At 42.9% G+C, this 59459-nt stretch overlaps 1 protein-coding gene across 1 annotated transcript; it reads right to left on the bottom strand.

Annotated features, from left to right (window-relative positions):
- Window positions 1-20102: 20102 nt before the first annotated feature.
- Window positions 20103-53333, bottom strand: fastkd2 (FAST kinase domains 2). Its single transcript, XM_060828082.1, has 12 exons — window positions 53292-53333; window positions 51350-52157; window positions 47812-47915; window positions 42951-43059; window positions 40543-40666; window positions 35832-35971; window positions 32377-32552; window positions 29373-29536; window positions 27421-27645; window positions 25787-25874; window positions 25186-25300; window positions 20103-22323 (listed from the first exon to the last, which is right to left on the bottom strand). The coding sequence occupies exons 2-12, from the start codon at window positions 52082-52084 to the stop codon at window positions 22246-22248; spliced, it is 2058 nt and encodes a 685-aa protein (XP_060684065.1). The 5' UTR covers window positions 52085-52157; window positions 53292-53333; the 3' UTR covers window positions 20103-22245.
- Window positions 53334-59459: the final 6126 nt, after the last annotated feature.

Genomic DNA, 59459 nt, shown 5'->3' with positions numbered 1-59459 from the left:
TTGCTGGAGAAACTCAGCAGGTCTGGCAGCATCCGCAGAGAGAAAACAGAGTTAACGTTTTGAGTGCAGTGTCCCTTCTTCAGAACTGATAGTAGATGGGGAAATGTGGTATTCATGCAGATGGCAAGGAGCTGGGGGGAGGGGTGGTAAAGGAATAAATAGGTAGTTGGACATGGAGCCTAGAAAGAGAGAGAAAGGCAGACTGATAATAAGTCACTGTCATCAGCATAAATACCTCCTTTTCCCAACTCCAATTGATTCTGAAGAAGGGTCACTGGACTCAAAATATTAATCTTGTTTCTCTCCACAGATGCAGCCAGATCTGCTAAGTTTCTCCAGTAATTTCTGACCTGATCATTATCTCATGACTGTTCATGGAAACATGCTGTATGCAATTTGACTGCCCATTTCCTACACTGCAGCACTGACTTGTATTTGCAAAGTATTTTCTTATCTGAGCAACTCTTTGGGATGTACTGTTCTAGTGAAAGTAGTTATACAAATGTCATCTCAATTTTTCTTACAAATGCGGGAGCTCACAATAGTTTGAGGATTGAACTGATTCACTGTGCCTAACAGTCCACAACTACGACAGGCAATGCTAACAATGCTGTTGCAGTGTCTATTAATACATCTTTGAATCTCTGTTAATACAAAATACAACCCTCAATGCAAGTCACGCTAACTGTCCGAATCCCTTAGCATTCTAGACACAAGCAGAGGATAGAGCATTTGTAACTGATTTCTGACTTGCCAAAATGATTGAATGAAAACTTCAGGGTCTTGCTGTAATATTATCTGCATTATTCAACACTGAAAAGTCAAATCCCACAGGCGATATTCCCATGGAAGCAACTGAACAGGAACAATTTGCATTACTTGTTCATCCATCATCATTCTTGTGATAATCCTATAATCTAGGAAAGCAGTGTCTTCTCCAGATAATTTTTGAATAATATATAAACTAGAGCAGTCAATCATTTGTGACTTCTGACATTTAATAGTTTAAATCCCTTAAGTTGGTGCCCATTTGAAAAGGGCAATCATAGAATCCCTACAGCGTGGAAAGAGGCTATTCAGCCTATTGTATCCAGACCAACCCTCTAAAGAGCATCCCACCCAGAGCCAGCCCCCTACCGTATAACTCTGCATTTCCCATGCTAACCCACTTAACCTGCACATCCCTATACATTTTGGGCAATTTAGAATGGCCAATTCACCTTACCCACACAAGTTCGTACAATGGGAGGAAACTAGAGCATCCAAAGGGAACCCTCACATACACAGGAAGAACATGCAAACTCCACATAGGCAGTCACTTGAGGCTGGATTCAAACCTGCACCCCTGGCACTGTGAGGCAGCAGTGCTAACCACTGAACCAGCGTGTCAATAGATCCTTCTAATACTAGCATTGACCTAAATGAACATTCTTTGCTTTTATTTCAGATCTCCAGCCTCTGCAAGTTTTTTGTATTTGTTCATGGATTGGGTCATGGCCAGCATTTATTGCCCATCTGGATTGCCTATTGTGCCTTTGTTTAATTCATCACATTCACTGCTGCCTCACAGCGCCAGAGACCCGGGTTCAATTCCCACCTCAAGCGACTGACTATGTGGAGTTTGCATATTCTCCCTGTGTCTGCGTGGGTTTCTTCCGGGTGCTCCGGTTTCCTCCCACAGTCCAAAAATATGCAGGTCAGGTGAATTGGCCAGGCTAATTAGTGTTAGGTGAACGGGTAAATGTAGGGGAATGGGTCTGGGTAGGTTGAGCTTCAGTGGGTCGGTGTGGACTTGTTGGGCCGAAGGGCCTGTTTCCACACTATAAGTAATCTAAGCATTCATACTTCTTTTCCAGGTATGCCTATCTTGTAGAATCTCTGTTCTTCTCTCCAATGGATTTCTTTTTAAATCTTTCAGTTTGTTCATGTTCATTGCTTTCCACTTCCCTCGTGGTGTTTGGTAAAGTATTTGCCAAAATTTGTTTTCACAGCCAGTGCCTGTCTGAGACAGCTGCTCCCTTTCTGTCCTGAGATCTCCACTGTATACTATGAGTCACCACATGCACATTCCTAGCTTCTCTCCCCATCAGTGCTGTCTCTATGCTGTCCCGGTCCCCTACTTTATTCGTCATCTCATTCAATGCTTTAATAAGAAACATCTTCTCAACCTTTAATGGCTTAAAGACCACAAGCTCCAACCATTCGCAGGCATTGATACATCTCTGGATTCTTACAACACTCCCCTTTCTTCTGATTCTATCCCATCTTCTAATCTCACCTTTTGTCATGTATTGATGTATTTCTCTGATCTTTCTGACGCTGAATGACCAACACACAGCAAAGCACTTAGTTTTAGATCTTAACATCAAACTTTTCTTCCATCGCCCTGGCCTCCATATTTACTTCCTTGGCCTCCACACAGATCCTTTCACCCATCCACACTAGTCTTCTCCCACTCACACCAGCAAACACCCCACCTGGACCCTCCTTCTGGCTTTTAACATGACATGTACTACCTTAATTTATTTGCGCTTCTCCCCCACTCTGTCTCCTTCTAAATTTGCTACACACTTTTCTCTCAGATCTAATCCTGACTTTGTTATCAAACACGGTGGCTCAGTGGTTAGCACTCCTGCCTCACGGCACCAGGGATGCAGGTTCGATTTCATCCTCAGGTGACTGTCTGTGTGGACCTTCTCCCCGTGTCTGCATGGGTTTCCTCTGGGTGCTCCAGTTTCCTTCCACAGTCCAAAGATGGGCAGGTTAGGTGGATCGACCATGAGAAATGCGGAGTTATCAGGATAGGGTAGGTGGGTTGGTCTGGGTGGGATGCTCTTCAGAGGATTGGTGTGGACTTGACGGGCTGAAGGGCCTGCTTCCATGCTGTATAATGGTTTCTATGACAAGGGTTGTGTGTGAACCCAACCATGCAGAGGCTGATGTCAACTCTCAGACAGCTTCCCCTACCTCCCACTGAACTCTAAGCCCACCACTCATCATCAAGCCATCCTTTCTCGGACTCTCATTGACCTCATCGCCACTCGAGATCTTCCCACTTCATTGTCCCACAGTCTGCTTCTAATTCCTTCCCAAAATCTACATAATGGGACTATCTTTGCAGACCCATCACTCCAGCCTGCTCCTGTACCAGTGAACTGATTTAGAGTCATAGAGATGTACAGCATGGAAACAGACCCTTCGGTCCAACCTGTCCATGCTGACCAGATATCCCAACCCAATCTAGTCCCACCTGCCAGCACCTGACCCATATCCCTCCAAACCCCTCCTATTCAAATACCCATCCAGATCCCTTTTAAATGCTGTAATTGTACCAGCCTCCACCACGTCCTTCGGCAGCTCATTCCATACACGTACCACCCTCTGCGTGAAAAAGTTGCCCCTTAGGTCTCTTTTATATCTTTCCCCTCTCACCCTAAACCTATGCCCTCTAGTTCTGGACTCCCCCACCCCAGGAAAAGACTTTGACTATTTATCCTATCCATGCCCCTCATAATTTTATAAACCTCTGTAAGGTCATCCCTCAGCCTCCGACGCTCCAGGGAAAACAGCCCCAGCCTGTTCAGCCTCTCCCTATAGCTCAAATCCTCCAACCCTGGCAACATCCTTATAAATCTTTTCTGAACCTTTTCAAGTTTCACAACATCTTTCTGATAGGAAGGAGACCAGAATTGCATGCAATATTCCAACAGTGACCTAACCAATGTCCTGTACAGCCACAACATGACCTCCCAACTCCTGTACTCAATACTCTGACCAATAAAGGAAAGCATACCAAATGCGTTCTTCACCATCGTATCTCCCTGTGACTCCACTTTCAAGGAGCTATGAACCTGCACTCCAAGATCTCTTTGTTCAGCAACAAAGTCTATAGTTCCCTGGCTTGTCTTTACCACCCTTCTTAAACAGTGGCACCACGTTTGCCAACCTCCAGTCCTCCTGCACCTCACCTGTGACTAACGATGGTACAAATATCTCAGCAAGAGGCTCAGCAATCACTTCTCTAGCTTCCCACAGAGTTCTCGGGTACACCTGATCAGGTCCTGGGAATTTATCCACCTTTATCCTTTTCAAGACATCCAGCACATCCTCCTCTGTAATATGGACATTTTGCAAGATGTCACCATCTATTTCCCTACAGTCTATATCTTCCATATCCTTTTCCACAGTAAATACTGATGCAAAATATTCATTTAGTATCTCCCCCATTCTCTGCGGCTCCACACAAAGGCCGCCTTGCTGATCTTTGAGGGGCCCTATTCTCTCCCTAGTTACCCTTTTGTCCTGAATATATTTGGAAAAACCCTTTGGATTCTCCTTAATTCTATTTGCCAAAGCTATCTCGTACCCCCTTTTTGCCCTCCTGATTTCCCTCTTAAGTATACTCCTACTTCCTTTACTCTTCTTAGGATTCACTTGATCTATCCTATCTATACCTTACATATGCTTCCTTCTTTTTCTTAACCAAATCCTCAATTTCTTCAGTCATCCAGCATTCCCTATACCTACCCGCCTTCCCTTTCACCCTGACAGGAATATACCTTCTCTGGATTCTTGTGATCTCATTTCTGAAGGCTTCCCATTTTCCAGCCTCCCCTTTAGCTGCAAACATCTGCCTCCAATCAGCTTTTGAAAGTTCTTGCCTAAAACTGTCAAAATTGGCCTTTCTCCAATTTAGAACTTCAACCTTTATATCTGGTCTATCCTTTTTCATCATTATTTTAAAACGAATAGAATTATGGTTGCTGGCCAAAGTGCTCCCCCACTGACACCTCAGTCACCTGCCCTGCCTTATTTCCCAAGAGTAAGTCAAGTCTTGCACCTTCTCTGATAAGTACATCCACATACTGAATCAGAAAATTGTCTTGTACACACTTAAGAAATTCTTCTCTGTCTATACTTTTAACACTATGGCATTCCCAGTTGATGTTCGAAAAGTTTAAATCCCCTGCCATAACTACCCTATTATTCTTACAGATAGCTGAGATCTCTTTACAAGTTTGTTTCTCAATTTCCCTCTGACTATTGGGGGGTCTATAATACAATCCCAATAAGGTGCTCATCCCTTTCTTATTTCTCAGTTTGACGCAAATAACTTTCCTGGATGTATTTCCGGGAATATCCTCCCTCAGCACAGCTGTAATGCTATCCCTTATCACAAATGCCACTCCCCCTCCTCTCTTGCCTCCCTTTCTATCCTTCCTGTAGCATTTGTATCCTAGAACATTAAGCTGCCAGTCCTGCCCATCCCTGAGCCATGTTTCTGTAATTGCCATGATATCCCAGTCCCATATTCCTAACCATGCCCAGAGTTCATCTGCCTTCCCTGTTAGGCCCCATGCATTGAAATAAATGCAGTTTAATTTACCAGTCCTCCCTTGTCCCTGCCTGCCCAGACTGTTTGGCTCACTTCTGTTCTCAACTATACCAGTCTCAGATTAATCTTTTTCCTCACTGTCTCACTGGGAACCCCCCGCCCCTCTCCACCCCCCCCCCCCACCTTACTAGTTTAAATTCTCCCAAGCAGTTCTCGCAACTTTCCCTGCCAGTATATTAGTCCCCTTCCAATTTAGGTGCAATCCATCCTTCTTTTACAGGTCACTTCTACCCCAAAAGAGATTCCAATGATCCAAAAATGTGAATCCTTCTCCCATACACCAGTTCCTCAGCCATGTATTCATCTGCTCTATCCTCCTATTCCTGCCCTCACTAGCTCGTAGCACTGGGAGTAATCCGGATATTACTATCCTTGAGAACCTCCTTTTTAAATTTCTGCCTAACTCTCTGTAATCTCCCTTCAGAATCTCAACCTTTTCCCTTCCTATATCATTGATTCCCATGTGGACAATGACCTCTTGCTGGCCCCTCTTCCCCGTGAGAACATTCTGCACCCTCTCTGAGACATCCTTGATCCTGGCACCAGGGAAACAACACACCATTCTGCTTTTTCTCTTCTGGCCACAGAAACGTCTGTCTGTACCTCTGACTACAGAATCCTCTAACACAATTGATCTTTGGAAACCGACATACCCCTCGTTGCATTAGAGCCAGTCTCAATACCAGAAACTTGGCTGTTCGTGCTCCGTTCCCCTGAGAATCCATCACCCCCTACATTTTCCAAAACAGCATACCTGTTTGAAATGGGTATATCCACAAAAGACTCCAGCCCTCGGTGCCTACCTCGCTTACCCTTCCTGGAGTTAACCCATCTATGTGACTGTATCTGAGACTTCCCCCTTTTCTATAACTGCCATCCATCACATACTGTTGCTGTTGTAAATTCCTCATCGCTTCTATCTGTCTCTCCAACCGATCCACTTCATCTGATAAGATTCACATCCAACAGCATTTATGGCAGATATAATCTGCAGTAACCTTTAAACTCTCTTTAAACTCCCACATCTGACAAGAAGTACATATCACTGTAAAGGCTATTTTTGCTCCTTCACAATCTACAGACCCAGAAAATAACACCGTCTTATTCCTCTACAAAACACTGCACCAGGTTAAATTAATAGTGATGGCTTATATTTTCAGTTTAGTCAAGAGATTTATCTCCAAAAACATATAATCAAGAAAGAACCCGCTGTACTCACTAATACAGCCTTTCTCTTGGACAGACTTAAAACAACAACTAACTTATCTGATTCTGTGTTGTGAACTTTGTCCAAACCAGTTCCTCCAAGATTAGTTGTGAAATTCACTGTTTGTTAATTTTCCCAGATGCACTCCGATGTCCAGCGACACATGAATTCAAAAACAGCAAAGGCAGTAAATATACAGGTTCTCTCTCTCTCTCACTCTCCTGCACTGTCCACACCAGGTGCCAATTCTTCCTATCTTGACTCTATTTTATTCCCCGCTTGTTCAGTCTTATGTTTGTGACTCTTCATTGGTTGCACAATGTCCAGTTTTCTGGTCCTAGCCACCCCTGCATTACCATGAATGTGCAATCCCTCTACACATCTGCCCCCAACAGGACAGTCTTGAGGCTCTCTGCTTCTCCTGTGAAAGAAGGCCTGAACAGACCCCATCCACCGACCATCCTCCTCGGCCTGGCTGAGCTCGATCTCACTTTGAACAGTTTCTCCTTTAACTTTCCTCAAGACAAAAGTGTGGCTGTGGGTAATCATATGGGTTGTGCCTGTCTGTTTGTAGAGTATTCCTGGTTCCAATCCTAGTCAGGCCCTAACTTACATCCCTTTCACTGATACATAGAGTCATAGAGTCATAGAGATGTACAGCATGGAAACAGACCCTTCGGTCAACCCATCCATGCCGACCAGATATCCCAACCCAATCTAGTCCCATCTGCCAGCACACGGCCCATATCCCTCCAAACCCTTCCTATTCATATACCCATCCAAATGCCTCTTAAGACTTCTCTGTTATCATTTTCTGGAGGTTGGCTGTCCAGCAATATCTATGAGAGAAACTCTTTGATTCCAACTGTAAAAAAAGAGTCTTTGGTCTCCAAATATTAGCTTCATTTCACCCACCACAGATGTTGCCAGACCCATTGAATTTCTCCAGTTCTTACTGCATTTAATTGCTCTTTCAAGTTGTTATAAAAACCATGTTCCAATAGCCCAGGTGAGTCATAATTTCAGCCTGCTGCAGATCATCAGAGTATTTGTTGTTAACATGGACTGAAGTCCATGAAGGAAATGCTAAGGATTCCTGATGCAATGGAGTAACAGCCGCACAGAGCATGTAGTCCAGCAGAATTTAGAGTGTCTTGGGTCTCTCAAACTCAGCTTTGAAATCAATGCTTTTTTTAACCCGGTGCAGGTTGCATATGTTCATAAGTTGGCAGACAACTCCAGATGTGAACGAATGACACATTGCTCAATGCACTATTAATTACGGCAATATTGAAAAAATGTGTTCACCACTTTCATGCACTGAATATTTGCCAGTCCATAATGTACTCAAGGATACCGTATTTCCACAATACACAATGTCAGCTGTGTGTGCTTGACACAATAATGAGGATTTTATTTTCAGAAAGGCTGGCATAACAAATCTCCCTTTGTTCATTGACAAATATTGAATCGTTTGAGAATAGCAGGTCTTTTGAAAGTTAGATTTTATCATAAGTTCCAAAAATGAGGTCTTGCCCAAATGAGCAGTCAGTAAGCAGCTGCACAAAGTTGTGAAACTTTACAATTCTACTCATTAAAACTGTGCAAACAAACTTTAGTCGCAACAACATAATCTGGGGGGGAGAAAAAAAAGCACTGTAATTTAACTTCCATTACTGAATGTTAATTGTGGTCATGGAAACATGCAGGAGATGGGTGGCAGCTGTGCCCCAGTTGCTGACTCCTTCATTTCCCAGTCAGAAGGTCATGGGATCAAAGACCACTCATGAGATTTGAGCACACAATCCAAACTAACACTGCACTGTGGTACTGAGGGAATGTTGCACTGGCAGAAGTCCTGTTTTTCAGTTTAAACTGAAGCCCCAGGTTTGAAGAAGAGCAGGAGAATAATCCCTGGTGTCCTGGCAATATCTACCTGTATTACTGAAACAAAAAATAACTTGTCGTTGTCACTTATTGTTACTTATAGGAGTCCGCCATGTGGTCTTTCTGCATTATGTGACTGAAGTTCTTATGCTGCAAAAGTGACCACATGAGCAAACTTCATTGGCATATATTTCATGAAACTTTACTCCCACCAAATAAAAGACCACCTAAGTTCCCTTTCTGACCCCCAGGTTAAACAAATCTGCCACTACCATGCCTCTCAAAAAGTCCATGCTCACCCCTTCATCTTGCAAAACACCTGCAGCCTCCCATTCCTCGCCAATGTCCATCAATGTGTTATAATTTCTCAAATGTGTGTTCACATGATATTTGCATCTTGTAACCAATTGACCTTTTAAGAGATTAATGAAATGCGATCTCATTAAAATTTACAGGAATTATGTGGCTAGACAGGGTGAATGTAGGTAAGAGGCTTCCAATGGGGAAAAGGTTTAGTATAGAAGCCTACAATGCAGGAAGAGGCCATTCAGCCCATCAAGACTGCACCGACCCTCCAAAGAACATCCCACCCCTCACCCCATATCCACTTAGTTTGCACACTATATCGGGCAATTTCCCACAGCCAATCCACGCAAACTGCACATTTTTGGACTGTGGGAGGAAACCCATGCAGACAGGAGGAGAATGTGCAATCTCCACACAGACAGTTAGTCAAAGCTTCAAAGCTGGAATTGAACCCAGGTCCCTGGCGCTGTGAAGCAGCAGTGCTAACCACTGTGCCAACCAGGTAGTACCAGATAGACATTCTCAGATTAATAGGCAGACCATTTAAGACTGAGCTGAGGAAGATTTTCTTCTCTTCAGAGCAAATGAATGTTTGGAATTCTTGAAGAACTGTGGGAGTTCAGTCATTGGATATGTTCAGGGCACAGGTCCATAGAGTTTTAAATATTAAAGGCATCAAAGGATATGATGAGTGCTTTGGAAATAGTGTTAAGGTAGATGATCAGCCATGATCTAAAAGTCTGCATCCCATAATTAAAAGAAAATCCATCTGCTTGGATTTAACTTAATTTCAGTAATTTCCTCAGCGTCCACACTTTGCCAAAGTAAAAATCCCCATTCCCCCAACACTGACCTGATACCAGTTGAACTTCCTTCCTCCAAAACCTTTCAAGAACCTTGATATCCCAACCATGCAGGAAGCCAAAAACTGCGCTTGGTGGATTCAGAGATGTTTATCTCTTCGTAACAATTTAATCAGAACAATGGGATAGCTGGCACCTTTGGAAAAATGTTTGGAATGTTTTGTTCAGTTAGACCATTACTTTTTAGGTCAATAAAATGTCTAATTTCATGAGCTTATCTGGGGGGGAGCAGATATTATATGTGGGCACTTGGATGCCATGCAGAATGAAAGAGGGATGTGTGCCCTCTGTTAAAATCATATCATTGACAGGCACTTTTGGAGCATAGAACAAGAACTTTTGCTTATTGCGTGACTTTTAAGGTAACACAGCCTTGGGATATCTCCTGACATAACACAATGTTAGGGTAGATGACCAGAAACCTGTTCAAAGATTCAGAGTTTTAAGGAGTATCTTATCGAAACAAGAATAGGAAGAGGTGAGAGTTTTCGGGGAGGAATTCAGTTGTTTAGGTCCATGGCAGCAGAAAGCATAGTCATCAAGAATGGAGCAATTAATATGAAGTAGCATTCTGTCTGGGTGCATAATGGCCTTGTACAGCAACTGCTCTGCCCAGGACCGTAACAAATACTGGAAGGTTGAGTGCACAGCACAGACCATCACAGAAGCCAATCGCCCATCCATGGACTCCAGTTACACTTCCCGTTACCACAGAAAGGCTGCCGACATCATCAAAACTGTCTCTCACCCCAGTAATGCTGTCTTCCAACCTCTTCCATCAGGTAGAAGACACAGAAACTTGAACACAAGCACCAACAGGTTCAAGAACAGCTTCTTACCTGCCATTATTAGACTGCTGAATGGACTTTCTAACTTCAAACAATGTTGATCTTGCTTTGCACACCTTCTGTAGAGCGGTAAATCTTGTGTGCTCACTCTGTCTGAGCACCCTATGATCTGTATGTCCTTGTTTGCTCTGATCTGCCTGTACTACTCGCAAAACAAAGCTCTCACTGTACTGAGCTACGTGTGACTACTATAAACCAAATCAAATCAAATGATAGGCCAGAACTGGAATAGTGCAAGTATCTTAAGCTGTGGGGCTGGAGGAAGAGATAGAGAATGGTAAGCCCATGGAGGAATTTAAAAATAGCAAAGGGAGCAAGCAACAGAGCAAGAGTGGCCTTAATCTTGGGTGCGATTCAATGCTCCTTTGCATACATTAACTCAGAGCCATAGCTCAAATCAGAAGGAGGTTCCAAGGAGCATCTCAACGTGATCCCAATTAGGAATATCTTCCTAGTTTGCATTTTCTCATTTGGAGAATTCAGGTGTGGAGCTCGCTCCCATAACCTCCAGAAGCTCTGACAGTGTTACAATTTGAGAAAGCACTAAGATCAGATAGACACCAGTTAACCTCTACTGAAGAACATCTCTACAAACTGAATCCCCTTCGAAGTATAGTGAAGTGCATACCTGGAGATAAGCACCTCCTTCTCTGGAACTCAATACACATCTGCAATTTCTATTTGATTAAAAGAACTCTTTACAAATTAGATTAGATTACTTTTAGATTAGATTACTTACAGTGTGGAAACAGGCCCTTCGGCCCAACAAGTCCACACCGACCCGTCGAAGCACAACCCACCCATACCCCTCCATTTACCCCTTACCTAACACTATGGGCAATTTAGCATGGCCAATTCACCTGACCCGCACATCTTTGGACTGTGGGAGGAAACCGGAGCACCCGGAGGAAACCCACGCAGACACGGGGAGTATGTGCAAACTCCACACAGTCTGTTGCCTGAGTCGGGAATTGAACCCGGGTCTCAGGTGCTGTGAGGCAGCAGTGCTAACCACTGTGCCACCGTGCCACCCACAAATGAATATCAGTATCCCAATGAGATTTTCACCACAATATGAGTTAAGTCAAGGCCATTCCCAAACAAATCAGGACTCATCTGTGACGGTCATATGATATGACCGAATGTGATTCAGTGGTTTGTTTCTTGACTATCACCTTGGTGCGCTCTTTCTCTCGCTCTCTCTTTCTCTCTCTCTCTCTCTTTCTTCGCTCTCTCTCTCTTTACATTCTGAGGATTTGGAGAACTGGAGGTCATGGAAAATGAAGAAAACTCTAACTGGTGGCTATTCATAGTTTGCCGTCACTTTCATTGATTGATTTTCATTAGCTAAGATGTTTCAGCTGTCTCTGAACTGTTTCAAAATTGCAGAAAGGCTTACTACCAATGTGCCTTTCTCTGCCTCAGAAATGAATGCTTTGTGCATGTAGGATGTCCAAAACATGAGAGAGTTATCAAATGCTTTCAGCACAGGAGGAGGCCATTGACCAACTGTGTCCATAGTAACTCTGCAAAAACAACCTGCCGAGATCCACTCCCTTACTCTCCTTCGGCGTCTTCAAAGGTTTCTCTTCAGATAATTATCCTATGCTCTTGAATCTGTCTCCACCACACCCTCAGGTAATCCAGATCCTAACCACTTGCTGCATAAGAAGAAGCTTTCCTCAAGTAGTCATCACCATGGTTTTTCAATCACTTTTGATTACCTCCCTGCATATTGGTTTTGCCACCAAAAGAATGTTTCTCCCTGTTCCGACCTCCCTTGTAATTTTGAATGCCTCTGTCAAATTTCCTCTGGTTTATCCTCTTCTCCAAGAACAGCTCCAGCTTCTCTTATTCATCCATAGAACATAGAACATTACAGCACAGTACAGGCCCTTCAGCCCTTGATGTTGCACCGATCTGTCATACCAATCTGAAGCCCATCTATTCCATGTACGTCCATGTTTGTCCAGTGACGACTTAAATGCACTTAAAGTTGGTGAATCTACTACCATTGCAGACAAAGCATTCCATACCCTTACTACTCTCTGAGTAAAGAAACTACCTCTGACATCTGTCCTATATCTATCACCCCTCAATTTAAAGCTATGCCCCCTCGTGCTCACCGTCACCATACTTGGAAAAAAACTTTCCCTGTCCACCCTATCGAACCCTCTGATTATCTTATATGCATCTATTAAGTCACCTCTCAACCTTCTTCTCTCTAACGAAAACAGCCTCAAGCCTCTCAGCCTTTCCTCACAAGACCTCCCCTCCATACCAGGCAACATCCTAGTAAATCTCCTCTGAAGAGAAACCTTTCCAAACGTTTCTACATCCTTCTTATCATGTGGTGACCAGAACTGTACACAATACTCCAAGTGCGGCCGCACCAGAGTTTTGTACAGCTGTCGCATAACCTCACGGTTCTGGAACTTGATCCCTCTATTAATAAAAGCTAAAACACTGTATGCCTTCTTAACAACCCCGTCAACCTGGGTGGCAACTTTCAAGGATCTGTGTACCTGGACAAGGATCTCTCTGCTCATCAACACTACCAAGAATCTTGCCATTAGCCCAGTACTTTGCATTCCGGTTACTCCGACCAAAGTGAATCACCTCACACTTGTCCGCATTAAACTCCATTTGCCACCTCTCAGCCCAGCTCTGCAGCTTATCTATGTCTCTCTGTAACCTACAACATCCTTCGTCACTATCCACAATTCCATCGACCTTAGTGTTGTCTGAAAATTTACTAACCCACCCTTCTGCGCCCTCATCCAGGTCATTTATAAAAATGACGAACAGCAGTGGACCCAACACCGACCCTTGCGGTACACCACTAGTAACTGGACTCCAGGATGAACATTTCCCATCAATCACCACCCTCTGTCTTCTTTCAGCAAGCCAACTACTGATCCAAACTGCTATATCTCCCACAATCCCATTCCTCTGCATTTTGTACAATAGCCTACTGTGGGGAACCTTATTGAATGCTTTGCTGAAATCCATACACGCCACATCAACCAGTTTACTCTCATCTATCTTTTTGGTCACCTTCTCAAAGAACACAATAAGGTTTGTGAGGCACAACCTACCCTTCACAAAACCGTGCTGACTATCCCTAATCAAATTATTCTTTTCTAGATGATTATAAATCCTATCTCTTCTAACCTTTTCCAACACTTTACCAACAACTGAAGTAAGGCTCGCTGGTCTATAATTACCAGGATTGTCTCTACTCCCCTTCTTGAAGAGGGGAACCACATTTGCGATCCTCCAGTCTTCTGGCACTATTCCTGTAGACAATGACAATTTAAAGATCAATGCTAAAGGCTCGGCAATCTCCTCCCTGGCTTCCCAGAGGATCCTAGGATAAATCCCATCCGGACCAGGGACTTATCTATTTTCACACTCTGCAGGATTTCTAATACCTCTTCCTTGTGAACCTCAATCACACCTAGTCTTGTAGCCTGTATCTCAGTATTCTCCTTGACAACATTGTCATTTTCTATAGTGAACACTATCAAAAAATATTCATTTAGTGCTTCCCCTATCTCCTCTGACTCCACACAACTTCCCACTACTATCCTTGATTGGCCCTAATCTTACTCTCGTCATTCTTTTATTCCTTAAATACCTATAGAAAGCCTTAGGGTTTACCCTGATCCTTTCTGCCAACAATTTCTCATGTCTCCTCCTGGCTCTTCTGAGCTCTCTCTTCAGGTATTTCCTGGCTACCTTGTAACCCTGAAGTACCCTAACTGAGCCTTCACATCTCATCCTAACATAAACCTTCTTCTTCCTCTTGACCAGAGATTCCATTCCCTTAGTAAAGCACAGCTCCAGCGCTCTACAGCTTACTCCCCGCCTGACAGGTACATACTTATCTAGGACACTCAGGAGCTTTTCCTTGAATAAGCTCCACATTTCTAATGTGCCCATCCCCTGCAGTTTCCTTCCCCATCCTATGCTTCCTAAATCTTGCCTAATCGCATCGTAATTGCCTTTCCCCCAGCTGTAACTCTTGCCCAGTGGTATACACCTACCCCTTCCTATCAGGACAGGAGAAAGTGAGGACTGCAGATGCTGGAGATCAGAGCTGAAAAATGTGTTGCTGGAAAAGCGCAGCAGGTCAGGCAGCATCCAAGGAACAGGAGATTCGACGTTTTGGGCATAAGCATGCCCGAAACGTCGAATCTCCTGTTCCTTGGATGCTGCCTGACCTGCTGCGCTTTTCCAGTATCCCTTTCTATCACTAAAGTAAACATAACAGAATTGTGATCGCTATCACCAAAGTGCTCACCTACTTCCAAGTCTAACACCTGGCCGGGCTCATTACAAAGTATCAAATCTAATGTGGCTTCGCCCCTTGTTGGCCTGTCTACATACTATGTCAGGAAGTCCTCCTGCACACACAGGACAAAAACTGACCCATCTATAGTACTCGTACTATAGTGTTCCCAGTCAATATTTGGAAAGTTGAAGTCCCCCATGACAACTACCCTGTCTATCTCACTCCTATCGAGAATCATCTTTGCTATCCTTTCCTCTACATCTCTGGAACTATTCAGAGGCCTATAGAAAACTCCCAACAGGGTGACCTCTAGGTAACTAGATAACTAAAGTTCCTCATCCCTGGAACCATTCTTATGCATCTTCTGTGCCTCATTTGTACGTCTTCACATCCTTCATAAATTGTGGTGCCCAGAACTGAACACGATAGTTAAGGCCTAGCTAGTGTTATATCAGAACCTCTTTGCTTTTGCACTGTAAGCCCAGCATCCCAATTGACCCCTGCAACTTTCAATAATTTGTCCAAGCCTATCCACAGATCCCACACAACTTACTTCACACCTTCTTCCTTCAAAAATGAATCACTTCATACATGCACTAAATTTCATCAGACACCTGTCCATCCAAGCATACATCCTTTCAAAGGTTAAAACTATCCTCTATAAGTGGTAGCCCAGATGACTTGATGCTATTGTGAGAGCTGCCGCATGTACTGCCACAGCAGCCCCTCTGCCTCCAGTCATCCCCCTAGCACTGTCTGAATTTCCAGTCACTCCAACTTGCTGAGCTCCTTGCCTTCGTGAAAGGAGACTGAGGAGGTTTATAAAATCATGAGGGGCATGGATAGGGTAATTACACAAGGTCTTTTCCTCCAGGGAGTGGAGCCTAAAACTAGAGGGCATAGGTTTAGGGTGAGGGGAAAGATTTAAAAAGGACCTTAAGGGCAGCATTTTCACGCAGAGGATGGTGCATTTATGGAACGAGCTGCCAGAGGAAGTGGTGGAGGCTGGTACAATTATAACATTGAAAAGGCATCTGGATGGGTATATGAATAGGAAGGGTTTAGATGGTTATGGGCCAGGTGCTGGCAGCTGGGACTAGATTGGGTTGGGATATCTGGTCAGCATGGACGAGTTGGACTGAAGGGTCTGTTTCCATGCTGTACATCTCTATGACTCTAAAGAAGATGTTCAGCTTCTCACTGATCCTGGCTAAATAATAAAGGAAGTAAATTAACTCTGGGAGTGGAGTACAGCCCCTGAAGGGGGTAGGGTAATGATAGAGAAGGGTGGAGTACAAACAGAGAAATAATAGGAGCATGTCAGCAAGGTGCAGCTTTCTGGATGTAGGTTTGCTCGCTGAGCTGGAAGGTTCATTTTCAGATGATCAGAGGCTCGCTGAAGATGTTACCTAGTATGGTGATGAAACATCTGAAAATGAAACTTCTAGCTGAGCGAGCAAACCTACATCCAGAACCTCAACCTGAGCTACAAACCTTGGCAAAACTCACTAGGTGCAGTTATCATCGTTGGGCAATTTTAATCTGCATGTGAAAAATCACATGGGCAAAAGGAGCTTACAGAAGAAATGTTTCCAAGATATTTTCTTAGAACAGTGTGTTCTGCAGCTGACCAGAGAGCAGGCTATACTTAGACCCTGTAATGTGCAATTAGTTGATGACTGAATAGTGAAGTACCTCGAAGTAGCAGCACTCATAACCTGATTGAATCTTACTTTTCTCTTCCTGAAAATGAATGTTAGTCGAGATCAAATAAATGGAATAATGAGGGCAAAAAGCAGAGGTAGCTAAAGTGAACTACCGACTTAGGCAAAGGGATAAATCAGTTACACTGAGGCAGACACTGATGGCCATAAGTCCATGGGACGCACAGGCAGTAGATCAAGTTTGCTCTGTCATCCAATGAAATCCTGGTTTATTTAATACCCTTCAACTCCATTTTCCTTTGTTTTCATCATGAACCTTTGATTCCCTGACTAAAAATCTCTCTTAGCCTTGAGTAGACTTAATGATCCAACTTCAACAGTCCTCTCTGCCAAAGAGATTCACAGCCTCTGAGAGAAGAAATTCCTTTTCATCTCTGTGACAGCCTGATTACACTGAACTTCTCTGAGATCTCTGCTACAGTATATGTGATAATAGTTTCAAGCATTTTCCTCATGACTGCTGATTAGACAACTGTTTTAGCACCTCCTTATTCTGAGATTAAATCCTCTGGTTCAAGACTCTCTCATAAAGGGAAATCAATCTTGCCATATCTACCCTGTCAAATGGCCGAAGAATCTTGCCTGGTTCAATAAGATTGCCTCTCATTTTTCTCAGCACAATTTGAAAAGAATGTAGTTAACAAAGTAAATGGCAGTCTAAAGAGAGTGAATTGGGGATACTAATAATGAGAAATAATCTGATGGTAGGTGAATTTAAAAAAGAAATACGGAATTGTCTTCACTGCAGGGAATGCAAGTCACATCCCAAACAATAGATATTAGTCAGGAAGTAGCAGGGAGGGAAGAACTCAAGGAAATTGCAATTCTAAGGCAAATGGTTATGAACGAATTATTGGAGCTGTGGATGACAAGCACCTGCGTCCTGGTAGATGTCAGGACCACCCTATGGTCAGAAAAGTAGTGGCCAGTGAGGTGGTTAATGCATCAGTTTTAATTTTCCAAAATTCCCTCGAGTTTGGGAAGGTACTACAGGCCAGTTGTCTAATCAGCAGTCACAGGAAAAAATGCTTGAAACAATGATTACATAAGTTATAGCAAGGATCTTAGAGAAGTTCAATGTAGGGGTGGCACAGTGGCTAGCACCACTGCCTCACAGCGCCAGGAACCTGGGTTCAATTCCAGCTTTGGGCGACTATCTGTGTGGAGTTTGCACATTCTCCCCGTGTCTGCGTGGGTTTCCTCCGGGTGCTCTGGTTTCCTCCCACAGTTCAAAGACGTGCAGGTTAGGTGAATTGGTTATGCTAAATTGCCCGTAGAATTAGGTGCATTAGTTAGGGGGAATGAGTCTGGGTGGGTTACTTTTCGGAGGGTTGGTGTGGACTAGTTGGGCCTGTTTCCACACTGTAAGGAATCTAACTAGGCTGCCAACATGGTTTGGTGGAAGGGAAACCATGTTCAACCAATTTATTGGACTTCTTTAAGGAAGTTCCATGGATAAAGGGAAACCAATGGATGCACTGTACTTAGATTTCAAAATGCACTCGATAAGGTGCCACTTCAAAGGTTATTGATAGGAAACTAAGAGGTCATGATGTAGAAGGTACTGTATTGACATGGATTGGAGATTGATAGCTAACAAGAAACAAAGATTAGACATTCTTGTTTGGCAAGATGTAGTGACTGATGCACCAAAGTGATCAGTTGGGATCTCACCACTTTACAATTTTTATAAATGACAGAAACCAACCACTTGTAAGAAGGTGCAACAGTGCCCTTTCTTCATCAGGCTGCTGAGGAAATTCAGCACGTCCATAAGGACCCTCAACAACTTTTACAGATACACCAGTGAAAACGTACTGTCCAGATGCATAATGGCCTGGTACAGCAAATGTTCTGCCCAGGACTGTAAGAAACAACAGAACGTTGAGTGCACAGTTCAGACCATCACCGAAGCCAACCTCCCATCCATGGACTCCATTTACACAGTTTGCTGCCTCGGAAAGGCTGGCAAGATCAAAGACCTGTGGCACCCTGGCAATGCTCTCCTACAACCTCTTCCATCAGTCAGAAGATACAAAAGCTTGAACACGTGCCAGCTGATCCTAGAACAGCTTTCTCCCTGCAGGTATGAGACTGCTGAATGGACCTCTCTAACTTCAAATAATGCTGATCTTGCTAATGTTGATTCTTGCCTGACCCATGCCCTGTGTGGAGTAAACTGCATGTTTTTGTCCAAGTTCTTTTCATCCTATGATTTGTATGTACTTGCTTATTATGAGCTGCCTGTGCTGCTCGTAAACAAAGCTTTTCACTGTACTTAGGTACATGTGACAACCAATCAATCAACTTGGTTGAAGGAAGTTAAGACACGCTAAATTTACTGATGACACAAAGATGGGTCAGAAAGTGAGTTATGGATAGGACATAACAGAGCTATAGAAGGCAACCTGATTGAAATGTGGGGAGATCCTGAGGGGTCTTGGCATAGTGAACGTGGAGAAGATGTTTCCTCCTGGGTGTCAATCTAGACCTAGGGGTCACTGTTTAAAAATAAGGGTCGCCCATTCAGATAGAGACTTGGAGAATTTGTTTCTCAAAGGTCATGAATCCTTGGAAAACTCTGCTTCCACTGTATTTTGAGGTAGAGTCTTTGAATATTTTTAAGATTGTTAGACTGATAAGCAAGAGGGTGAAAGGTTATCAGGGAAGGCAGGAATCAGATCAGCCATGATCCAAATGATTGGCAAAGCAGGGACAAGAGTTTTTCTGCCCATTTACCAAATGTCTAGATTATTTCAGATCCCTGCTTCAGCGATGTGCACAGGCTGTTAGCAATTGGCTCTCATACCTCGTTCATGAAGAAATTAGATTACTTAGTGTGGAAACAGGCCCTTCGGCCCAACAAGTCCACACTGACCCGCCAAAGCGCAACCCGCCCAGACCCATTCCCCTATATTTACCCCTTCACCTAACACTACAGGCAATTTAGCATGGCCAAATCACCTGCACATTTTTGGACTGTGGAGGGAAACCCACGCAGACACAGGGAGGATGTGCAAACTCCACACAGTTAGTCGCCTGAGGCGGGAATTGAACCTGGGTCTCTGGTGCTGTGAGGCAGCAGTGCTAACCACTGTGTCACCATGCCGCCCATGGTCATATCTTTTGATTCTCCTCAGGTCCAGATTCTTTCCTTAAAGTAGCTGTGCCTTATTTGGTAATACTTGCCCTTCCAAGCCAGAAGATTGTGGATTCAAGTCCAAAGGCTAGAGCACAGAATCGAGGTTGACATTAAGTGCCAGTAGTGAGGGAGTACTGCACTGTTGGTGGCTCCACCTCTGGCATGAAACAGCAAATCCCAAGTGTCCTTCTGCTGTTTGGGTCCAGCCAAATCAACATCATGACCTCATCTCAAAGTAGGTCTCCTCGTCAATATATATTCCTCAACCAATATTGCTAAATCACAGGTTATTTTGGTCATTGTCAATGACCTGGCAAACTGGTTCCCACATTTTCTACAGTATAACAGTGTCTGCATTTCACAAGTTATACTATAATGGTTATACTTCCATTTATTTGCAGCGATTAGCATTTACACAATCTGTATGTGTTACTGTTTGTTTATCAAAAGTTCATTTTATTTAAAACAAGTGTGCTTCCTGTCCATATCCTTCTAAAATCAGGAGTAAAGGGAAGACAGCAACGAACAGTTGTTCATCGGAATGGAGATAGCTTCATCGTGGAGTTCCTTCAGAGTCGGTGTTAGGACTCTTGCTCTTCCCGATCTATATTAATGAGTTAGACCTTGGAGAATAGGGATAACTTTAAATGTGCAGATGACACAAAAACTTGGAAATGATGTCGCCTTACTAATACTGAACGTATCACAGCACTGCCATGTGGGACAGCTCATCTGCACAGGGGAAGGTATTGCACAGCATCTGCTCAGTCAACCATTACTCCAGTCACCTCCATTTGTCATGCCACTAGAAACAGTGACTGAGAGAGTGGGGCTGGACAAGTGCATTCTATCTCCATTGTAATCAAATGAGACACGGGTGGCTTTCTTTGTGGGCACACCTCAATAACTCTTTCACACACGTTCCACCAAATCTCAACATTCAAAAAAAATGTACTCTTTAATAATACTCAGCCACAAGAGGAGGTGATAGGGACAGCTTCTTGGAACATATGAGCTCCACTAGATAAGACAGCAGCTCTGGAACCACCCCAGTGCAGAATGACTTTGGTTGTCAGGGTCTTCAGGCAATACAATAGTCAATATTGAGGCTTTAGCAGAAACTGAGCTAGCAAAGGAGTATTAGCTCACAGAGCTATCAGCACGATTCCAATTAGGGAAGCCAACGTGTCAGGCGAGAGAGGGGTACTCGCATTGCTAACAGACCAGTACATTCTGTTGGAGCAAACGCAATTGCTTCATGGCTATATGACTACCTCTTGTAAACAACACATTTGGGACAACTGTGACACAACTAAGAGATTTAAACTAATGTATTTTAATATGGTTTTTTGCAACTTTGATTTCTTGCAATTCTAAGTTAAACATACGTGTTTGTCTGTGTATTTGGAGTCGACAATACCCCTTTAAAAACTATAATATTCATCATCTGAAGCAAGAGAAAATTATCCAGAGCTCCTTGGGAACTACCCAGAAGGCTGATGGGGAGAACTTTGCAAATTCTGATTTTCATGGTCAATCTGTGCTGAGAAGTCTCTAAATTCCTGTTGTTAACAAACTTTTGTTTGGCTTTATTGATAAAACAAAAACTGCAATATTGCATGCTTATGTTATAGTAAAAGATCAGTTTGGTCACAAAAGTAAAGAAAAATTACAATCTATCCAACCAGCTTCCTGTTGGGATTCTGACAGGCCTGGTACTAACATCAATATGGATTCCTGAAGAAGAGCTTATGCCCGAAACGTCGATTCCCCTGCTCTTTGGATGCTGCCTGACCTGCTGCGCTTTTCTAGCAACACATTTTCAGCTCTGATCTTCAGCATCTGCAGTCCTCACTTTCTCCTCAACATGGTATTACCCAATAACAGGGGCCACAAGATCAAAATACAATCATCAATGCATATGCTCTAAAAGCCCTGAGAGAATTAGAGACAAATTCTTGATGGAACTGGACACATTACAAAGGAGGACAAGCTCATTGTATTGGGGGACTTCAACGTATATGTAGGAGCTGTCTCTTGGACGTGCGATGGTGTTTCGGGATTCGAGATGTGGCGAAATGCAACAGCATTGCAACACACTTTTCCCAGGTTTTTGCAGTCACATGAAGATGTCAATCACTAACATCATCTTTACAGCAGGCCAAGTACAAGGACATTTGAATGCACACACAATCTGAACACTGGCATCAGACTAGACTTTATCATTACCCTGAAGAGCAACATAAAAGACGCAGTGCTCTACAGACTGGGCGATACTATGCTTCCAGATGAAAGTTACTATCTCACCAAAAAGAAGGCCAAGTGATTCATTAAACCTGCCCCACACATGATTAAGACAGGAAGTGGAGTGCATCCCACTACATTTCAGTCTCAACAGGAGATCAATTTGAATTGACAGTTTCAGGATAAACAATGAATCAGTTCAAGTTGGGGATATCAGTTCTCACAGAGGGCAATGGCAGCAGAGACCAGTCAAAGAGTTTGAAGCCACCAGGAGCGATCAATTCCTTTGTTTTGTTCCCTCAGCACAAGTGGCACTGACTCTCACGACCCAATCATTCAGCGAAGATGGCACTCTTCAGGAAGCCAACTCGGTCATCTTCAGAGAGCTTCGCGAACTCATGTTCTGAGACCTGGAATAAACAAAGAGAAATCGGTGACAGAAAATCCAAGTCAAAATATCGAAGGAAGACAGCTTGCACAGTTGAAGGCATTTCAGCCCAACGGGTCTGCGCTGGCTGTTTCGAAGAGCTGACTAATTAGTCCCACTCTGTTCCCCTGTCCCTGCAATTTTTATCCACCAATTATTTATCCAACTCTCTTTGACAGCGACAGCTGAATTGGTACGCTCCACCCTATCTAAGCTGTGCATTTGAAATCCTAACCACTCGAGTCAAAACTTTTTCTCATGACACGTCTGGTTCTTTTGCCATTCACCTTAAGTCGACTTTGGTTACTTTGAGGGATCTAGAAATAATATGTTTGTTAAATCTGCATCTTCAAGTCCTCAGGTACTGAGCTCTAAAGGCAGCTAGCTGATCAGTAAGAAGACATAAAAATATTTTAACGTGAAAGATTTTTTTCTTTAGATTCTCCTGATTTCCTAAGGCAGCCTTCCTAGCATTCACTGATGTACCCTTCTCCCTTAGATTAAAAGTACAGTGATTTAGTCATCAAGTCACTGGATTAGTATGAAAAAGCAAAGACCTTTGAAGTGTAATCACTGATGTAGGAACATGGTGTCACTTTGTACACAGCAAGTTCCCACAATAGCAATGAAATAAATGACCAGATAATGTGTATTTCAGTTGATGGTCACAACATAGCAGATAATTTCCCTGTTGTTCTTGAAAAAAAAGCGCCACAACATATTTTATGTCAGCCTGCCTCATCTGAAAGGCTCAACCACAAGGTGGTATCTCAACAGTGCCGTATTCCCTCAGTACTGCACTGCAGTGTCAACCCAGATTTTCTGCTGAACTTGCTGGAACGAGAGAGAATTTGAATTCAGCTAAAATTCTAAGATGCATTTCGCTACATCTCAAATTTGAATTCAGTGGTTAGCACTGCTGCCTCACAGCGCCAGGGACCTGGGTTCAATTTCCGCCTCAGGCGACTGACTGTGTGGAGTTTGCACGTTCTCCCCGTGTCTGCGTGGGTTTCCTCCGGGTGCTCCGGTTTCCTCCCACAGTCCAAAGATATGCAGGTCAGGTGAATTGGCCATGCTAAATTGCCCGTAGTGTTAGGTAAGGGGTATATGTAGGGGTATGGGTGGGTTGCGCTTTGGCGGGTCGGTGTGGACTTGTTGGGCCGAAGGGCCGGTTTCCACACTGTAAGTAATCTAATCTAAAACAAAGAAGCCTGGAAATAAAACAACAACCTAAGTAAATATGAACACAAAGCTGTTTGCGCTGGTAGTAAGGAAACCCCATCAGATTCACTAACGTTCTTTAAAGGAGGAAAGCCACCCTCCCTACTTAGCTGGCCCAGACTCCAGTCCCAATGGTAACACTCTCTGAAGTGGTCCAGTGAGCCACACAGTTGTGTCACAACATTTCAAAGGCAGAGCTTCACCATCACTTTCTCAGGGCAACTGAAAACACAGCCGAATCAATGCCCTGTACAGATGCAACATGGCCTTCCAACTCCTATACTCAATGCTCTGACCAATAAAGGAAAGCATATCAAATACCTTCTTCACTGTCCTATCTATGATCCCCCCCCCCCTTCAAGGGACAATGAACCTGCACTTCATGGTCTCCGTTCAGTGACACTCCTCAGGACCTTACCATTAAGTGTATAAGTCCTGATTTGCCTTTCCAAAACATACCTCACATTTATCTAAATTAAACTCCATTTGCCACTCCTCAGCCCATTGGCTCACCTGATCAAGATCCCATTGCACTCTGAGGTAACCTTCTTTGCTGTCTACTACACCTCCAATTTTCATGTCATCTACAAACTTATTGGTCAGAGTATTGAATACAGGAGTTGGGAGGTCATGCTGCGGCTATACAGAACATTGGTTAGACCACTGTTGGAATATTGTGTGCAATTCTTGTCTCCCTCCTATCAGAAGGGTGTTGTGAAACTTGAAAGGGTTCAGAAAAGATTTAAAGCATGTTGCCAGGGTTGGAGGATTTGAGCTACAGGGAGAGGCTGAACAGGCTGGGGCTGTTTTCTCTGGAGCGTTGGAGGCTGAGGGGTGATCTTATAGAGGTTATAAAATCGTGAGGGGCATGGATAGGGTAAATAGACAAAGTCTTTTCCCTGGGGTTAGGGAGTCCCGAACTAGAGGGCATAGGTTTAGGGAGAGAGGGGAAAGATATAAAAGAGACCTAAGGGGCAGCTTTTTCACACAGAGGGTGGTACGTGAATAGAACGAGATGCCAGAGGAAGTGGTGGAGGCTGGTACAATTGTAACATTTAAAAGGCATCTGGATGGGCCTAGATTGGGTTGGGATATCTGGTCGGCATGGACAAGTTGGACCGAAGGGTCTGTTTCCGTGCTGTACATCTCTATGACTCTGACTCTATGACTCCTACGTTCACATCCAAATCATTTATATAAAATGGCAAGGATTGATTAGCCTCCCATAGTTTTGCAAATTAAATAAATTGGGAAAAGGGTTACAGGCTCCATTTCCTAATTCCCTCAGAGATCTGTGCTCAGCAGGAGCTACAGAAATGGGAAGTGAATCCATGGGGACATTGATCAGCATACGTGCCCTCTTGGAGCAGTTGTACAGCTACACAGCTCAGAGTGAATGTTGGCTACAGATAAAAGAGGTCTTTTAACTACAAATCTGAGATACTATGCTATTGACAGATGATATTTAAGGCAACAGTCCAACACAATTCGAAAACGTCATTCATTTGCAGAATTATCATTACAGCCTGAGCGTCTGAAAGTAGAATTTTTAGTTTTGCACAAATCCAACCTTTTGAGCAGATTAGGCAGGTCACAGCCCAAGGATTCCATTAGAAATACTCACCAATACCACATGGTACCCCAGCAACTTGAGATGGCGAATCCTCATTGCCAACCTGTCCTTGGGGTGGGCTGTGCCAAAGCAAAAGGCAGATCCTGGAGCGTGAAGCACAGCCACTCTGCAGGATACAAAATCATGGTTATTACCAGGGGCGGGGGGGAACATTACAACGACAGGACAGGTTGATGCTATTACAGTCGGACTTCGCTTGAAATAATTACCTCTTTGGTTAAACCAATATCTTTCGTTTCTCTTTCCCCAAGACACTCCCCACCCTATCAATTGCTGGTTTGCTTTGTAACCTGTCTTTCTGAATGAAAGACTCTCCCAGTCTTTCAGATAGTGTCTAGACAGGTGAAAATTACAAAGATAATATACTAGGAAGCCACAATAATGGACTGCACCATTAACCAAGATTTGAACCAATTGTTTGGAAACTGTGAATCACAGGCCTCATATAATGACAATGGTGTAGAAAATATTGCATATAGGGCTCGTGAAGAAATTTGTATCAATCCTTTGAAAAGGCATTTTAATCATAACTCTACATGACCAAGTACACCGACACAACTGCATCAATCAATAGATTTACAGTAATCCTTACCGCTGTACGTTACTCTCACTGGCAATCTCATCATCCTGAGGAATGGGAACCAAATTCTTACTCTTTTGGTCAAAAGCAATTGTGTAATCTTGATGGGAGCACAGAAACAGAGATTACTGTTGTGGAAAGTAGGTTGGAAAAGTTTCCATGCAGACAAAAAAAAAAATTACTTGCATTTCTATACCTAGTCCATTCATTTCCACTGAGATTTGAATACTCTAGTAATGCTCTCCATCATCAAAACTGTCCACTTGCAAATCCATTATATTGCTCACCCCTGCTCCTGCCTCAGGTTCTCTGCTGTCAAAACCCTCATGCAAGCTTCTGCTCCACCCAGAATTGACTCTTCCAAGTGACATGATTCCTACTGACTTCTGCATAGATTCTCGATGGTTGCCGTGACCAGCAGTGAAACTTTCTTCCAGGGTCATACTTCTGGACTGTGCTTCGAAAGAGTCAGCAGCTTAGTCCCACTCCCCTGATCTTTGCAAAAGCTGTGCAAATCTTACCCTCACAACTACATATTAAAATTCCTTTTGCAAAGCATTTTTGAACCTGCCTCTGACTCACTTTCAGGTAGTGGATTCCAGGTTGTAATTTACTGCGTTAAAGAAACCTCATCTCCTCTTTGATTATTTTTGCCAATTACTCTAAATCTGTGTCCTTTATTACTGATTCTGTCACCACAGAGTCATAAAGCATGGAAACAGACCCATTCGGTCTAATTCAACCATGCTGACCAGATATCCTAAATTACTGTAGTCCCATTTCCCAATATTTGGCTCATATTCCTCTAAACCCTTCCTATGCATATACCCATTCAGGTGCCTTTTAAATGTTGTAATTGTACCAGCCAACATAATTTCCTCTGGCAGCTCATTCCATACACGTACCACCCTTTGCGTGAAAAAGTTGCCCTTAAAGTTCTTTTTCATTCTTTCCCCTTTCACTCTAAACCTATGCCCTCTAGTTTTCAATTCCGCTCCCTGCTCATTATTTTATAAACCTCAATCAGGTCACCTCCTCAGCCTCCACAGCTTCAGGGTAAACAGCCTATTCAGCCTCTCCCTGTAGCTCAAACCCTCCGACCCTGGCAACATTCTTGTAATTCGTTTTTGAACACTCCAAGTTTCACAACATCTTTCCTATAGCAACGAGACCAGAAATAAACGCAGCGTTCCAGAAGTGTCCTGCACAACTGCAGTGTGATATCCCAATTGCTATACTCAATGCACTGACCAATAAAAGCAAGTATACCAAACACCGTCTTCAGCACCCTGTCTAGCGGTGACTTCAATTTCAAGAAACTATGTGCCTGCACTCCAAGGTCCCTTTGTCCCTAGGTGTCACCATTAAGTGTTTGAGTCCTACCCAATTGAAGCATTTTCTACTTATTTGCTCTATCAAACTCTCATTTCGACAGGGTTTATAAAGTCTATCTTTTCAGAAGAACAATCTCAAGTTCTTCTGTCTCTCCACCTGAATGAAGTTCCATGTCCATGATTCATTCTGACAACCAGCTCTCCTCCCTCTACAAGTCCTAATATCCTCTTAGTGATGGACACTTTCTGAGCTACAAAAAGACCACAGAGTTTTCAGGTAACTGCTCACTTTAAAACAAAACGCTCACGCACCTATAAAATGATAGTTTTTCAACAACACGCCCTGCTGATACAGGCTGCTGTCACCCAAGATGGTGTCCACTGTTTTCTGTAACTCTGCATTCACTGGATGACTGGACAATGAGGGACTGGCAGCATTGTGATTATCTGAGTGCCTGAGGAAGGATGGATTTTCTAACTCCAGGCACAGGTTAATGCCCTGAAGCATCTGCTCATTCGCCTCATGGTAGACATTGCCTGGAACAGATCAAATTAGAGAGAGTCACAAAACAACGACAAATAATTTTTATTGTGGTTTAGTTGCGCCTTGACTGAAACGATCCAGGTTGGAATAGTCCAGAAAGCCAAGTGGTGAAAATATTTTCTCTCAGAGGATCACGTACCTTTGGAAATGTCTTCCCAAAAAAGGTGGGAGAAGCAGAGTCCTCGAATATTTTGAATGCAGAGGAAGAGAGGCTTCTTTGAAGTGAGGGGCAATAGGTTATCAGGGATAAGTGAGAATGTGGATCTGAAATTACAACCACGGGTGGCATGGTGGTGCAGTGGTTAGCACTGCTGCCTCACAGCAGCAGGGACCCAGGTTCAACTCTACCCTCAGGCAACTATCTGTGTGGAATTCGCACATAGTCCCTGTGAGTGCTTGGGTTACCTGCAGTACTCCAGTTTCCTACCACAGTCCAAAGATGTACAGATTAGGTGGACTGGCATGCTAAACTGTCCACGGTGTCCAGGGTGTATAGGCTTGGAGGATGAGCCAATGAAAATGCAGGGTTAAAGGGATAGGGTAGTTCCACACTGTAAGGGTTCTATGATACAACCACATCAAGCATGATTCTATAGAATGGCAGAGCAGGGCCAATGAATGGCCTACATCTGTTCCTTGTATGGATGACAGAACCGGATCTAATCGTTACACACAGAAAGAGATACATGTTTCAAACACGCACCTCCTGACCTAACTAGCACAGTTTCAATTTCAAGTGAATTTGCAATTAAATGTCCAGCGTGACTTTCAATTAAAGCAGGTGACCATTGCTGCTACAAATGTATTAAGGTTGTGTTAATTCCAGCAAATTGAGCTTGGAAGTGATGGGTGGGGTGGAGAGGTGGTAAAGCAGAGACAGTGGCTTTGTTCTCCAATGGGCAGGATATGACCAGTCTCATCTCCAAGTACTGGGGCTGCAGCTTTTCACCATTTTTACAAATGACTTGGACAAGGGAAACAGAGCTGCACATCCAGATTTGCTACTTGCTCAAAGCACTGTGGTATAGTAAGAAATCTGGCTGAAAGCAGAACATTGTAATGGGACACAGAGTGGGCAAGGTGGTGGAAGATGGAGTTCAATGTGGGGAAATGTCTGAGATCATCAACTTTGTTACAAAGGAGATTATAATAAAAGATTAGTGGACAGATACAATGCAACACTGACCTTATCTCAATGTATAGGAAGTCCTTATTAGACCATGGTTAGCATGTTATGTGTAGGTCTACACATCATATTTCATGTATGATAGAATGGATTTGACATCATACTGCTGGAAGAATATATTGGGGGTGGAGATGGGGGCAACTGAAAACGTCAAAATGGGGATTGATAGATTTTTGTTGGATAAGGGCAGAAAGGCAACATTAAGTAGTTATGCTTAAGATCAACCAGATCTAATTTAATGGTAGCGCAGACTCTAGTGTCTGAATGCATTCTGCTTGCTCCGAACAGTTCAAAAGATTTAGAAAGAGCAAAGTCGCTACAGTCCCAGAGGACCATGGGGCTGCTCTCTCATGACAGAGAGAGAGACACACACACACACACACGAAGGATGGTCAGTTTAGCCTGAGGTTCACCATGTCTCAGGCAAAATTGAGAAGATGGTAGCCCAGATGCCATGGGAACTGAACCCATGCTGCTGGCATCACCCTGCATCGCAAACCAGCTGACCAGCCAACACAGCTATCGATCACTCACCTGAAGAACAAAGTTCATTCAGAATGTCGTCCTGGAACAGTTGGTTTAGAGCAGCCTGGGGATAGTGGCCCATCAGACACAAAGAATAAACACCACGGAGAAGCTCCAGTGATGAGCACTTCGACAAATACAATTCAAACACATCACTCAAAGTCTGTAGGAATCTGTGCGGGGGGGGTAAGGACACAAAAAAATACTAAATTCCTCTTCCAAAACCAGTCAAAATAAATGCCATGGCCAAGGCTGACAGTGAACATCAACTTGCAAAACAGAGTTCTACAGTACGTCTACACACCCACATACAAGTTCAAAGTTAATTTGGTCTCCACATTTTACTTTCGGAAACAGGTCATTCCGCCCAAATTGTCTTCTCCCCGGGATTAAAGGGGCAACATGGAATCTTATGAGCTCAGAGACACAAAGCAGGAAGTAGTTGTGAGTGGTTGTCTTTTAAGCTGGACAGATGTGTGCAGAGGTATTCTGCCAGGAATTTGCCTTGGGAACAGTGCTTTCATTTATTAATATATATATATATATATATATTAATAACTTAGAATTGGGTAAACCTCCAGGAATTCAGATGACACAGAACTGAAATGCAGGAGCAGAGTTTAGAAGGAAATGGACTGACAAAATTGGCCAATACACGGCAGATGCAATTGAAGGCGCGCAAACATAAAGTGGTCTATTTGAGCAGCAAGAGTGAGAAGATGTAATACAAACTAAAAGGCATGGGTACAGCATCAGAGAGTCTCCTCTGTGACACCCTGGTTCACTTCTCTCTCACCCCTGACCCTTCATCCCCCTATCATGGCACCTCCCTGTGCAATCACAAATGGTGTAATATTTGTCCTTTTAACCACTCCTTCCTCACTAACCATGGCCCGAATGCCCCTTCATGGTGAAACAGTTACTTAGTTGTGTTTCTTTCAAACTAATCTTTTGTATTCGCTGTTCACAATGTGTTCTCTGCTACACTGAGGAAGCTAAACACAGACTTGGTGATCACTTTGTGAAACAACACTGTTCAGTCTGCAAGCATGACCCCTGACGTTTTGGTCACCTGTGACTTTAATACACTACCTTGCTCTCTCACTCAGATTTCTGTCCATGGCCTGTTGCAGTACTCAGTGAAGCTCAAAGCAAGCAGGATGGACAACACCTCATTTTCTGTTTAGGCACCTCACAGCCTTTCAGGACTCAACAATGAGTTCAACAACTTCAGACCATAAACTCTGGTCTCAGTTTTGTTTCTCCTGCCTCTCGCAGCCCAAGTGATAACCCCTGGGGTGTGGCTTTCTTGATTTTGCTTTCTGACATTAGCACACAACATGAGGTTTATTTGGAAATACACCTTTCAGAGCACTGCTGCTTCATCAGGTGGTTTTGGAATACAAGGTCGTAAGACACAGAATTTGTAGCAAAGGTTATCTGTGTTCTATGATCTTACACTCCACAACCACCAGATGAAGGAGCAGCACTCTGAAAGCTAGTGCTTCCAAATAAACCTGTTGGACTATAACCTAGTGTTGTGAGATTTTTAACTCTGTATACCCCAATCCAACAACAGCACCTCCAAATCATGATCTATTATTAACACCAAGCTCGGACCTCTCTTACTGCCCAAATCCATCATCACTCATCTTGCTTTTGTGACACCATGACCTCTAAGCTTCCTCATCCTCTAACCTTTCCTTAACCAGGCCACTAACAACCAAAATGAAACTGGAAATGATGGTCTAGTGCTAACTTCCGTGAACTAGTAATCCAACCGGATTCTCTGGGTTTACATCCAACTATGGGGATTTAAATTACATCGTAATAACTGTAATTGGAAACTAGTCCATTGTGACCACGAAACTAACAACAACTGTTATAAAGACCCCTTGGTTCACTAATGCACTCTATCCTCCTGGCCAACATGTGACTCCATACCAATAGCAATGTAGTTGAACCTTAACAGCCCTCTGAAATGGCCTAGCAAGCCATTCGGTTTGAGGATCAGTATCAGGCAAATGAAAATGTCAGAAAATGAAAAAAGCTTTTAAACAATCCAGGACCAAATATGAATGAGATAGGAAGCAGATATGACCTTAAATAGTTCATAAAATAGGTTTACTTGAGTATTAACCAGACATCAAAATTTATTTCAACAATACTGAGTTTGTATAATGAATGTAAAGGGGTACTAGTCAAATTGTCTCATGTTGAAGATGATCATTGCCTAGTACTTGTGCAGTGCAAATTTATTTGCTGCTTGTCAGTGCCAGCCTGGTTATTGTCCAGGTCTTGCTGTATTTGGACATGGAGTGCTTCAGTATCTGAACACTGGCAAATGGTGCTGAACATTGTACAATCATCAGCGACTGTGCCCACTTCTGACCTTACAATGGAGGGGAGGTCGTTGATGAAGTGGCTGAAGGTGGTTGGGCCTAGGACTCTACTCTGAGGAACTCCTGCAGAAATGTCCTGGAGCTGAGACCACCTTCCACGTGCCAGGTATGGAATCAGTGGAGTTTTCACCTAATGATTCTTGGCCATGTTAGCCAAAATGCTTGCTGCAAACCTCAGGGATATGAAGATGCTAAATATTCAAAATTATCACCTTAAGTTATTCTGCCTGCCTTGTTCAAGGGCAATTAGGAATGGACAATAAATGCTGGCCTTGCCAGTGACATCCACACGCTATCAACAATTTAAAAAAACTAATTAGTCTACAACAGATATAACAAAAAGAAAATCTGAGAGATGGCTGTTGTTTCAGCTATAAAGTCTAGAATTCTCTCTGCAAACCTCTTTGTCTCTTCACTTCTATCTCCTTTTGAGATACGCCTCCTAACCCATGTTCTCTCTGTATTTTTGCTCACCTGTCCTTATGGCACCATGGTGCTAACACACCCATGATGCACTTTGGGATGCTCGGTTACATTAGAGATGATTTCGGAATGCGAGTTGCTGTGGTGTTAGTGCAGGGAAAACTCGAACAGACGCGACATAAACTTACTGCTCCATCAATCCCTCGTCTGGTCGATGGTTCAGCAGGGAATACACGCGAAGAACTGACAGCACATCCTTCAAAGTCAAGGACTCGGAATTTGCCAGCATAGTATGTGCAAACGCATTCATCAACTCGATATGGCGAAAGTTGAGCTCCGAAAACAGCACGAGGAAGAGAATCAGCTAGAACAGAGAACAGTGAAATAATGGTCAAAGTTTTCTGTGCTCATCAAGATATGAATTACATTCTGGAGCAGTACAGCTTCTTCCCACTTTCAGTGTAAGCCAGTTATTATTTGGCAGGTTCTTGATTTCATTACCTTTTGTATGAAAAAAGTATTTCTTGATAGGACTCCTGACTGGCCGAACTCTAATTTTAAGGTTTTGCCCATGTTCTGGACTTTGCATCAGACGGAATGGTTTCCCTCCACCTAACCCACCAAATCCTTTTCTCACCAAATCAGACCCCCTGCCAAACATGTACACGGGTGCCTCTGGGTAGGATGCTCTTCAGAGGGTTGGTGTCAACTCGATGGGACAATTGGTCTGCTTCCACACTATAGGGATTCCATGAGTTTATACTCAAGAGAATGCATGCCACATTACACAAATTATGTTTTTCATAAATTTATCCTTTATGGCCTAGCTTTGCACAATCATTAAGTGTTTCAGAAAAAGCCTTCACCACATGAAGGGTGTTTCAGTGAAGCACACAAGACTCCAAGAGCTTTAATGGCTGTTTTAACTGCAGCTCAAACATTCAAGTAATGTGCAGCTTCTCAAATGATGAAGGGATAAGACTATGGATTAGGAGGTCACAATCTAAAGGTATATAAAATCAAATCTTGACACAACATAAGGTGCTACTCCTGGGTAAGAGCAAATCTTTCCAACAGGCTGTTGACTTGGTGGGTATACACTGCCACTGAATTCCTCCAAGCAACAGTTAGACCTGTGTGGTGACAGTGGTCTTGTTTGAGATACTGGGTAACATTAGTCTGGCCCACAGTGAGATCCTGGATTAGTTTTGATTCTATAATGGCATGGGAGGGAAATTCCTTCAACTCAACCCTCAGCCTGCCATTGGCTTAACTTTATCTGGTTTCATTCCTCTCCGAACATTGAATCATTTCGGATGAGGTATGGGTTGTAATTATTGTGATGCATAAGACGTCGCAGTCACGTGAGTACAGGTTGGATGATGCACGGAGTCTTTTGTACACCACTGTCCATCTGAAGATGGATCAAGAAAATGGATTTAATAGATATCAGCTTATTCTGTCGACATCTCATCTGTATTACACGACTCACTTTCTAACAGGCATCTGCTTTCCCAAAGAGGGCAAGGAGAAGGCAGAGCATGGGAAAGGAAATGGGATCACAGCTATTGAAGGGTGGCTGTCTTAGTCCGAGACATTAGAGAGACTGAGAGATATTCACAGAAGAATGAATTCCTGATAAGGTCCAATCTCTGAGAGAGGTGCAGGGAGAGAAAGATAAAGTCAGAATTCACTATGAAACTGCAACTGCTCTTGTTTATTAATTGATCTTGTTTTGTAATGTGAGAATTATTAGAGTCAGGAGATTGAGGCAAAATTTTACAGACGCACAAAAAAAGGCTGTGGTTATTTGCACCCCAACACCAGGGGGAGCACTTCCTGCATAGTTTCCCTGTCGGGCAGCTGGAAGTAAGAGATGCCTTTGAATGGAGGTCTACTTTCTGTTGTTGAATTATGCACAAGCTGGTGTCTTATAAATGTCTCCCTTTAAAACAAGGTCAGACAATGGAAAAGTCTGCTGCTACTCAGGCAGCAAACATTTTAATTGTCAGGATCTTTTGTATACAGGCCATACCTGGGTGATAACAATAAGATTTATTTTCCCTACAAACAAACGCTATGTTTTTAACTGTGGAGAATCACCATTGGGAAACAGCCTTAAGAAATGGATTTTAATTAAAATATTTAAAGATCAAAAATAATCACTTGATTTGGGATTCAACAGCGTGACCCTGGGATTGAGAATCCCATCATGTACAAGCTGGGCTGCGTAGAAACCTTCTGTATAAGCCTTTGCAAGTTGTTCACTTGTTCAAATAAATCAAAAGAAAATATTAACCAGTGGTTACAAATGCAGTGCTGCAATGACCTTTGTGCAATAGTTAAAAACTTCAGTTACACTTAATTTTCACTTAGGGTTTGCTCTTTTTAAATTGACTTCAGTAGCTAATCCCAATATATTATAATTGACAGTCTTCTAGTACAATATTGCACCTTACAATGTTTCCACTCAGCTAGAATGACAATATTGCATTATAATGATTGAAAATGAATTTGAGCTTCTCCCAATTATTTGTGTCATAAATTTCAACTGTGACAGTGCCATCAGAGATTCTATGACTGGGCAAAGAGGCAGTGAGAGGGCACAGGGGGTTGTCCAGGATAACTTGCAGACCAGAAGCAATGTTATAAAAACATACATATCTGGTCAAACATAAAATAAAAACAAAGCGCATGGTGGCTTAGTGGTTAGTGCTGCTGCCTCTCAGTGCCAGAGACCCAGGCTCGATTCCTGTGAATCTAATGGTAGCTAGGAAAATGTTGGTTTTCATACAGAAGATAGGGTTGGGGGAGGGTTTAAGGAGTAAACAATAGGTGGAGATAGAGCCCAAAGAGTGAGAAGAACAATTGGACAGACAGAGGAGGGGTGGTGGCTCAGTGGTTAGCACTGCTGCTTCACAGCGCCTGGGACCTGGGTTTGATTCCAGTCTCGAGCAACTGTGTGGATTTCGCACATTCTCCCAGTATCTGTGTGAGTTTCCTCTGGTGCTCTGGCTTCCTCCCACAATCAAAAGATGTGCAGGTTAGGTGAATTGCACATCGCATTCAGGGATGTGTACAGTTAGGTGCATTAGTTAGGAGTAAATATAGACTAATAGGTTAGGGCAATGGGTCTGGGTGGGTTCCTCTTCGGAGGGTCAGTGAGGACTTGTTTGGCCAAAGGGCCTGTTTCCACACCGTACGGATTCTATGAAACCGAGCTGAAAACAATCTGCAGGTTTTTCTGGGGAACTGAAGGAGAAGAGGACAGTAATATTCCGTGTAGATCAGAGTACACAAGAGCTCTCGCTTACTCAAGGTCTTTTCTTTCAACCTGTGGCTTTGACAGTGATCTGTAGGATTGTAATCACTTACTTTCTTAGCTGATGGAGGACCTGCAGCTGTCAGTCACTGTGGCCCAGGTAAGGTACATCACAAAATCACACAGCACAACATTGTGGGCCGAAGGGCCTATCCAATGCTGGCCAGTTCTATATTCTAGTCCTGCCGCACCGTTGACAGTCCTGACCAGTTAGCCACACTTGCCGGCTCTTTCCCCGCAGCCCAACATATTTGTCCTTTTCAAAATCTGTCCAGACCACAAAAGATGGATCCTCAAACTCAGCTCTTGAAGTCATCTCACCTGCTTAACCTGCCAGATCGCCAGGCTGGACAGCACGTGGTTGCCTATCGCACTGAGCAGGGCGGGGTTGCGGTACCAGAGATCCTTGCACGACTGCAAAACGTGGACGAGGCACCAAAACGGGATGCTGTGGATATTCTCTGAGGGAACAACATGGTTCAAACTTGGCAAAGTGAAGCACTCTTAGTTTTTCTCTTTTCAAAAAAGTCACAGACAAGCTACCAGGTCTGCTGGGATTACTCACTTTCCTCCATCACAGCCCTGGCAGCCTTTTGCACATGATCGGTTTTTCATGCTTCCCTCTTCTTCTGGTCTCCTTGAGACACTTCTTTAGTTTCTTTCCTTGCCTTGTTTATTGATTCATTGATTTATTTTGTGAATGGAAGTCCCTGAAGTCAAGTGACAGCCTCCTCATTTGCTCAGTGTAAGAGTTTCAGTTTGCCACTTAGTCTACAGAGTGGACACTCTTCACTAATGCTGGTTGTGTCTCTCCGCAACAGGACTAGTGCTGGAGCCCTGTGGTGGTCAGGGAGCCCTGGCTTACCCTGACCTTGTTTAGCAATGACCATTCTCACCATGGTCCAAACACAATGCTGGCCATTTGACAGATTGGAGTTTGTCACAAGGAACTGGCTCATGACTTCCCATCGTTTATTTATTAGATGTGTCGGGGAGTGATACTTGTGAGAACAGGAAGACAAGGAGTGTTCTTGGATTGAGGGTTTCTTTCAGTGTCAACAAGATATGTGCCATATGTCAGATGCACAGCATAAATTTAATAGGGAAAGTGCTGTGTAATCATGATCCCATTAATAGCCTCTCTTGCCTTGCACTGTCATCCCCTTATTCCTTTAATCTGTCTGGCCTTCTGCCTTATCACACACATTCCCCCTTACCACCACTCTGGACTTGTTTAAAATTGGTTAATCTGTGTAGAGAGGTCACTGATTAGGAAGGTTAACTTTGCTCTGGGATTTTTGCCTGACCTCATGAGTATTTGCAGCAGTTCCTGTTTTGATTTTGGTAATCAACTGGTGACAACAACCACATGGCAAAAACAATTGAGATCTGAATCCCCACTGAGATGAGTAACAAACTGCATTAATATAACACCTTTACCGCAGTAAGGTATCCCAAGTCGCTTCCCACTGACAAAATCTCACAGCGAGATACACGAGGTTCAGGTGAGGCAAAGAAAGCAGATCAGAATTGAAGGCAGACAGAGATCTGAGAGAGTCTTGGGGCTAAATGGGCTTACAGAGATAGGAAGGGCAGAGCCCATGAAGGATGAGAAATCCCTCCATAAAAGTTATTTTCCAGCTAGTATCAAAAGTGAGTGCTACCTCAAATTGCCAACACTTGATCGTTTTGTATTGACTGAACGAAGGACCACAATAATGAACCCCACTCTAGACCAATAAGCAGAGAATCCCAAACCAGTAAACCATCCCAGTCACTGTACCAAACTGAATTACAGAAGTGAACCACAGACATTTTATGCATCCAACTTTAAATGTCCTTGCCTTTGAGTCAAGGGTTTAACTCTCCCCCTCATCAAGCTGCAATCAAAACAAGAGGCTGACACCCCTGGTGCTGTAATGAGACAGCGCTCAACTGTTGGAGTGCTACCTTTCACATCAGATGTTAAATTGGGGCTGCCTGCTCTCTTTCCTAAATATCTCAGGGGATAATCCCAAAGAAGAGTAAGGGAGCTATCCCAAACATCCTGGTCAACACTTATCCCTCAACCAACATCGAAAAGAGAGATTTGTTGGTCATTACCACTTCAATGCTTGTGGGAGATTACTGCGTACAAATTAGTTGCCATGTATCCGACATTTAAAGAATTTCTACACTTAAAAAGCATCTTGCTGACTCCAAAGCATTTGGGATGTCCTAGACAAGAAAGGCACAACATTAAATGCAAGTCGAAGAGTGTGGTGCTGGAAAAAGCACAGCAGGTCAGGCAGCCACCGAGGAGCAGGAGAAACCGACATTTCGGGCATAAGCTCTTTGTGAGGAATGAGGACATAAATGCAAGATTTCCTCTCAGGAATTGGATGATTTAGCACAATCATAATGCAGTGAAAAATCATGAGAAGGGAAAGAAAGAAACACTGATAAGGTAATGTGAGCTCTACAAACTGACCTCTAAGCAATAATGCACACAACAGTTGTGAGAACATACAGGTGGTAAACAAGTGAGGAGCAGAAGTAAGCTATTTGTCCCGCGACTTTGTTCCACCATTTAATAAGATCACGGCTGATCAACTCCATATCCTACCAATACTCTCTCGTTCCCTCACTTTCTAAGAATCTATGCCTTCAAAATATTCAAAGGCTCTCTTTGCACCATCTTTGGAGGAAGAGACTTTCATGCTGAGAATTTCACCTCAACTCTGCCTTAAATTGGGAGATTGCTTATTTTTAAACTACCAACTCCTCATTCTAGATTCTCCCGCAACAGAAAACATCCTCTCCACATCCACCTGCGAACATCCCTTAGGATTTTAGATGCTTCAAACAAGTCACCTCCAAACTCCAGTGGATCTAAGTGGATCCTGTCCAACCAAGTCTCCTCAGCCAACCTGCCCATTCTAGGTATTAATCTGGTAAAGCTTCTTTGAACTGCACTGATTTCTGTGGCATACCACTCACAACTTTTGCCAACTATTTATTCCTATTCTCAGCCTCCTGTTAGCTATGTCTTTTATCCATCATCAGCTTTTACCTTCCTTGAATGTGACACCTTATCAAATACCTTCTGGCATTCCTCCACAGATTATCGTTTATGCACAAAGAGCACCAACAATTCGGTGAAACGTGATTTCCCTTTCACAATGTTGACTCTGCTTGATTACCTTGCATTTTTTTAAAGTGCCACAAATCTTTAATAATAGCTTAAGGTCTTCTCTCTGATGGATGTTAAAAACTAGCCTGTCATTTCCTGCTTTTTGTCTGCCTCCTTTCTTGAGTAAAGGAGTAACATTTGCTACCTTCCAATCAAATGGAACATTCTCCAATCCAGGAGATTTTGGAAAATTAGACCCCAACACACTATCTCCTGATGGTGAAATATGGAACTCATTAGGCCACAATTTGTCAGAACCATTTCCCTGGATTTATAGTTTTCTTTAATATCCCCCTCCCTGCCATTTCCCAAACTACAGCTATTTCCGCAATGTCACTTAGATCTCTATGGTGAAGACTGATACAAAATACATTTTTAATTCAGCTGCCATCTTCTTATTTTCCACTACTAACTCACTGTCTACTGGACCAGCATCGACTTCGAATGTTCTTTTCCTTTTCAAGTTCCTATAAAGAACTTGGGGCGGCACGGTGGCACAGTGGTTAGCACTGCTGCCTCACAGTGCCAGAGACCCGGGTTCAATTCCCGCCTCAGGCGACTCTCTGTGTGGAGTTTGCACATTCTCTCCGTGTCTGCGTGGGTTTCCTCCGGGTGCTCCGGTTTCCTCTCACAATCCAAAAATGTGCAGGTTAGGTGAATTGGCCATGCTAAATTGCCCGTAGTGTTAGGTGAAAGGGTAAATGTAGGAGTATGGGTCTGGGTGGTATATGCTTCGGAGGATTTGTTGGGCCGAAGGGCCTGTTTCCACACGGTAAGTAATCTAAAGACTCTACCATTTTTAATATTTTCAGCATTCCTCTTTCATTATAATGTTTCTTTCCTCATTATCCATTTAGACACTTTTCGCTGACTTTTATACTTTGTCCAAGATACTGACTTGCCACGTATCTTGGCAGAATCCAATGCTTTTTCTTTATCTTTTATAGTACCTTTACCTTTTGTTTAGTTAATCACAGATGATGAACCAACCTTTGGAAAATCTCTTTCTTTTCAGAATGCATTGATTGTTAATTCTAAAGTATCAAATATCCTAAATGTTTGCCACTGTATCGCTATTAATCTATGTCCTATCCTAATTTGCCAGTTCACTTTATCTTGTACTACTTCCGTGCTCTCGTAATTGTCCATATTTAAGTTTAAAATACTAGTCTTGGACCCTGTCCTCTCTCCTTCGAAGTGAAGGAGAAATTCAATTAAATAATGATTGTTGTGACCTAGGAATGCCCTCACTTTGAGATCATTAATAAATTAATCCTATCTTGTTGCATGATATTAGGCCTACTCTCTGGTCAGCTCCAGAATGTGCTGCTTTAAGAAACCGTCCTGAACTTCTTTTCACAGCTACTTTCGCCCCCTGATTTTTCCAGTCTACATGTCAACAAGACTTCACAAGTCGGAACTGGAATAGAGTTGGGTCTGAGCATTCTCAAAGCTGGGAAACACTGGAGGAGGAGTTCTTACCAAATATCTGAAAGCCATTCAAACCTAAAAAGATTTTTAAAAATATATGGTGCCTGTAATGTAGCAATACTATCCCAGGATATTTTGTAGAAATGGCAAACAAAATCTAGTACTAAGCTGCAGAAGAGGAGACAGGAAGTGACCAAAAATTGAGTTAAAGCAGGATGTTGTGCATTAGGGAAGGTTATCCGGAGTCCCCGAACTCAGCAGTTAAAGGTCTGGCTGCCAGTATAGAGCAATGAAAATCAGGGGTGCACACAAGGTCAGAATTGGGAGTGTGCAGAAGTCTTGAACAGTTGCAGACTGAAAGTGGTTACAGTGGGGCAACGGAGGTCATTGGAAACAAGGGTGAGAATTATAAATGCAAGGTTCACTTACCAATAATCCTGTTACTGCACGCCTCTAGGAGTGGGAGTGACCGGTAGTCCATAACTGCTAAAGTGACGAACATGTACTGACAGTTGGGAAGGGTGAACTCATTCAGCAAGGAGAGGGCTTTGTTCTGTCAAACAGAGAGCAACAACCTTTAAATAACTTTTCTGCAGCCCGAAACTAGTTTGCATCTTAAAATAAAGCACTGCTACATACCTGAATTGCAGCCTCAAAATTGCATTAATGATATCCAAAGCAGTATTTACAGTGAAACAAACACAATATTCACTGCGTGTTCTGTAGCATCCCCTGCATAGCAGAACAGAACTGTCACCATCACTAAAATAGTCCTTGACCAGTCATCTGCTCGAGGTAGATCGTGGCTGATTTGTGTCTTTATGCCATTAACCTACCTTGGTACCGTATACTTTAGTAGATTTACCCAACAGCAGTTCACTAACTATTAATCACTCCAAAGCACATCCAGCTGGTCTCCCTGTGTGAATGTGAGGTCATTCAACACTTTGTTGCCTTTGTTTTAACATTCACTCAACACTCCTGCGCTCGTTGACTCACATTGATACATGCAAATGGCGATTTCAAGAATTTCACCCTTCTTTTCAAATTCCATCAGGATCTCAACCTTCTAGACATCTGTAAACTCCTTCAGCTCCATAACACTCGGAGACATCTGCAGACCTCAGATCCTAACCCCTTGAGTGCTCCTAATTTCAGCTGCTCCACGACTAGAGGCTCCACCATCAGCTGCTGAGTTCTGGAATTCCCTCGACCCAAATTTTCCTATTGCAGACGTTGCTTAAAATCCACTTCTGACCAAGCTTTTGGTCACCTAACCTAACCTCTCCTGTTATGTCTTGGTGCCATGACATTGTTTTACTATGTGCCCAGTTGTTGTTGTTAATCTTTGGTGGTTACAGTTAGCCCCAGAGTCTCATGGCTTGTTGGAGGGCAGTGGGAAAGAGTTCCAGACTTCCACTGCCCTTTGGGAATCTATTGATGAGTGGAACTGCTCAAACTGATCTACCGCATGCTCTGTCCCCATCAAGATGGAACAGATTCTCCCGATCCAACCTCTCAATTTCACCATCTTAAGCAACTCCATTAAATCACCCCTGCATCTTATAGATTCAAGTATTCATAAGCCTATTCCATGTGACCTTCCCGACGATCTAATCCTTTAAATCCTGTTAGGACTCTGGTCATCCCTGGAAGGATCACATATTCTTCTTGCGGTGCAGTGCCTGAACCTGTACACTGTGTTGCAGGTTGGTTTTTACTAGAACTCTAAACAGTTTCATGGCTTGTTTTCGTTTCCTTTGCTCCACTTTTGGCTTGACTGAGAGGTCCTCTGGCAGAACTGATATTTCTAGGGGCCAAGATGGCACAGTGATAATGTCACTGGATTCGTTCACCAAGGATGGTCTTTAGACACAGGTTCAAATTCCAACCAGTACTAGAGGGTGGAATTTTAAATTAATATAGAAATCTGGGGTATAGAGCTAGTTATCAATGAATTGTTTGACCATCTGGTTCACTTTAGGAATTTGCCATTCTTACCCAGTCTGGCCTACATGTGACTCCAGACACACAGCAGTGTGGTTGGCTCTGAACTGCCCTCTGAAATGGCCTAGCACCTGTGGGTCGGCAACAAATGCTGGCCTCGCTAGTGACGTCCACAGCCCATGAGAGATGCCAGTGCCTGAACCTGTGAAATGGGACATGACTGTCAATGAAAAGCAATCGCAACTCCAACTCTGCAAGCTCCCACCGCCCTGGCTCTCAGCTTCTTGTTGAAAATGCCAACCCAACAGAATAGATGTTTCTTCAAACAAGTCCTTTCCCCACCCAATGGTTTCTGCTTCAGATTTTTGGTCATTTTCTACACTCCTCAAAGAGGGAGTGGTATGGATGGTTGCCCTTCCAATTCCATGCCTCCATCAATGAAGTAACAGGGGGCATCATACAGAAAGGCCATATCACAAAGAGTCATAGATATGTACAGCAGGGAATCAGACCCTTTGGTCCAACTCATCCATGCCAACCAGATATCCTAAATTAATCTAGTCCCATTTGCCAGCATTTAGTCCATATCTCTCCAAATCCTTCCTATTCATATACCCATCCAGAGGCCTTTTCAATGTTTTAATTGTATCCGCCTCCACACTTCATGCTCCACCAAGATATAACTCTGCTCCTTTTCACAAAAAGCCAGTCTCCATCAAAATGACCATGGTGCTGTTGGGTTGTTGGAGATTGGACCTATATATGACTTCATACCAATGTGGTTTCCTCTGAGGGGTAAACCATCACCTCCTCAAAAGGCAAGCAGGCATGGGTAGCAAATGCTAGCCTTGGCAGTGACACCAACAGCCCAAGAATTAAATATAACTTACCTCCAGCTTTTTCTTTAGAGGCAGTGGGGCACCTTGCCCAATACATCTCATCATGGTCTGCAGGGCCATCACTCTCCTGATTGTTGGAATGCGTAGTTCTACGAGAAGCCTATCAGGACACAACAGCAAACATTGGTTCTCATTCTTTTTATAGGAAAATAAGGAAAAGGTGAGCATTAGGCAGGTTGGCCCCTCAAACCTGCCCCAGCACTCAATGAGATCATGACTGATCTTCTACCTCAACACCATTTTTCCAGAGTATCTGGATATCCCTCGATGTCTTTAACACCTGGAAATCTAGCCATCTTTGTCATAAATGTATTCAATCTCTAAAGGTTTACTACTCTCCAAGTGAAAGAATTTCACCTGATCTCCATCCCGAACAGCCTATCCCTTACTCTTGGACTGCGTCAGCTGGTTCCAGGCCCAGCCAGGAAAACATACTTCCTGCATCTGCCCTGTTAACTCCTGTGAGACTTTAGCATGAGACCACCTCTCTATTCTCAACTCTACAGAATACAGGCACAGTCTGCTCAATCACTCCTCGGAGGATAATCTTGTCATCCCCAGTATCGGTTCTCTGCATCCCATCTATGGTAATTATATCCTTATTCAGGTAAGGAGATGAAAAGAAGGAAATAAAAACTGACTCAAAACTTCATTGCTTCAAAATTTCACTTCCAGTCATTCGGTGTAGTATATTGTCTGGCTTAGCGGAATGAGTTGTAAACAGTGTTGGGATGAAAATTATTGCAAGCCATTCTTGCAGGAAGTACAAAGTTAAAAATCACACAACAGCAGGTTATAGTCCAAAGGTTTAATCGGAAGCACTTGCTTTCGGAGTGCTGCTCCTTCATCAGGTGGTTGTCTGGTGTTGTGTGATTTTTAACTTTGTACACCCCAGTTCAACACCATCATCTCCGAATAATTTCTGGAAGTAGGCAGTGTGCACCAGGTAAACTGCACACTCCCCGCCTCTCAATATCCATCCATTAACATAGAACTAAAGCATTACAAGTGTGAGTTACTAGCATGGAATCTCCCAAACTCCCCGGCATTTGCTAAGAATAACAGCTGATGTTGCCACGGGCTAATTCAGATCCCAGAATTACATTTGACTTGAGGATTTTTATATTAATTTCAAGTGGTTGTTATTTTTCACTGAAGCATAAGCACACAAAGCTGCGGATATGTATAACAGACATAATACACAAAATACATTTTAAAAATGAAACTAAACAAACTGACCAAGTTAAATGTAACAGTTTGAAAGATTTCAAAACACAAGCCAGAATCCCATCTACGACCCCACACCATTACCTCTCACTTAATCAAAATCCAAATAAAATTTCCTTCCCCATCAAATCTGTAGATTTGACTTAACTGCTTCTTCTCATACCCTGCCTTGTGAGCTGCAAAGTCTTATCCTTAAATACTCACACAACGGAGAGCTTACACATTCTCAATTTTGCTTGGCGAATGGAAATTTGTAGCGGAACACTCCTGGTCTGGAAGCTTCACAAGTTACACTCTCTCACCGAGGTAACTTCTTTGCTTGACTATTGTTTGCAATCCCCTTTTTTTCTAAAATGAGAGTATACTTGCATCTGACTTCAGTCAGGCTCATTTTGAACTGAACCCAAATGCCATTGAACTATTTAAAAAAAATTGATTGTTAGACTCTGCTAAAGCTAATGTCGTAAGATTTTATCTGTCCTGTTGTAAACATTTCCCCATAACATCAATAAACTTCCATTGAGACTCCAGGAGTCCTTGAAATCACTGGCTTTCTGATGCATACTGCCTTTAAAATCACATTTATGCAAAGACTGATTTCATTACTTTTTAAATGCCTTCACAGAAATATTCCTTCAATAGCAATTGTTTGAAAAAAAATACAAATCACAAACTCTGATCGCACCCATCAAAAGAAAAGAATGCCAAGCCCTTGTGCTGAATCTGTATTATAAACAGGGTATTACAAGTAAGGGAGCACAGAGCTAACCCAAGGATAGTATTCTCACCTACAGGTGGAACTGCACAGAACTGTTAAAATGAAAGACAGTTTCTACTTTTTTTTATATTTGGGTTTTAAAATACATCTTTCTATATGAAGCAATTGTAAGTGCACTGGAGAAAGTGAGGAAAAAGTGACAAGGGTGAGACTAGAACTAAGAGATGCAACTCTCAGGAAATAGCTAAACAGGCTGGGCTTCCTCAGTTTCAAAACGAGGCAGCACCGTTTGAACAGATAGATGCTTTCAAAATTATAATAGGATTTAGAGTCATAGAACTGTACAGCATAGAAAAAGACCATTCAGTCCAACTTGCCTATGCTAAACAGATATCCTAAATGAATTTAGTCCCATTTACTAGCATTTGGCCCGTATCCATCCCAACCCTTCCTAATCATATACCCATCCAGATGCCTTTTAAATGTTGTAATTGTACCAGCCTCCACCATATCCTCTGGCAGCTCATTCCATACACGTACCACCCTCTACATGAAAATGTTGCTCCTTAGATCCCTTTTAAATTTTTCCCCTTTCACCTTAAACCTATGCTCTCTAGTTTTGGACTCTGCTCCCCTGGAGCAAAGACCTGGGCTATTCACCTGTGACCAGTACCCCTCATGATTTTATAAGCTTCTGTGAGGTCATCCCTCAGCCTGTGATGCTCCAGGGAAAACAGCCCCAGTCTATTCAGCCTCTCCCTATAGATCGAATCCTCCAATCCTGGCAACATCCTTGTCAATCTTTTCTGAACTCTTTCAAGTTTCACAATATCCTTCCTATATGAGGGAGACCAGAATTGCTCACAATATTTCAAAAGGGGCCTAACCAATGTCCTGTATAGCCACAACATGACCTCTCAACTCCCATACTCAAAGCACTCATAAGGGGGCGGAGGGGGAGGGGGGGGGGCGGAGGGGGCGGAGGGGGCGGAGGGGGCGGAGGGGCTGGGGGGGCGGGGGGTGGGGGGTGGGAAGACCCAGGGAGATAGTGAGGAAAGAGATCAGTCTGAGACTCATACACTTGAGAACAGAAGTGAGTCAAACAGTCAGGGCAGGCAGGGACAAGGTAGGACTAATAAATTAAACTGCATTTATTTCAATGCAAGGGGCCTAACAGGGAAGGCAGATGAACTCAGGGCATGGTTAGGAACATGGGACTGGGATATCATAGCAATTACGGAAACATGGCTCAGGGATGGGCAGGACTGGCAGCTTAATGTTCCAGGATACAAGTGCTACAGGAAGGATAGAAAGGGAGGCAAGAGAGGAGGGGGAGTGGTGTTTTTGATAAGGGAGAGCATTACAGCTGTGCTGATTGTACAGGACATTGGTTAGGCCACTGTTTGAATATTTCGTGCAATCCTGGTCTCCTTCCTATCGGAAAGATGTTGTGAAACTTGAAAGGATTTAGAAGAGATTTACAAGGATGTTGCCAGGGTTGGAGGATTTGACCTAAAGGGAGAGGCTGAACAGGCTGGGGCTGTTTTCCCTGGAGCGTCGGAGGTTGAGGGGTGACCTTATAGAGGTTTATAAAATCATGAGGGGCATGGATAGGGTAAATAGACAAAGTCTTTTCCCTGGGGTTGGGGAATCCAGAACTAGAGGGCATAGGTTTAGGGTGAGAGGGGAAAGATATAAAAGAGATCTATGGGGCAACTTTTTCACACAGAGGGTGGGAAGTGTATAGAATGAGCTGCCAGAGAAAGTGGTGGAGGCTGGTACAATTGCAACATTTAAAAGGCATTTGGATGGGTATATGAATAGGAAAGGGTTTGGAGGGATATGGGCCGGATGCTGACAGGTGGGACTAGATTGGGTTGGAATATCTGGTCGGCGTGGATGGGTTGAACCAAAGGGTCTGTTTCCATGCTGTACATCCCTATGACTCTATACCAAATACCTTGTTCACTATGCTGTCAACCTACGACTCTACTTTCAAGGAACTATGAACCTGCACTCCAAGGTCTCTTTGTTTAGTAGGACCTTATCATTAAGCCTTGACATGACTTGCCTTTCCAAAATGCAGCATCCCACATTTAATTAATTAAACCCATCTGCCACTCCTCAGCCTACCGGCCCATCTGACCAAGATCCTGTTGTACTCTGAGATAACCTGCTAGGCCGTCTACACCACCACTTTTGGTGTCATCTACAAACTTTATTAACCATTCCTCCTATATTCACATCCAAATCATTTATATGGATAAATATGGACCCAGCACCGATCCTTGTGGCACACCACTGATCACAGGCCTCCAGCCTGAAAAGCAACCCTACACCACCGCCATCTTCTGTCTACTACCTTCAGTCTAGTTCTGTATCCACTTGACTAGTTCACCCTGTATTCCATGTGATCTAACCTTGTTAACCAGTCTACCATGCAGAACCTTGTCAAATGCCTTAATGAAGTCGATATATATCACGTCTACTGCTCTGCTTTCATCAATCCTCTTTGTTACTTCTTTGGATAGATGAAGAGAAGATGTTGTCACTTGTGTAGGAGTTCAAAAATATGGGCTATAAACATACAAGAGTTTCTATTAAATTCAATGGAAAATTCAGAGAAAAATCCTTTATGAGGGAGTTGAGAGAATGTGAAACTCACCATCATAGGGGGTTGTTGAGGTGAATAGCATTGATTCATTCGGGCAGAAATTAGACAAACACAAGGTAGAAAACATTAGAAGGAAATACTGACAGGGTGCTTTGTCTGGATGAGTTGGGCTGAATACCCTGTGTCTGTGGTGTAAAGGTTCTGCAGAATTAAGGCATTTCTAAAACATGTACTGAATCGGGGCAGTTATGCAGAGCAGATTGAGATGGTAGATTCATGTGCCACTGCCTTACCTGAGGCCTACTCGCAATGCATTTACACTCCTGCTGTCTTCCATGTTCTTCAAACAACTGGAAAGCACTGAGAGAGCTCTCTCATCAAATTTGTTCAGACGCTCCTATAAGACCACAAACAGACCAGGCAGGTTACTGCAAATGCAAGGTGAACTCACCTTCTCTAGTTTTCAATTCTATTCCCCAGTAGTAAAACCCCACAGTTTGGTTTCCTTTCTCATTGCCTTACTGGCATGTGTCACTAATTCTAGTTATTTGTCTATTTGGAATCCCAGATCCTTTGGTTCCTCTAACCCATTTAGATTCTTATTTTCAAAGTAACTGTTGACCTCCTTATTGATCTTACCAAAGTGAAATACTGCATGCAAGTATGTGCTGAATTTAGTTCACAAATTCTATTTTCTAGTCAATCTGTTCAGAGATGTTATTACACACCTCTGGAGCAGGTGGGACTTGAACCTGGGCTTCCCTCTCCAGAGGTATGGACACCACCACTGCATCACATGAGCCCATCATTTACAGATTAAGTGCCAATTGTGTTCCTAACTTCTGGTCTCATCGGTATTGACCATCTCTATTACACCGTCATACCACCTCCTGGCTATTTTGGTGTTATTTGAAATTTTAAAATTGCGTTTTTCATTCCAAAGTCAAAATTATTCATTTAAATTGTGAACAATAGTGGTTCCAGTCCTCATCCTTATGGGACCTAATGTTCCCCTTCAGCCGCTGTGAACACCTCATTTTATCACTACTTGCTGCCAGTTCATTGGCCAGTCTGCAACTTACCACTGAACCCACATGCACTAGCCTTATTAATCAGTCCATGATATAATGTTTTCTCAATAACTTTTAAAAGTCTAGATACATGGAATAGACTGCATTCTCATTAACCTTCTCTGTTGGCTTCTCTAAGAATTCAATGTGATTGATCAAATAAGCTTTTTCATTTTGCAAGCCGTTGCTAAAATGCATCTTTGGTTTCCAGGTGATTCTCCATTTTCTCTTTAAATAAGGATTTGGTTATCTTTTGTACTAATAATGTTAATCCAACTGGTCTACAGATCCCAAAACATGCTGTAAATGTTCGATAAATAATGTAGCTACCTTCAAATTCTGAGCTACCATCCCAAACCTTAAATCAACAGATATAAATGTTCACCTGAAAGGAGAAGAAAAAGCATTCCAGTATTGCTTCTTCCAGAAGCAGTTAGGTGTAGACATTTTAAAACTGACTGGAGTAAAGATATTCAGGGATTAGATTTATTTCCTTATTGAAAAAGCGACTGATTAAGTTCCACACAATTTCTTCAAAGGATTTCTGTCCTTTTATTCAACAGTGTAATGGCAGTCTAGGGCAGAAACCCATATGAACTAAATCAGGTGAAACTACCACCTCGCACATTCCCCTCCAAGCCACATACTATCTTGACTAGGAACTATATAATTGTTTAGATTAGATTACTTAGATTCCTTACAGTGTGGAAACAGGCCCTTCGGCCCAACAAGTCCACACTGACCCGCCGAAGCGCGACCCACCCATACCCCTTTTACCTAACACTACAGACAATTTAGCATGGCCAATTCACCTGACCCGCACATCTTTGTGACTGTGGGAGGAAACCGGAGCACCCGGAGGAAACCCACGCAGACACGGGGAGAATGTGCAAACTCCACACAGTCAGTCGCCTGAGTCAGGAATTGAACCCGGGTCTCTGGCGCTGTGACGCAGCAGTGCTAACCACTGTGCCACCGTGCTGTTGTTCCTTTACTGTCACTGGATCTATATCCTCAAAATCCCTTCCGAACAATACTGTGATAGCACCTGCAACAGGTGGGAGTGGTTTATTAAGGTGACTCACCACCACCTTCTCAAAGGCAATTAGGAATGAGCAACAAGTACTCATCTTGCCCACCTTCCATGCAAGATCCATCTGTCCCAATCTTAAAAAAAAACAAGGGAGAGAATTCCACACTTACATTTGCCTTTGTGTGGATAGTGTGCTTCTGTATTGCCGTTAATATGGCCTGGGCTCTAATTTTAAGATCATGTCCCTGAGGTCTGGATTGTTCCTCGAAAGAAGGCAGTTTCCCTCTATCTACCCTATTGCTGTTATTTTGCAATCAGGTCTCAAGGAGGCTTCAATATATTAGGAATCACACTACAGAATGCCTGTATTAGAACAAACAACTTGTATAATGCCTTTAACACAATGTAACATTCCAAGGTGCTGCACAGGAGCATTAATAAAATGAAACAGGACACTGAGGCACACAAGGCATCATTGGGTTAGATGACCAACAGATCGGTCAAAGAGGTGGGATTTTTAGAGTAGTGTGGAGGTGGCATTCCAGAGCTTTGGCCCAGGCATTTGCAAGCAGGGGTACCCATGCTGCAGCAACAATGATGTGGAGTGCACAGACTAGAAGAATGATGTTGATTCACAAGGTTTTAGGATTAGAGGAGATTACAGAGATAGAGAAAGGTGAAGCCATGGAGTGATAGGAAAATAAAGATCACAATTTTGCTGCTTTAAATGACAGCCGATTTAGGTCAGCGAGCACAGGGATGGTAGGGAACCTAGACCTGTCACTAATTAATACAGAGACTTTTGGGTGAATTTTACAGCAGGGGGAGCCTATTCAGCCAGCTCCACCATTCAATAGGGTCACCTGGTTGTGGTCTCACGGCCACTTCCTGCCAGCTCAATAATCTCCACTTCCTTATTGATCAAACATCCACTGAACTGCACCTTAATTAATGCAATGACTCAATCTTCACTGCTTTCAGGAATAAAAGGTCTACATTATCAAAAGAACTCAACTCTATCTTAAATGGGAGACCTCTTACCTTTCAACTATGCTCCCTCATTTCAGTCTCGCTGAAAAAAGGAAATAACCTCCTTAACAAGTCCCCTAAAGATCTTGTTTGTTGCAATATCATCTCTCACTCTCCTAAACTCCAATGGATACAAGCTGAGCCTGTTCAATCTTTTTCATTAGATAAGACATCACCATCAGATTGTGTTGAGTGAACCTATTCTGAACTAGCTCTAATATACGTACGTCCTTTTCCAAATAAAGAGTCTTACACTGTACATTGCACTCTACATGCAGTCTCACCAAAGCCCTGCACAGCTGAAGTAAAACTCTGCTACTCTTGTATTTGTGTCCCATTGCAGATACATAGAGAGGAGGAGGAGGAGGAGGAGGAGGAGGAGGACAACAACAACAGAAATTGTTGAGTGTACAGGTAATGAAGGTATCAATGAGGATTTCGGATGGAGGTGAGCTGTGAATGAATCCCTATTTGCTATAAATACTTGCGTAGTACTAGAATTTAAAATTGAGAGTGTGGTGCTCGAAAAGCACAGCAGGTCAGGCCAATCACCAGCCTTTTTAGACCTTCTTGCTCACTTTCTCTTTCAGTTTGCTAACCAGAGGAACTACATTACGGATGCTAAAAAGAGTTTCTCAACGTGCTGTTACACCAATTTATCCTGCAATGCATTCATTGTAAGGCATTAATTGTACCTACCTGAGTCAATCTCAGCAGGGTATGAATGAGCCGGCTATTCTGGGACACTCCAATCTTTACCAAAGCAAAGAGACTATATGACAAGTCAATGCAACTCATTAACTGAGCTTCTCTTAAAGTCTGCTGGCAGATCTTCTCAAAGACGGGATGCTCAAACATCAGCTTCCGCTCATATCGCTTTTGATCCTCTGACATTCTTTTGGTCGTCTTCCACATAGTCATCAGGCAACTGCTAACCTGTTTCCAGGTCATTGTGGATTCTTTATATAGGTCGAGCACATCACTGGGGGAGGTGCATGTCTGAAGCCTGCCAAGGAATTGTTCCAAAGGTTTTATTCTTGTAGCTGATGACAGGCTTTTCTGCTCAGTAATAAATTCCTCTTCAAGCGGCTCCAGGTTTTCTGAGATTGTCGTTTTTGATAAGTTACTAATTGAAGGAGCAGATACACCACTAATCTCTCTGCTGTAAGTACTCCCATCCTGCGGCTCAGTGTCTAATACTGCTGTAGGATTTTGATATTCAGTCTTTTCAGATGAATGGAATCGGTTTGATTTTAAATCCAAACAATTTCCGAGCCAGTAGGGAATGCCATTCTGTCCCTTCAGTGGCACAAATCTGTATGTCTGGATGATAGTGGCATGGCTTCGAACACCGGTTAATGCACATCTACGAGACAGAAAGCTGCAGAATCTCAAGGTCCTGACAAGCAGATTTCCAGCTGAATGGATAGTCATGGTAAGGAAACAAAGTACCTGCCTCACTTCAGTCGTCACAATAGATGAACACAGCAGTTTATTTTATTACAATCTGCAACAAGAATAAAATATTTTTTAAAATAGATAACATTTTATAAGTTTTGAACATTGAAAAAACTTTGTAAACAGCACACAGCAATATTCTACTCATAACATTTACAGGTTTCCATGTTCCTGTTGATCTGGATGGAGATATTTCAGTTTTAGGAGATTCTATCAATGAATATTTGACATGATGATGCAATGCATCATGTTGGTCGTGCACACTACTGCACTATGTGCTGGTATAGGAGTAAACTTTAAGATTAAGATTGCCAATAATTCAGGACCTGCTTTATCTGACATGGTGTTGAACCCAAATATTGTTAGGGCTATGCCTATCCAGGCAAATGGGGAGCATTCAAAGAACGGTACAGGCCCTTCAGACCATCAAGCACTCTTCCCACTTTGTGCATTATGGATGGTGGACACGGGACTCAGAATTCCCAACCTTTGACCTGCACTGTAGCCCTTCGAATTATATGCCTGGTCTAATTCAGTTGCTGGTCAATGGCAACCCCAGGACATTGATGGTGGGGAATTTGACATGATAATATCATTAGCAGCATAGTGGATTCGTGGTTAGCGATACTGCCTCACAGCACCAGAGGCTGGGGTTCGAATCCACCCTCTGACGACTGTGCAGACCCCATACATTCTCCCCCTGTCTGCGTGGGTTGCTCTGGTTTCTTCCCACGTGCAGGGTTGTGCTCTTTGGAGGGTTACTGTGGACTCAATGGGCCAAATAGCTTGCTTCTACAATGCTGGGATTCCATGACTCTAACGTCAAGTCGAGAAACAAAATGTTGTTGGCGATGGAGGGGCTTTTGTGTCCCATCAATGAACATCGGATTCCTGGAAATGAAATTTGGCTACACAACTGAAGTTGGGAGGGAAGGTCAATGCCAAGAGGAGGGGGTGGAAATGAAAGTGAAATTCATCACCAATTCATTGAAGAAACTGCCACTGCCCTGCATCTACCTCATTTCTCCCCCAAAGCTAGTGCTTCCAATTAAACCTGTTGGACTATAAGCTGGTGTTGTGTGATTTTTAACTTTGTCCACCCCAGCATCTCCAAATCACCTCTCCTCCCTGTCACTCTATGGAGAAGGCCAGGGACTTGATCTTCTCTCATTCCACGCCTTACCTCAGCATGTACCTACTGTCAGGGCGCCGCCATCTTAGAAATCCTGAAGTATCGCGAGATTCCAGCCGCGCTGGAAATGATAGAGCGGTTTCACCAGCGGAAGTGACGATTCAAAACCTGCCGGCGCGTGCGCACAATGGTTATTCTGTGTCAGTGTAGTGTCTCATTTTTCCCAAAGGTTGCGGAGCTTCAGCGGGTCTACTTTCTGCTCCCCCCCACCCTACCCCCTATATTATTCTCATGAAATAATATTTAAGGGTTCAAGAGCGATCATTTCAGGAGTGACTTTATTTTTTGAAGGAATGTTATAATTAGCCCGCACAGAGGGCAGCAAAAATCTGCAGCTATCTTTCAAAACTGGGGCGGCGATAGTTAAAGCTTTATAGAGCTGAGATTGCTATATATTTGTTCGGTAGGATGTGGATCAAAGGCGGGCGAATGGAATAGATGCAGAGATCAGTCTTTAACAGGCCCGAAACTGGAAGGGGCACAGGGTGGACCGAGAACCAGAAGGTGGGTATGGGCGGGCTGCCTTAGAGTGGTTGGAAGGTGGAAGGTGGAAGGGGTGGGGGGCTTGCTGTGTCTATATTGTCTGCACTTTTGTATGTAACCGTATTGTCGAGTGTACAAATGCTGTTGTCACTGTCATATGTGGAACTGGGATTTGAGGTTTGTCCTCATCTCCCTGTAAAATGGTCTAGGGTTTGGGGCCTAGCTTTGCTGCTCCTCTCCCTTGTAAAATTGCTGTCTCTTGCACAGCTGTAAATGTTTATTGTAAACTGTTTTTGTATTTGTTTAATAAAATAATAATTTAACAGGCCCGAAAGGCTGAATGGCTTGTTCTGATCCAATATCCTTCATAAGCTGAATGGCCTAATGATGTGGATATGCCACTGTTGCACTGAGTGGACAAAGCCAGAAGTCACACGACACCAGGGTGTAGTCCAACAAGTTTATTTAAAATCACAAGCTTTTTGAGCACTGCTCCTTTGTCCAGTAACCCTTTTCAGATTGACAAAAACAACACTTTAATAATTTGGACCTGTAAAATTGAGCTCAAAGTTTCCTGCACACATTACAACTTACACTGAATCCAATTCAGCCGTGAACTCGGTGCTCACTGGCCGACATGGCTCCTTCAGCAACTCAAATTTCTCCTATATCTGAAATGTGGTCCAGGCCTACAGCCCTCTGAGATGTCTGTGCTCCTCTGTAATTGGTCCCTTGCAAAGCCCCAATTTTTATTATTCCACCATTGGTGACTAATCGTCAGAGAGCAAGACTCCGAGCTCTGGAATTATCTCATTAACCTGCCTCCCATCTTCACTTTGGTTTTTTTAACACACTCCTGTTTTTCAGCGGTCATAATGCCTCCTAATGTGGCTCAATGTTAAGTTTCATCTGAAACTGCATTTATGTAGCACCTTGGAACACTTTACTCTGTTCAGAGGTGCTGCATAACTTTATGCTGTTGTCCAAGCGGGGATGAATATCAGTAGGTCGTTTTATGGTGAGAGTAACCATCCCATTTTTTTTTGACACTTAAACCCCATGTATTCTCCATCCTTGAGATTCATAATAAAGTGCAAAATGCACTTAAAAGGCCTTACTCAACATCGACAGTAATAAATCACTGAGAGTTCCCACAATTGCCCACTCAGCAGATTACAAGTTTCTGATGATATTAGTGTGGGTTTCTGTTTAGCTATGCACACACATTAAAGATTAAGTTAGAGATATTTCAAATTCTAATTAAAAATGGAAAAAACTTAGATTTCTAGATCATGTTTTGTAACTTGAGGGCATCCCACAGTCAATAAAGTATACATACTGACAAATATGTGAAATAGGAGCAGGAATAAACCATTGTGTCCCTCTAGACTATTATTAAATAAGACAATGGCCAATCTGATTATGATTTTAACTCTACATTGCCCATACTGCTGATAACTTTTACTCCTGTGTTAGTCAAGAAGCATATTCACTATTAGAATAGAGGAAATGCAGCAACAATCTCCCATGAACGATAATGTGATAGTAACTGAAAAATAAGTTACTGTGGATGTTGAAAATCTGAAGTAAATACATAAAGTGCTTTAATTATCCAGCTATACTAAGAGATTTTATGGCCAAGATTTGGTGACGCAATGTCCAAAATGTGCAGAAACAATTGATTCCACTCCAGCAAGGACTCATAGAGGCGAGGGTGTTGGTGGAGGCGAGATGACACTGAACAGTGATGATCTTCATTCCAGTGGCGGTAGTGCGGCGAAGGGACTCGTGTCTGGCCACCAGGCCCATGGCCCATGAGGGACACTTAACAAGAAAGACTGTAAAGTTGGACATTTTCTTTATTTCTTCATTTTTCTGCCTTTATATGCTATGTTTTGGTTTATTCTTCTGTGTTTTAAGATGGCACCAGTGAGTGACGATACTATACAACGCATTTCACTCTATTTTGTGACAAGATACATGTGATAACTAAATCCCACCCCACCAAGAGATAATTCACCAGATTAATTTCCAATCAGCCATTTCAGAGCTGCCTGGGGGGGGGGGGGATTTCCCATGAGCCTTGATAGAACATAGAACAGTGCAAGACCTTCAGCCTTCAATGTTGTGCCGATCCTTTATCCTACTCTAAGATCATACTAATCTACATACCCTTCAATTTACTATTATTCGTGGATCTATCCAAGAGTTGCTTAAATGTCCCTAAAGTCTCTGACTCTACTACCACTGCTGGCAGTGCATTCCACGCATCCACTACTCTGTGTAAAGAATCGACCTATGACATCTCTCCTGAACCCTCCGCTGATCACTGTAAAATTATGCCCCCATGTGATAGCCTTTTCTGCCCTGGGAAAAAGGTCTCTGACTATTCACTCTAAGTATGCCTTTCATCATTTCATACACCTCTATCAAGTCACCTCTCACCGTCTTTGTTGCAGTGAGGAAAGTCCTAGCTCCCTCAACCTTTCTTCACATGACATGGCCTCCAGTCCAGGCAGCATTGTGGTAAATCTCCCCTGCACCCGCTGTAAAGCTTCCACATCCTTCATATAATGAGACAACCAGAACGGAACACAATATTCCAAATGTCTAACCAGGGCTCTGTATGGAGGTGCATCATAACCTAATGGCTCTTAAACTCAGTCTCCCTGCTAATGAAAGCCAACACTCCATACACCACCTTAACAACCCTATGAACTTGGGGGGGGGGGTCTATGGACATGGACACCAAGATCCCTCTGTTCCTTCACACTTCCAAGAATCCTGCTTTTAGCCCTGTATTCTGTATTCAAATTCGACCTTCCAAAGTGAATCACTTCACACTTTTCCAGGTTGACCTCCATCTGCCACTTTTCAGCCCAGTTCTGCATCCTGTCAATGTCCTGTTGAAACCTACAACAGCCCTCCACACTATCGACCACACCACCAATCTCTGTGTCACTGACAAACGTACTAACCTACCCTTCCACTTCCTCATCCAAGTCATTAATAAAAATCCCAAAGAGCAGAGGTCCCAGAACAGGTTCCTGCAGAATAACACTAGTCACCGAGCTCCAGGCTGAATACTTTCCATCTACTACAATCCTCTCATCTTCTATGGGCCAGCCAATTCTGTATCCAGACAGCCAGATAGTGAAGTCCACTGCCACCAGAAGGTGTCAGGAAATCAAAGACCAACATCTCTAGCTCTTAGAGATGGTCACTGGAGTCCCAGGCTTTATGGGAAACAGGAAGGTGTTTTGAGGGATCATGAGGTCAGGGTCTTGAGGACAATGGATCTAAGGGTATGACCTTCAGCATCACCCACTTGTGTCCATCCTTAACCATAAATGACTTGAAGGTGAAGCACATTGAGGTTACTTTAACCTCGTAGGCAGGTCGTCCCAGTTTCCTAGTTGGGAAGCCAACCATTTTTCTTGCATGTGAGGCGGCAGTTGAGGCTTTTTATATAGCTATTAATTGAGCAACGTACCTTCTCACCCATTCTGTGATAGTGAAAACAGGGTGTGTAGCTCTTTTGGTCAACTGGTCCACTTACTTACCTTTCTTGCCATCTTACTCACCCCCTCCAATGATTCAGATTGATGGCCTGATTATGAAAAGAGTTCAATTGAAAACTTCCCTCCATTTTCTGTTTTTAGTTATGGCAATGTGATACAAACCGCATTATTTTTATTTGTGATGTTAGTTGAGGGCTGAATATTGGATCTGATGTGAGGGATAACTGCTGTGCTCATCTTTGAATAGTGCCATGAGATAGTTTACATATTCCTGAAAGAATAGACAGGGCCCTAGTTTAACACTACACCTGAAAGCAATTCTTTTAGTACTGAGACTGGCCAACCTTAATCAAGTGCTCAAGGCTTAGGAGTGGAACTGTGAAACCCTCAACTTTTGGACTCAGACGGATATCCAGAAAACAACAACTGACGCCATATCACTCAAAACCTGCTGATGTACCGAAGATATTGACATGTCTCACTTGTTAACCAAGACAAAACACCAGTAAAAATTACAGTATGCTTTATTGGACATATATTAATTGAGAGTGAGGGCTATCTCTTAGAAAAATAGTATCATTCTAACAAATCTAAAAAAATTACCAAGTAACCAATCTAAACTTTGTGACAAAAGAATGTGCCAATATACCATTGTATATGACTGTGGTAGTGGTTTTGTAGAATATGTACTTTTAAAGAAATAATTGCAATCACATATACAGACTAATATTTATAAATACATTAAACAATATATTGTTTGTATTTTTAAACATTTTTGTATTGTAGTTTATTAGTTATTAAAATATTAAAGACTGACAAGATGAAGCAACCGGCATTGAGAGGTTGTCTGACAGCTATGTCCACTCATAATCAACTCATAAAAGTTATCAGTTCAACCTTTGACCCTGTGTCGAGTCATAGTCAATACTATATATATATAAATTATTGGTTACTAAAATAATGGACATGGACAAAAGACTATTTGATGGACCATCAAGAATCGTCCAATGAGATAATAAAGTGTAAATTACAAGAGAAGGTTGTGTAAGAATTTGTCCAACTACAGTTGGGAATCCTAGTGTGAATGTACTAGCCATTGTTCAGGTTTACATGTGAAGAATGGGGAACATTGTGGGAGTATACAGGAATATTGGGGAGTATACAGGAATCATGGCCCAGCTAATAAGCCAAAGCTATGGAAGGTGGGACAAAATTGATAATTTAATTTAGACAGGCAGTTGGTGGCATGTTTTGTGATATTGTGCAACTGGACAATTTCCTGTTTGTTACCCCAATAGAATCAGAAAAGTTTATAGCCCAGAAGGAAATCATTTAGCCCCACTTTCCTGTGATTGCTCTTTGTAAGAACTTTTCAATTAGCCTCACTCTCCTCTCCCCATTGCCTCATGTCTGCTGTTGTAACCCTCTTTGTGCCTTTAATCCTTCTCAGTGTGGTGTGGACTTCCACATTCGATTCTCTGAACATTTGAAGAGGTCCAAAATTCTGTTGCCTGTGTTTTAACGCACACTAAGTTCTGTTCACCTCTCGTGTTGGTGCTCATTGACTGACATTAGCTTCTAATTAGGAAAAACCTCATTTTTAAAATTCGCATCCTTGTCTTTAAATTCTTCCATGGCCAAATCCTTCCCTATATCTGTAATCTCCTCCAACCCCAGGACCTTGTGCCCTTCCAATTCTGGTCTCTTGAACATTGTCAGTTTTAATCACTCCATCACAGACTTCACTTCTATTTGCACTCTGAACCCTAAGCTCAGGAATATCCTCCCTATGCCTGTCTGCCTGTTTGCTTCAGTTTCGTCTTTAAAGACACTTCTTAAAACTTACATTTTTAACCAAGTTTTTGGTCACCTGGCCTAGTACCTTATTTAGATCATATTTAACTTTGTATCTGTAAAGTGCCTTTGGATGCTTTAAGGCACTATATAAAATAAGTTGTTGCTATACATATTCAGTTCCTATTTGAAAGTTACCACTGAATCTGCTTCCACCTGCAGTGTGTCAAATCATAACAGTTCACTGCCTAAAATGTATAGGCCGTCTTCTGGTTCTTTTGCGAATTGCTTTAAATCTGTATCTTCTTGCTGGTGGAAATAGTTTCTCTCTATCTACCTGTATCAAAACTCTTCATAGTGT

The sequence above is a fragment of the Hemiscyllium ocellatum genome, chromosome 7 (genome assembly GCF_020745735.1).
Source record: "Hemiscyllium ocellatum isolate sHemOce1 chromosome 7, sHemOce1.pat.X.cur, whole genome shotgun sequence".
NCBI lineage: Eukaryota > Metazoa > Chordata > Chondrichthyes > Orectolobiformes > Hemiscylliidae > Hemiscyllium > Hemiscyllium ocellatum.
The sequence above is the reverse complement of the archived record's forward strand: the minus strand, read 5'-3'. Positions and strand labels throughout refer to the sequence as shown.

Coding starts and splice junctions, on each gene's coding strand:
- fastkd2 (XM_060828082.1), bottom strand. CDS start 52,084: ATGACTATCCATTCAGCTGGAAATCTGCTTGTCAGGACCTTGAGATTC. Junction 32,553..35,831: donor CGATCTGGCAGGTTAAGCAG/GTGAGATGACTT, acceptor TCTCTGTTCTAG/CTGATTCTCTTCCTCGTGCT. Junction 27,646..29,372: donor GAATGAACTTTGTTCTTCAG/GTGAGTGATCGA, acceptor GATCTGTTCCAG/GCAATGTCTACCATGAGGCG.